Source organism: Trachurus japonicus, chromosome 20 (genome assembly GCF_045865225.1).
Source record: "Trachurus japonicus isolate A0001 chromosome 20, Traja_1.0".
NCBI lineage: Eukaryota > Metazoa > Chordata > Actinopteri > Carangiformes > Carangidae > Trachurus > Trachurus japonicus.
The window spans coordinates 6,089,779-6,150,726 of NC_140926.1; the positions used below are offsets into that span (position 1 = coordinate 6,089,779).

Consider the following 60,948-nt stretch of genomic DNA (forward strand, 5'->3'; position numbering starts at 1 on the left):
TCCTCACTACAGTCAAGTGAAACCACGTCAATGCAGCAGATGTAAGAAATGGCAGCTGCAGGAGGAATGTGGTTTGGCAGCGAGCGCGGCCTGGAGAGAGACTGGAAGGTCCTGTCACGTTAACACTTTGTGTTTGGGAACACAAAGATACATTGTTGATGGACTGACTGGGATTCAAACGCATGTCTAGCTTTGCCGAGTGTGTGTATGTGTGTGTGTAAAAACGACAGGGTGGTGGGTCCAATCCTCTTTGATTGTCGTATGGAAAAAAACAGGCCTCCGTGTGTCCAGGCCCATGCAGTGAAACTCCCAAGACATATTTTAAAAGGATGGCATTACAGAGCAAAGTCAGAGTGGTATTTAAAAGGCATTAAACACAGATGCACACACACATTTAACCGTTTTATAAGAGCATATTGTGATATTTAAACATAGAGGGAGGTGGAGGCAGAGAGGCAGAGAGACCTAGAGGCAGAGTGAGAGGCTGCAGACCTGGCAGGCAGCATGGCACGAGTAGTGGCAGCCAGTTTTGAAGGCCAGCAAATAAATAGGCCTCACATTGCTCAAGCACAAGAGCCGCAGCCAAAACTGTAATGTTACCATAAATCTGGAATCGAATGGGTACGCTCGGCCAACGCAGGAGCCCATTCCTCCAGATGTTAGTTATGGAACTCTTATTTTTATTTTTTTTTCATCCATCCCCTCCCCTCCCCTTCCCCAATTCACCCCCCATCAGATAAATATACACACATGTTAGGCGTAAAATTGTGGAGTGGAGCTGTCTGGATTCACGATCTCGTCATGGGTGATTCGCAGTTTGATGAAGGTTACTCACTGAAACCATTTAGTGGGCTGACATTTATCAGACATCTAATCCTGACCAGAGAGTGTGAGTATATGACTGCTGGGTAGAACTACTTATAACACATAAAAAAGTTGGGACGAGAGGTTGTTTATACTTCTACTCGAATTCAACGTTTTAAAATGTTATTTTTAGTTTGTTTCGGGCAAGTTATGATGCTTCATACTACATCATACTACAAACAATTTGTCTTTATTCACCAGCTGTAATTTTTTAAAATGTGTAATACGCTTTGTTGGGACCAAATTTCTTGCACTAAATTGTTTTGGAGTGAACAGTTGATCACACTTACAAACTGACTGTAACCACAGTAGATGTGTTTTTTCACGCTATGTAAATCATAATTGAAAACAACTGCAAGTAACTTATTGTGCTCAATACTGATGGTGTGTTCACTGTCCTTCATGACATTTATGACCTGGTGTTTAAAAGTGAACAGTTAAGTGTGTATCTGTACAAAGCTGCAGTGTTTTGTGACGTTAAGGAATAAGAATTATAAACAATAAATACATGTTCACTTCATAAAAATAACAGTGCAACATGACAGAATTGGTGACTCAATGGCAAATCTTTGTTGTTTTTGGTTGTATTTTTATTACTTCCTGGCACATTCTGCTGATAACACTTAATTAGTTTGTGCAGAATGTGTTTTATTAGTAATTGGCTCTGAGACTTCAATAGAGCAAATTTAAGACGTTTCAAATGGGAGAATATTTTCCTCTATGTGACAAATTGGTTTGACTGTACTTTTTGTCCGTGAAGCAGATCATTCACTGAGATCATGTTTCAGTAAAGGCTACATAAACCGTCTAAATGATGCAATTTTATCACACTAAAGAGTTTATTATTGTTATTGTTGTCCACGGGACCCACTCTTTAATTCAGATTGGAAATAATTTAAGACTTGAAATACAAATTACTGAACGTTGACAGTGCATGAAATGAACAGGAACATTGTTGCATAGGGAAAAATGAAACCTACAATAGTTGGATTCTTTAATACTTTGTACTTTTATTATGAAAAATTAAACACTGCCTCTGCAGAGACTCTACGTTTGCACTGGAAGGAAAACCAGACAGAGAGGGAATAAATGACACTGTCATTTCAAATCTGTTGATGTTTCTGGAGCCCGATTACTGTTTTATTGGATATTTATTGGGAAAATTTAATCAGAAATAATCAGTTCCCCTGGAATCCTGGACTTAAATGATGCTTATAGATGGGTGCCAGCACTGGCAGAGGCAGACACTGCATTTCCAAACCAAAAGTGCAGTTTCTTGAGTGGATCTCTGCATGGCTTCTTCTTGCTGGAGACACTCGTGCAGCCTCATCTTCAGCTGTGCTTCATTTGCCTCTGAGGAGAGTAGGAGACCTCTGTGATGTGCACAGTAGCGCTTTATAAGCGAGCTGCGTGACTTTAGCGCCATTTGGCACGGAGACACACAGGACCTCCCGTGGCCCTCGGAAAATATAGTTTTTTCACCGCCTACAGAGCTCACACTGTGCAACACTTTGATGACTATTTTCACCATTTTTGGGTGCAGATGGTTGCGGGACCACCTCATGGGGACATATATGGTCACATACAGTGTCCCTTTAATTTAGAGTGGCCTGCTGGCTGTGGCCATCATGGGTGGTGCACGAAAAGAAATGAGGGCACACTGCAAATTAGCATAACACAAGTGTCAGACATGTGACTCAGACGCAATTTGTTTTTGCAAAAAGAAACTTTGAAGGGGGAAGTAGGTTTCTGAAGCATCCAAACCAAAGTGCAACCTAAAACTTGTCGGTATGTTGCCATGACAGAAAGTAAATATTGCAGCATGCACCTGAGACAGCTGTCATAACTTCTGCACCCGCGGCAGCTTGGCTGAGCTAGCGGCCGGGAGTTAGCGTGGAGGCCGGTGAGATATGGCAATTGAACGAAAGCCTAATGGCCCATTTGGTTTGTATTTGAGGAGACAAATCTGTTCAGTCAAAATTGTGTATTGAAACAAAAATGTGTCTGAAACAAGGGGGAGGAGAACACAGACAAAAATAAATGTGTTATCTTGTGTTATTACTGAGTGACTGTATCTGTCTGTCGATGATCACATGCTCCCTGCATATGTGAGTTAAAGCTGCGACTTTTTGATTGAGTGATTTTTTTTGGGTTCATTCACTAATTTGCTTTCTCGCCAAGAGTTAGACGAACGTATTGGTCCCACTCTGTCTCACACACATTGTAAATCTACTGCTGTAGTCCAGCTAGCTTAGCTCATCTTCACACAAACACTGGAAACAGAAATAAACGAGGATTCAAAGCTAAACTAATCCTGCCAACTAAACCAACAAACATCTAATAAACATAACAACGCTAACACTCAAAGAAATGAAACAGCCTATAACTAAGCAGTTGTTGATTTAGTGTCACATTTGTCCGACAGACATGAATGACCACATTTAAAAACCCAAAACAAAAAAAACAACAACTTAACAACAAAGCAAATATTTCATAAAATACTTCTCAGAATACTGATATATTCATTTTTGGCTTTATTTACGCTAATAAGCTCTCTGTTTTCTCATTAAATAATTTGGTCCAATAAATTGGCCCATTGCCATAATCCCTATAGTTTTATAAGTAGGTTCGTTACCTTTAATTGTCGGTGCAAGCTATTTTTAGAACGGCAGAGCAGAGCCGTGAGCTGCTCAGAGCTACGCTACGGAGCCTCATGGGATTATTTGGTTTCCCTCATCAAACTCATCAAATACACAATCCAACAACTCCACAACGCTCTGGTGGATTGGAAGTTGTGACCTGCACATTCACCACGCTATGAGATAATAACAGAACGTTACCAGACGGAGTTGTTTTAGAGGTAAATTCATGCAAAATCGCAGATCGCGCTGCTCTACAGTAGCTCTCACCAACAATTAAAGGTAGCGAACCTACTCCTAGACTATAGGGATTATGGCAATGGGCCAATTTGCCAAAATGCTGAACTATCCCTTTAACTAAATATATTAATGTGTCTAATTTTGTCCCTTCAAACAGAACAAGGTTAGCCCAGGCCTCTAACCTACGCTGCAGCTTGTTTGTAGCTTCCTACAGACATGAGGGCCTCTATCTTCTCACCGTATACTACTCAACAATAAAGCGAAAAGAAAATTCACAGAGCATTTCTCAAAATATTTATTTTGGCTGTATTTCAGAGACAGAAAAACAAAAACCGCAGTGGTTTTAGCTTTCAAAACTAAACTGGATCATTCCTGAGACCTGAGCTGGCCCATTGATCTCTACTCTACACAGCGAAGGTGGAAATAGTTGGCACCTCTTGACTTCACTTAAATCTACTACGTGCTACTGTCTGCTGCCTGATTGGACGAATGTAAATATTTAACGGCGCAGCACCGAGGCATGCTGGGAGGCCGAGCCCAGGTATCCAACAACACCATCATAAGTGAATTCAGGCGTAAAAAAGAAACCACGGCTGGGCCAGCGGGGATGCAGAAACCCATGCCCACACATTGCTGTTACACTATCTGTTCACAGCCCCGGGGGTTACGAGGCAGCAGCAGCAGCATCGTGAAGGTGGGACGGTGTTAGTCTTTTATTACAAGCTTGCTCTGTTTGTGCAAAGCTGGTGTACAGAGAGAGAAGGAAGAGGAGAAGTCTGTAGTGCGAGGACAAGCAGGAGCTCAGCGGGATAATAATGTGAGCCATACTGCAACTGGAGGTGGTGAGGTGTAGACAAAATAGCCACACCACCACCCAGTACTGTAGCTACCATTACAGCCCCGACCGCTCTCCCTCTCTCTCTCTCTCACACTGACACAAGTCAAAGTCGCTGTATGTAGCCTATGTGCACAAGACGGCCTGAAGGAATGCCCACATGCATGGACATCTGGTTATAGCAAGTCTATGGCATCTGAAGGTATCGGTTTCCTTCTACATCTAAAACAAACAGTCAAAAACAGTGCTTCTCCAAATTCCTAGAACAGCACTGTCCTACTAAAACACAGAAACCACATATTTGGTCATGAGTAAATCTGGACTTCAAGAGTTCAAGTAGCTACTCTGCAGACATAAGCATTCACACATCCACCAACCAGGCCCCAGTCCCATTTCTCATTCATGCCCCTTCAAATACAGAAATATTCCCCTATGAAATCAGACACCACTTCTATACTGTTATATGTCGCCATACGCATCAAAAGGCATCGATATTAGACCAGTGGGGAAAAGTTAATCAGCTGCTGCTGGACTTACGAACAAAGTTGTAATACATGGACATAACTTGAATGTAACATAAGCTAGTTCGTGTCGTTTTAAAATCCTTATTAAATATAAAAATACTTCCCTTATGAGTAACACTTAAGAATTAAGCATTGCTTTAATACTTAATTCATTTTTATAAAGCCTTCCTCCCACACTGATCCCAATTAGTCTGTAATTTATAACTAGTTACAAAAGAGAGAAGTATTTTTTTTACACCCACTACATAAATCAAGTGAAATATTAATTACGAACTAGTTATTTAGGAGATGTCTGTGGTTCTTGTCTGTAAATGATTAAAAAACTGTTTAGATGAACATTTATACTGCACTGACACATACAATGATTTAGACCCGTACTAATAGTTAGTGAGCGTGTTGACAGATGTTACATATAAACACTCATTAATACTGTACTGCCGTTCATGAAGTTATTACTCGTTAGTTAAGTACTTTTGTGTGAGCTCATCTACTCCTCCCATTTAAACAGTTTAATCGAGTGAAACAACTTTACAACTCTGTTTATAAATCACCACACGCTAATTTGTATTTATGTAGGTTTTAATAATAAAGTAAGGTGTCTCCTTGGTTGCCCTCAGCCTCAATCCAAAGGGGGGTCAGGATTTACCCCTACCCCTGATGTAAATGTGCAAAACACAGCGTTGAGTGGTAGAACTGGGACTGTATATTTTCTGTTCTTCCATTAGTGCAGATTTTCTCTGTGATTGTGCCATTTCATTTCTTTTTTTCCACCTTAAGCACATGACGACAAAGCTGAACTACAGTGCACTCGCCCTGACAAATCCCCCCACTCCCCCTCCTCACCACCACCACTTAAAAAGACCCACTTCCTCATTTGTCAAAGTGTAAGTAGCTTTGAGTAACCAGAGATCAAACAAGAGTCGCCGCCGCCGCTCGTCTCATTAGACGGGACAGAAAGTACCTGTGGTTGAACCCGCGCTAAATGACTCTCGCTGCTATGTGGTTACAAAACACTTGTCACGCCTCTGTTATTCCTCATAATCTGATTGTAAGGAAATCCTACGACAAAGTGGATGATGGTAGATGGTGGACACACACACACACACATACGTAGGTGAACATGTGAGATCTTGCGTTTGCGTGACCTGGGTACCATTTCCTTGGAGAGAGCTTTGTTTGACTGGAGCTTTCTGGCTTTGTGTTTTCAAATTCAATTGTCCATGAGCCACAGAGCCCGAGCTTCCTGTGGTTTGTAGCAATAAACCTAAACTCAGGTTACCTCCGAGGGACACAAACAGGTCGAGGTCGAGGCCTCGAGGATACAAGACCTTAGCAAAGTGACAAAAAGTCGCTCCATCTTCTTAAAATCTGCTACGGTTTGGAAGAAAAAAAAACATCTTCCTCTGGCGTCCAGATTTCCTCTCTCGTCGTCTCTTCAAAGACGGTCAAATTCGGGGTCTTTTTAGTCTCGGTGGTTTACAACAAATTCTCTGGTTCGACCCCAAAAAATCGAGATCAGTCTTTGGCGAAGAAAAAATAAGCAGTGCAATTACAACACAGGGGCCGGATTATTTATACAAAATAATGAATTTGTTTCTATACATGCCAATCATCTCACCCAAAGGGGGGAGTAGTTTATTAATGTGGATTTTTTTTTTTCCCCCTCCTCGCTGCTGCAGCAGGAGCATGTGTGTCGGCGGCCGTGGAAGTGTTGGAGGAGGCATGTGGAAAGCTTACACCCGAGCCCGTGTTGATACAGAGTGATTAGTTTATTATAGAAGCCGATGGCCTGAGTACATGGGTATTTGCTTCCATGTTGTGTAGCGGTAGCATGACTCTGGGTCCGGATGAGGCATCCCATCATGACGACACGGTCACGGAATCTGAGACGGTAGGAGTCGGCGTGTGGCCGGAGCTATAGGCCGCCACACACACACACACAGGACCGGGAGCGTTGTGAACAAGGGGAATTATGGGAGGTGGTGGTGGTGAGATGTTGGGATGATGAATGAAGTTACTCATCCTTCCATTTTGTTTCTACAAGGCCGCCTGTCCTCGGCCCGTTCTGCTTATTGCCTCAGTAACCCGAGGCCGGGATGAAAGCAACCCCCGCGGAGAGAGACGAGGGCGACGAGGGCGAGGAGGAGTCGCTCCCCTCTCCTGCTTTCTTTAGGGGCCCGTACACACACGGCGCTGTGTTTTTGAAAACAAGTGTAAGTTACAACGCAATCATTTAGGTTTAAATTAGATTGACAGGGGGGATCGAACAGGATGAAACTCAATTACAAACTCTATTACAGCTGATTTGACTTACATGGGTCCGAGGCCAGGGGTTCACACCAAAACAAGTCCAGGGGTTTCCTGCCTACCCGGGGCGGGGACCTCTTCTTATTAAGTTATGTGGGGGGGTGGCCCGGTGAGATTGATGGGTACTAGGGATGTCACGATTACTTGTTTTCACAATTAATCGCGGACCGGTATTAAACGCCACAATTAATTAATCGTAAAGGTTCCTAAATGGGCTCTATGCACAGCTCCACTACTTCCTGAACCTAAGGCCGCTCCTTTATTTCCTGTCTTACATTATTGGACAAACTGATTAATCCAGGTGTGTCTGAGTAGTCACAATGGTCAGACACACCTGGATTAATCAGTTTGTCCAATAATGTAAGACAGGAAATAAAGGAGCGGCCTTAGGTTCAGGAAGTAGTGGAGCTGTGCATAGAGCCCATACCTACACTTTCCAAAATAGATTGTGTTGGAAACACGGAGGCAGATGTGCACCAAAGTAAGGGTAAATGTAAGAAATACTGGTCCATTTACCTAATGTAACATACAAATGGTAGGAATTTAAATGTTGGCGTGTCAACAAACGAACAATTAAAATAAACTTAAACATTTGGTATAATTGACAATTAATGATTTGAATACACTTCCCCTGGAGGAGTAATAATTGGTTATACGTATATTAACAGTAGCTACTTTAAATATTTAGCGTAAATAATTATTTTTATTACACTTATTACACACTTATATTACACTTTCATATGCTGTGAAATGAATTAATGCATAACAATCGTGATAATCGTAATTGTAAAATCTACAATCGTGACATCCCTAATGGGTACACATAGATGTTCTTACTCTTCTTTAGCTGAAATATGAAAAATATATAACGTTATCATTGAAGAAAACCTCCATCGAAGGCCCACACAGGATGATTAAAGGTTTCTACCAGCGAGTCTGACTTACCCGTGACCTGAAGGACACGTAGGCCGGCAGCAGGTCAAAACAGATCCGACTGAGGCCCTGAAACGGGGGAACGCTCGCTCGTGTTGGCTTGATGAAATGTCAAAGGGTCTAAATGTAAACGGGTGCAACAATGTAAACACGAGAGCCCCGCACAATCAAAGTGTTTCCACCTGCAGTGACAAGAGCCATCAGTTCTGGGCACGGCGGTCATTACCTCACAGCCTTCTGGTGCTCGGGAGGGTAACCCAAGAGAGAGGCCGCGGCTCTCGGGTCTCGGGCTGATTCAGAAAGGAAGGAAAGAGCGAAAGGCGAAGAGGGGGCATTTTTCCTCTACCTCACCTCACAGAACGTAAACAGTGAAACAGTCTGCAGACCTACAGGTGCCTCCTCCGAGCGTTTCTGTCCAGAACAAGGACGTTGCCGGCGTCCGGAGGGAAAACGGTTCCTTCTTGTTTACAGAAACCTGCAGCCAGGGGCCTGAACCTGAACTCGTGTCCAAGATTTCTGCAACAGCTCAACATCCACAGAGCTGCTGACCTTATGGCAAACATATTAGTCCCCTCCTCAACTCACTACACACACAATATGCAATTCAGGTGGTTGCGGGCGAAAAAGGACGATGATCTTTCCAATCATTCTCTCACTTTTTTCTCGCTCCTCTAAGTCAACATGGCAAAACAATTACCTGGTAGAAAGCCGGCAATGAGCATGACAAAGTGAGTGACGTCTGGGAACCCAACACCTTATGAAACGATGCCCGACGTCTCATAACATTTTTACACATGACAGCATGACTGCTCTCCTGAGGGGCTCGTCTGAGCGCTAATCCATACGGCCCCCGCCGCTAAGGCAGAGGGAGAAGGAGGAGCAGGGAGACAAAACTGTGTTAATGAGAGCCAGATCTGCTCTGCTTTGGTAGCCCAGGGCCAGTCCGAGCCGGGCCGGACCATCCCATACAGACAGGGAGCAGTCCGTCAAGCCGCTGGCTGCTGCTGCTGCTGCTGCTGCTGCTGCCGAGGCAACGACAAGGTGGGGCAGGAGGACTGGATGGTTTCTGGGAGTCTGGCATGTCACCGAGTCTGGATGTGCCAAAGACTGTTAGTTCTTCCTTCCATCTCCACACACAACAGCCCGACTTCCTTTAGGTATTTTTGTAGCCGCTGTGCAGCCGTAGGAAGTCTATGGGCCAGAAACACAGGAGTCTATGAAGTATCAGTGACTGCTGCTGATTCACTGCCTCTGGGTCTGTACTCTGTGTCAACGGGGCGGTGGGTTAACGGGTTTATTATGTTTTGTTGAAAAGGAGAAAAGCTCATCAGCTATCAGTTGAAATGCAGTTGAGATGCTATTAAAGTTTATGCATCCACAGAGTTTTCTTGCATCATCACGAGGGGGGAACTCAACCTATCGGGACCAACCTCAGTGGATGAAATGCAATCAAATAGTGTTCAGATGTTCATGTCTCTCCACAAATTGCAAATCACATGTCCATCAACTTTGTGTTAAATCAGAGAATGACAGCATGCTATAATGCTAAATGTGGCTAAAACGACGCACCTGCAAAACAACAGAATCATTGAAAGCATGTTAGCATCCAGATGTGAGAAACGAATGCAGTGGTTCTGGTTCCCAAACTTTTTTGGCTCGTGACCCCATTTTGACATCCCAAATTTCTGGCGACTGGCATCTTGATTGACGGCCACGATCACGTGACTGCACATGATCGCGGCCGTCAATCAAGATGTGCTCAGATGTTTTTATATGCTGCATTTTATTTGAACTCGATTTATATTCGAGAAAGTGAATGTATAGAATACAGTTGTTTAGGATTGTGTGGTGTTTTTAATCACAATATTATCAATTACTAGACATTTCATGCGACCCCATTTGAATTCCAGGCGACCCCACGTGGGGTCTCGACCCCAAGGTTGAAAAACACTGAACTAATGCATGAAGAAATTTAAACAAATGTATAATAAACCTGTTATTTTAATGTTTTCTTAACCTGGTAATCACTATTTTCTGTTTATGTAATCACCTAAAGTTGCATTTTGACTTGGATGAGAGGATGCATGTTATTTTTCTGCAGCACTGTGTGAAATTGCGCTGGTTTCAGTGGAAACAGTGACTGTCGAGAACAACTTGACAATGCTTTTTTCCATGGATGATGTAGAACTGAAATGAAGTGATGAACTGATATTAATCTACAACAACAAGAACTGATCATTTAACTCAATTAGCCTTGTGCTGTGGGAACATTTCATAGACTATGAGCTGATCACTAAGACTCAGCGCTGCATTAAATTAAACACTTTACTGACGATAAATAATCTTTGTAACGTGCTGTCCCACTTCTCATGATGTGATTATACAAACAATGTCAATCTCCCGGCTTTGTAACTTCTACAAAAAGATATTTAAAATACTAAATCTGTCATCTTGAGTGGCTGATGTTTTTCCAGCGTAGGCACGAGGAAACGGCAGCGCTGCGGCTCGGCACATGGTTGGACCACATGAAGGCATTATTACGCTGTATGCCTCCGTTGTTGTTTGACTGAGACATATTTCCAGACGGCTGCCTGGACTCGCTCTGGCTGCCAGCCCCCCCCTCCCCTCTCCCCCTCCCCACCCTCTGGCCCTTTCATAATCGCCCAGGAATTATGCACATCCCAGTTAAAGCACTGGTAGAGTGAGTTATGGCTGTGGTGGTGTTTCCTGAGAAGTCTGCCAAAAAGATGATTTAGATAGATCACACGTCTGGGGTCCGGGGGCTTCCTCGGACACTGTTTAAACACGAGTCTTTATTCTGAGGACGCAGGAATGTGAAGGGGCGCTGAGTGAAAAACCCGTCACCTAACAGCGACATTTCCAACATGGCAACGGTGGCAGCAGAGTTATTGGTTCATCTGGTGCGAGGACTTGTTCGTTATTAATCAAAGTCGAGCCGCAGTCGACGACAACAACAGAAAAACTGGAATCTGGATCAACACCGACATCTTTTTCACTTAAAAAAAGGTTTTTATTTAAGTTTAATACATCAGGCGGTTTGTAGTGAAATATGTTTACATTCAGCTTTTACAATTCATACAGGAATTATTATCCCACCAAATTCCTCACATACACACAATGTACAACTTTTACAGGTTTTAACAAACTGCTGAACGCACAAAAAAAGAAAGCTTAATAAGTAAAAGCCTACTTTTTTTCTTCCTTATTATTATTTCACAGTACCATTAAACTGAAATGGTAAACCTGCATGTTTAATATTTTATTTCCAGCTAAATATAAGTTAATGTGTTTATAGTAAACAGCCTCCGAGGGTCATTCACTGGACAAACAAAACAAAACATGAAAAATAAAAATAAAAATAAATGGCACGCAGAATTTCTCATGCAATTAAAAATTTAACTTTTAAAAAATAATTCCCATCTGTGATGAGACATGCTCCCGTCGGCCATGTCATTCTCACCATCCCTGTTAAAGACGCCGAGCTCTCAGTCTCAGAACTACAACTACATTTCCCAGAATTTCTCAGACCGTATATATACCAGCACTCGAATACTACAAACACAGTCGGAGGGGGGGTCGGTGGCGGGGGGTCGGGGGGGGGGTACAGTACATTTATAAACCGCCTCTCGGATACAAACACAGAGATAGGAGTGCTGTGAAATCCATTAGCAATGTGGAGCTCAGCGCTTTGATTTTCCAAATTCAGTGGAAACACCCTTATGACTCACTGCCCTGTTTAATATTGAACACTTTTCCTTTGTGTCTGTACAGAAAGAGAAAGAGAAAGAGAGGGGGGGGGATCTATATGAAAGGCTGTAGCAGTGCTTGTGATATTACTGATATTATCTGTCTGAGTGGGGGGAGCACAAGTAGGTCGCACTCCATTAAAACAACTCGTTACAAAAAAGGCGTGCAATTTTAAGAGGTTCCCTCTTCTTCTTTTCTTCTGTGGAAAGCTTGCTGGTGCCAATCTCTTTGATTTATACACTCTTCAAAACACACCAAAAAGGTTTGAAGTCCAAGTCAATAAAAGCAGTAAAACGTCATTCCAACCACTTGGTAACTCTATTATTATTATATTCTGAAGAAATGAGGCAGTCGTGTGGACAACACGGAGAGACGCATGATCCGGCTCACGGCGGCTGAGATGGAGCGGGAGATGGGACGGCTTGATAAGCTTCTCTATAAGCAGCATAATGTTCATATAATAAGAGTCTGTGTGCTTGATGGAGTAGGGGGAAGAGGGGAGAGAGGAGAGGGTGACAGAGGAAAGACAAAAGTGGAGAAAAATCGGCCCTGCACTGATACGATGTGCTTGCTAAGGCGAGATGCTCCGAAAAACAAAAAAAAAAGCATGCTGGAGACGAAGAAAGAGGAGCCTCTGTCAAAAACAAAACAAAAAAATGTTTTATCCGTTTCCCATGTTCAGAGATTTCGCCTTTTTGTCTGACAAACTTTGGTTTCCACTTTTGCGGACTGATCCGTCCTGTTTAAGAGTTTAAAAAACCTCCGAGCACAACGAGGAGGACGTGAGAAAACAGGTGTCGTCTTTGACCGAGGTTCTGACTGAAACTGCAATAAACTGAAGAAGCTCGAAACAAAACAAGAGGAGAGTCAACTCGCTCAGATTCTATCAAGAGGAAGGCTGAGCTGCATTTTTTTTGCATCTTTAGCGCAGCGTTGCTATTAGAAAGTGTGCAAAAAGTACTCTGTGTGTGTGTGTGTTTGTGTTTGTGTGTGTAGGTAGAGTGTGTGGGACGAAGTCAGACCTCCACTGCCTTCATGTCTGAGTCGGACGCTCAGCTCAGGACAGCAACACAGTGGGAGGAGGAAGAGGAAGGGGGGGTTTGTTCTTTCAAGTGTGTGTTTATGTTAGTGTTTGAGTGTGTGAGGTATTCACACGTGTATGTTTGAACATCTGTGTGTGTGTGGACCTGTTTGTGTACTTTGTGTGTGCGTCGTCGTCAATCGTCGTCGTCATCGTCGTCTAGACCAGAGAGCAGTAGCCGCCGCAGCTTTCGCCTCCCGCGTCCTCGTCGGTGAGCTGCACTCCTCGGCCGTGGTTCTCGCTCTGCCACAGACCGGGAGTCTGGATGATCTTCTCCACCAGCTCCTCGAACGCACACTGGACACCGTCTCTGGTCTTCGCACTCGCCTCTGGGAGGAGGAGGAGGAGGAGGAGGAGGAAGAAGAGGAGGAGGGGGGAACAGGGCGTGTTGGAGGAGGTGGATGGAAATAGAAAAGAAAATGAGACACAGATACAACAACTGTTAATGTCTGCATCTTGATGTCATCATGCGGTGGTGGTGGAAAATGTCTCAATAATACAATAACTGTCATGTCCAGACACTAATAGTGGACCTTAGGAGGTTATTAGGAGATCTAGTTAACACCCACCACTCCACTGTGTGATGATAACCAGAAACACAATAGTAACGGCCACAGGATTAAGAAATAAATCTCATTTAGAAAGCCAAATCTGAAATAATACATTAGGAAATGCCTTGGAAGGAGCAGAGCGAGCTTGTGCCATTTTTAACAAAAATATCTTCTCTTTCTTTTTCTCAGTTGTTTAACAGTGTGTGTCGTTTCGACTGTGAAAAATAAAAAGCATAAAAAAGGCGCGGGGAGAGAAAACAAGAGCACATGGAGGATGATATACGAAGCCCGTTTTATAAATAGAACTATGCAAGCATTCCTCAGCAAGTATGATAGTTATTTCAAAAGCTGTTTCCCCTTTGTAACAGTCTGCTGTAACTCATGCCCAGCAGATCTGCGCGGAGCGGGGAATCCTCCCGACTTACCTATAAAAAGCATGGAATGTTTTCTTGCAAACTTCAGCCCTTCGGCCCTGTCTAGCTCGTGGTTTTCCTAAAACAAAAGAGAGGTAATGACTTATTTGAGGTCTGCCGGGGGCGGAGCCGTCATCCCGCTGTGGTCGTCACGGGGCAGGGAGGGAAAAGTGAGTTTTTTTCGTAGACAAAGAACAGGACACAATAAATTCATAATGCTCTACTTAGTGGGTGTTTTTATGCGTGGTGCTCAGCCATTTATCAAAGCGATTTTTATTTTATTTTTTTAATTTCTGGCACTTTATTTCCCTGTTTTTTTGATCCCAGTCTCACTTTGTGGAGTTTCTTTGGTCATAACAGCTTAAACCAAGGCAAAAAGCTCTGATGACATACAGTACATGTATCTTAATGAGCGGCTGATATCTAATCAAACAACCTTGTTGTCGGAGCGAGTGCGAACACGTACAGTACACACAACTCACGCACCTTATCAATTTTGTTTCCGACAAGCATTTTCACAAGGTCGTTCCTCGTGCAGTATGTCTCCAGCTCGTTCAGCCAGTTATCCAGCTTGGTAAAGGTTTCTCGCCGTGTGACATCATACACTGTGGAAAAAACAATAACAACCTACAGTAAATTGCTCATCTATATACACATTATAACATCAGAACAATATGGCAGAGTGGGGGATTATTATATAGATGCAAGCCGTAACAGAACGACTGTAGGGGATCGTTAACTTCTAAACAGTGATTAGATCCAACAGGGCGCGCATTGTAAAGTGTATTTCTCTGCTTAAAGGCAAAGACATATTTAACTTTTAACAAACAAATCTTGATTATGTACTACAATAATTCAGGACTAACCAAAAGCACATGGTTGATAAAAAGCAAAAAGGGGATCAAAGTGTTCTGATAGGATCACAGTGGGAGCTGTGGCGATCCCGGTGCTGCAGCGAGGCGCCTTCTGATTCACACCGGTCTCAGACTTTTGGACCCTGCTGCATCATTAGACCGGTCAGAAACCATGATGGGCTTCAGAGGAAGTCTGTTTTAGAGGTTTAACTAAGTTCCTGTGTGCGTGCGTGTGTGTGTGTGAGAGAGAAGGAGAGAGTGTGTGTGTTGTATATGCATGTCCATATGAGGAGGGTATAAACCAGCTTCCAGAAAGACAGGCGAGCGGGTGTGTGTGCGTGCGTGTGTGTGGGTCACAGGATGAAAAGTCATCACTCTTTTTACAACCAGGAGCCTGACTCTGGAGCAAAGAGGGCAAACACACACACACATTGCACTCACACACACACATGATGGCGTCAACAGCTTGGCTTACCCAAGATGACTCCCTGGGCACCTCGGTAGTAACTCGGCGTCAGGGTTCGGAAACGCTCCTGTCCTGCAGTGTCCTGCAAAACACAACCAGCTCAGAGCTGCTGGACACACACTCAGGGGAAAAAAAAAAGAAAAAGGCTGGTGGCTCGAACAGAAGGAAAACCAGGGCAGATAAACAACAAGTCTGACTCCTCTCTGTCCCTCAGAGCAGCAAATTGCATGTAGAGTGGAAACGGTGTAACACAAGCGCCATCTTCTGGTCACATGAGAGAACGCACAGCAAAAACTCCAAATCTTACCAAGAATATTTGTCTTATTTTTAATCAAAATGTCATTTATAGTCAAAACTAATCTCATTATACTTGTTTTTAGACACGTTTTACTTCTTTCAAGCATATTTTCACTTGAAATAAGTAGAAAAATTTGATAGTGGAGCAAGTGTTTCTTTCTTATTACAAGCACAAAGTGAAAAGTCAAGTGAAAATTTGTTTGAAACAAGTGCAAATTGTCTAAAAAGTTAATTTTTAGGTGGAAAGAGATTAGTTTTGACTAGAAATGAGACATTTTGACAAGAAATAAGACAGATATTCTTGGTAAGATTTTGAGTTTTTGCAGTGCAACCAGACTTTGTGCTGCAGATGAATCTCTGTACGTGTGTGTTGCTGCTCACCCATATGGCCAACTTCGCCTTGTTGCCGTCCACGGAGATGGTCTTCACTTTAAAGTCGACACCTAGACAACGAGAAGAAGAAGAAGAAGACAGCCCATCATCAGTCATACCTCCGGCTGTGTGACCTCATGCGCCGGTACCAGTATGATGATGACTCTTACAGGTTTTGGACCAATTACTGCCAAGAATATTATCACGGTGACAGACTATGATTACCCGTGATGAATTGTCAAAACACACATACCACACAATGTCTGTGAACTCGCGTTAACCCCTCGCACTGGCACCGCGCCCACCCCCATGTCCTGTATTTGAATTATGGCTATTATTATGGACTATGTATTCAGATTAAGCATGAAAAGGATGGCGTGGTTTAATATCCTCAGTTGAAAAAACAAAATAAGACATAAAAAAAAACCCCCAATACAGGTCTGTATGAAAGAAAGAAATATATATAGAAAAATCCGCCACCTGTGAAACGGCTCAGACAGCGATGAATCAACCCCCAAAATCCCTGCCAGGTCCCAGAGGAGCAGACATTTACATGAAAATAACAATGTTGTCCCCCTTCCCCTCAACAAGTAAATCTCCTCTATTGCCTTTGTGCAGTGTCTGGGTGCGCAGAGTGTGCAGCGTCTGGATGACAAATTGGCCCGAGTATTAGCATCCACTGACAGATTTACCAGGGAAATGTACACTTGTGATGGGCCCTGTTTTTACATCTGGGGCGGTGGAGTCTAGAGCCAAACAGAAGAAGAGGAGGGAGAAAAAAAAGAGGAGGAGGAGGGGTGAGGACATGAAGACAGGCTGGGACGGGGGGGATATATGACACACACACACGTAGACACTGTAGATGTATTTGTTCACACGGTCAATCACAACAAGCAGCTCTTTGTGAGGAGCAGCGGGGTCGCCGGGACGCTGCAGTGCAGAGGAGGGGAAGAGTTTTTACACTAAACATTTCCATGAACCTGCACCACCAGGATCTCCTGCTTTCGTTTACTATAAACTCAAGACTCACAGCGGCTGCATCTGTTTGTTATTTCACATCACAACAAGACGCCACCACCACTACAAGTCAAGGCTGCAGCCATCTCTGCAGGTGGACCTCAATAGAAATAAATAAATACATACACGACTACAGCATCCTGCGACATTCAGAAACAATAAGAGCGGATTGCAGCACTGACAGGGTTTAACTTTAGATTTGATTAAATTGCGGTTTGAGTTGAAATTCTGCACCAAACTATGGTTCATTTTGAGTTTGCTGCACCAAAACTTCGCCAGTTGAGGTGGTTTAACTTTTACAACGCCTGTGGTTTTTGGGATGGATCGTCCAAAATCAAGTTTGTCGGAGAAAATTGAGAGATAAACTCGACCCAGCTTGAGTTTTATGAAGACGCTTTTGAATTAAAGTATTTCAGAGCTGACTGGGCCAACGGCAGAAACACCAGCAATTTGTTTTAACTAGCGAGCTGTAAGGTGATGTTTTATTCTGGAAAAAACATCTGTAAACACTTAATGCCCCCTCCATGCACTTGTCTCTGTTGATTAAACTCAGTTTAAATAAATAAACTGAGTTTAATGTGAAATGATGCAACAGTTTTAAACCCTAGTTTTACCCATCTCTAATCAGAGCTACGTCTTTAAGATCAAATTCGACTTCTTGTGTGTCCTTTTACCTTTTCTTAAGTCTCTTAAATGATGACAGCTGCTCATCTTCATCCCCCATTAAGACCAAAAGACAGTTACAGTCATTAATTCTTGCGTAACTAATATTCTGGCCAACTCTATGGGTGATAATGTGACAATGGACTGAGAAGACTCCACTCGTGGAGAGAAATACGACCTCAGATGAACTGCTTTTACGTGGTGAGAGCGAAAATACTTGAACGGAGATCAAGTGATACTGGATTAGAAGTGATTTTTTTGTCTGAATCTGAGGGGACTTGAGTCATTGAGAGAAACTTAAGTCCAAATGAAGACATCTGTTTTGCGAAGAATCGCAGATGGCCAAGTACAACAGTAGCGATCCATGCGTTGACCTTGACGAAAATGTGTTTTTACTGTTTCAACCTTGTGGAATCTGTGCTGTTGGGTTGTTTTAACAAAGACAGCTTTGTGGGATACAAGCTTTGAATAAAAAGTCACATTAGTTAAGGGAGGGGTCGGGATCAGGGAGGGAGAGGGAGAGAGAAGAAAAATTAATTCCATATCTCGTCGTAAAAGGCGACACATTTCGAAACTGTTCGATGCTTTCATGAGAATAAACCCATTAAGGTAGTTACAGTCTCAAGACCACATGAAAAACTAGCAGATGTGTCCTTGGTGCATCACATGATTTATGCCATTAAATAAGCTGATGTCATTTGCAGGTCTACCATAAAGTGGAAAAAACTCCACTTGTAAAAAAAAAAAGAGAAAAAAGTAATGTACCACTGTGCTTGCCCTCTGACCAGATAAGATGCATCGTTTCGTCTGCTGCACTGTAGCTTTTATTTCATTGTTTTGTTCTTCACACTCCTCATTAAGTTTAGTTGTGACGCGGTGGCTTCGACCTGCAGCTTTGCCAAGTCGCTCATACCTTCTGTTGAACAGCAGACAGACATCCCTGAAGGCAACATGTCTGTGCTTTCGACCTCGACTTGACTTTTGCGATTCCACTATTAAAAAAAAAAAAGTCTGACTTTTAATTTCAGGCTTTAAATTATATTCGCAATAAATACTGTAGCATGCAACAGACACGAGTTGAAGGAGAGAGAGTGAGAGAGAAAGTGTGTGTCCGGTTCGAGCCAATTCTGGTTCTGGAGCAGATAACAAGTGTGCTGTGGATTTGTTGCTCAATGCGATGTTCGGTATCTGCCAGCAGCAGCCTCAGAGTGGGGCCTCCGGGCGGGCGAGGAGGAGGAGGAAGCACACAGAGAACACCAGTTTACGTCCAATTTACTGAATATGGAAGCCATTGTAGTCGTTCACGGTTGTTAAAAACTGAATACAATGTGGTGGTGGTGGTGGTGGAAGGACGGACAGATGAACGAACGGAGCAAAAAATATCCTCCTCCTCCTCCTCCTGACAGACATGATGAACTTTCTCTCCCTCGTTAGTCCCCAGATGAATCCCGGTTGTTCTGCCAGACTGTTTTACAGTGAGGTCACACACGTGGACCGGCGGTGATTCATCTATTTCACTATCGCTCAGCAAATCAATAGTGACTATCTGTCTGAGCGAGACACAGCGCAGACGGCTCCGCGGACTTATTTAATAGACGTCTGTGTTAAAATGATTTTTGGAAACTCTTAGAGACCTGAGTAAAAAGTTGCTGCACTTAATAAAACACACATCTCTTCAGTTTTAAACAACAACAAATTAAATAAACAACACATTTCCATTTACAGCGTCTGTGAGGCAGAACGGACTGCAGCGGATTTAAAGTGTTTTAATGATATTAGACTGTGTTGTGCAGTTTGACCACCGGGTTCATCAACGTCAGGAGCAAATTGCTTTAACATTAATGAAGCTCCAGGGAAATTCTGACTGAAAATTTACTTACTTATTATTTAACGTACGCTCCCTGGATGGTTTATTATTATTATTATAATATACTCCTATACAATTAAATGCAATCCAGTGCTACGGCCTTTACGAGGCTTATAAAAGGCCAGTTCTTGTGAAAACTCTGAAGCGTTCAGCTGTATGTTTATAGCTGAGGTTGAGCTTAGTGGGCTGCATTTAACTGGGATGTGTTTCTAATATTGAGGTGGGAGAGAAAACATTAGAAAACAACTCCTAAATATGATTCAGTGGAGTCCAAACGCAGCTTCCAGTCTCCATTGCGTTGCATTTGCTTGTGAGTCTTATCAGGGTTCACACTCTTTTCTTTAAATCATTTTTGGAGACGTCTTTTGCACAGTTGTAACTTATTTTGGACAGTTTGTTTCTGTTTATTCTTCTATCTACCCCAGAAGTCTGATTTAAAAGTGTACAATCAATGGCTCTAACTTATCTTATTATGAAATAATCTCTTACATGCTTAGAAATTAAGACAAATTTATCAGCAGAGGAGACAATAGTCGCTAGTTTTCAAGCTTTTTCAGGACATTTGACTTTTTTTTCCTCAATTTCCATGTGTTTTCTATGACTGGAAAACTGGTCAACCATTTTGCAGGTTTTCCAGGATAGCGTGGGAACCCTGCTTGCTTATATTTTCTATTTCATGTCTTTGTTGCTGCTGAGCTCAGATTGTGTTGTGTTGTTATTACTCACCTATTGTTGCTGCCTGTTCTGGATCAAACGTGTCGTCTGTGAACCTCAAGAGGAGGCTGTTGACAGGAGGAAGGAAACAAAAAGGAGATTAGGGCCCATTATTAATCACTCACAAACACGGCAGAGTCGCCCTTTCCTCTTCAAGTCAGTCTGGGATCATCATCAGGTTTCCATTTGTCTGACTCATAACTTGTCCTGCAGCTCCAGACTTATCTAATACGGTATCCCTTTTCTGTTTCTATTGATCACTTTGTCTTTCACTTGCGTTATGAACCGAAAACACACACACATACACACACAGAGACACACACATACACAAGGTCCAGATGATATCATCACTAGATTGTATTCAGGAGGACAGGGTTCATTTCTTAACTATGACTAATCATGTGCAAAGGCACTAATCATGGCGATGATGATGGGGATAAGCTCACTCTTTTCCCTTGACCCATGTATAATGTTCTTATTTTCCCCTCAAGGGCCATCAAAAGGGAGGAGGGGGGGTTGTGGTGGGGAGGGGGAGGGGGGGTTGCTGGAGCAAGGAGTGTTTATTGTCTCAGGTCCATACAACAGATGAGCGGTGCTGGGAGACCGCTGAGGTAAAAAAAAAAAAAAAACTTGTGTTCATTTCGTCCAGGTAAAATAAAACGTGTGTGTTGTTTGTTGCCAGGCAGTGCAGACATCTCCCTGATGATCTGGAGGGAAGGGGGGAGTGGGGGCGGAGGGGGAGAGGAGTGGGGGTCCACAGATTGCAAGGGGAAACAAATTCAAAGTATTTGTAAGATTTTCAAAAAAGTCGACTTGGTGTGTCTTTTTGACAACAGCGCAACTGGCTCGGGAACATTCAAACAATGACATTCGAAACTAATCTGAGTCTGAGTTCGTTTATTAGTGTTAAACAAAAAAAAAGAAAAAAAGAAAAAAGCGTATTTAATAATAACACAAAATGACTTTATGGAAATGATTCCCCCTGGCTGGAGTGTGATGCACTAGCAGCAGGCAGCTGGACGCACAAACGGCGTCTGTTTTCAAGAAATATAAGCAAACTCGGGTCTACGTTACAGTGTTGACATCAACTCAGTCCCTCCTCGGTGTTTGCCATCACCCAGGACCGCGGGGATAAAAAAAGGTGAAAGGAAAAAAGCAGAAATTCCGTAAAACTAAAAACAGGCACACGCTCGCCACGACATTACTTCAGTTATGATCAATAAATGAAATATGATAATGCCAAGAGAGTGAGTCGCTACAGGAGGAGAGAATGGAGAAAAAGAGTTATAATAATAATATAATAATTTCTTACCTACACTGTGGGAACATTCATGCTGACAGTATGAGATCTAAACAACATGTACTTCCACTAACATTGGAGATTATTTACAACCTCCTGGGCTAACACGGGGCCGATCCAAAAGGAGTGTGTATTCCCATGTCCTCTGCAACAATTGATCCCTTGTTGATCTTGCTGGTCTTGGAATTTACCATGCAAAAAAAATCAAAAAAAAAAGGCATATATCCTTCTCTGATTCATGTTGCAGCGTGTTATTTTGAGGACTTAAGGCTATGTCATCAGTGTGCACTGAAAAATGATTGTGCTTTTGGCTGGACGGTTATCAAAACTTATCAAAAGGCTTACATTTAAAGCTTGGAGCAGCAGCTCATTATCTATGTACCGTGCTCTAGCTCTGGCTCTGACTCTGACTCTGGTTCTGGCTCTGGCAGGATGGAAGACTGTACTCGATACCATAGTTTGCAATGTGATGGTTGATGGCTCAGGCCGGCTATCAGGAATCTTTCACGCAGTCTGGACCACAGTCTGTCATCATGATGGAGACCCAGAAAAAGAAAAACCTGACTTGCTGGCAAAGCTGCACCACGGTCGTATAAACAGCCAGGGTAAAGAAAAGTTGGTAAAAACATTATATACTCTGCTTTGAATATTAAGCTGATTTGTGGTCGCTAACGAGGTCCCCCTGATTACAGTATAATGACATAAATCAAATGTGTGGTAAAGGAAAGAAAAAGCTATACAGCCAATTTACAGAAGCTCACTTAAAGGGATAGTTCAACATGTTGGCAAATTCGTCTATTGCCATAGTATGCTATAGTCATATAGCAGTAGGTTCATTACCTTTAATTATCGGTGCATGTTATTTTGAGATCGGCGGGGCAGAGACGTGAGCTGCTCAGTGAACACAATGGAGGTGAACGGTACAGGTCCCCTGTCCCTCATCATATACAGAATCCAACAACACTAAAACGCTCTCTTGTAGAGGTTGTGACCTGCACATTCACCACGCTATGAGATAATAATGTTATGTTATGAGACAGCTTTGTTTTCAAGGTAAATGCAGCCGGAACTACTTTCCAGACACGGCTGCTGGGCGGAGGGATTTCAAAAGCACAAGTAGTTCAGAGTATTTGCTTCCAGTGTCGTAATGTTACATAATTATACATGATTACCTCATAGCGTGGTGAATGTGAAGGTCACAGCTTGTCCACCAGAGCGTTGTGGAGTTGTTGGATTGTGTATTTGATGAGTTTGATGAGGGACAGGTTGACCTGTACCGTTCACCTCCATTGTGTTCACTGAGCAGCTCACTTCTCTGCCCTGCCTATCTCAAAACAACATGCACCGATAATTAAAGGTAATACACCTACACCTATGATTATAGGGATTATAGCTAGTGATAGGCGAATTTGGCAAAAATGTTGAACTATCTCTTTAACCTTTAAATAAATACCAGCTGTGTGTGGGGCCACTTGATCTTAGAGATGCTACAGCAGTGATTATTAATAGAAACACTGCACAAAAGTCGATTAATCATGACTATTAATCATATATCCTTAACATAGATATTAGGTAACTGTCATCCAACTATGTCAAACGATGATGACGTCACGGACAAACATGAGGCTAACGGTTCAGCTAACACACCCAACAACGCCATGTTTTACCAACAACAACACAATAACTTAACAATGTGACATGTTTTATATAAAAAAAAGAAAAAAAAGAAGAGGATTACATTATATAAAACCGCTGTATCAGCTTTGAGCATCGTAACACATTAGGTTGGTTACAAACAAAGCTAGCAGCAGCTTGCTAACGCTAGCACCGACCGAGCCACGACATCAATTTTTTCGGGTGAAATATCTTTTTACCTGGACTTCCCAACGCCGCTTTCTCCTATTATCAGGATTTTCAGCGTCGTTAACGTGTCGTCCTCCATTTCCCCCTCACGTCCGGTCGTGTTACTGTCGATAAAACGGCTCAAACACACCGTTAAACACACGTCCGACGCTATAAACTACTCCTGTTTACAGCAGCAGCAGCAGAGATAGTTAGTTGTGTCAGCTGCGTCTCGGTAAGATGTCTCACTTCAACCATATCCGGTGTCAGTTTCCCGACACTTCCGCTGTAGTCGACACTGACAACGTGAACACGATGAGTCCATGATTACGTAACGATGTGGACCCTCTTGCAACATAATGAATACATGACACCTACTACACACATGACTATGGCGTCAAATGTGTGTCCGTAATATTATACAACATCAGTACAGTCTGTCTATTGATTGTTCTTTCTAATATGGATTTTATTATTTATTCTAATAAGTAGTTGAAATGTACAAACAGGGCTGAATTACATGTTTTGCTATACAACTACAATCTGTATCTGCTGAGTCATTTATTGTAGTGAATATACAGTACATATAGTAATGTATTGAATATGCCTTTTTTTGGATGGATTATGGGGTTATTATGATCTATTTTTTTTTTTCTACAAGGCTTATAAAAGGCCAGTTCTTGTGAAAACTCTGAAGCGTTCAGCTGTATGTTTATAGCTGAGGTTGTGCTTAGTGGGCTGCACTTAACTGGGATGTGTTTCTAATATTGAGGTGGGAGAGAAAACATTAGAAAACAACTCCTAAATATGATTCAGTGCAGTCCAAACGCAGCTTCCAGTCTGCATTGTGTTGCATTGCGAGTCATTTATTGTAGTGAATATACAGTACTAGTAATGTATTGAATATGCCTTTTTTTGGATGGATTATGGGGTTATTATGATCTATTTTTTTGTTTTTTGCACCATTGAAATCTAAATAGTTAAGGCTTAATACATGAGTAGGATTAAAGTGTAGGCATGTACAAGCTCAATAGCTTCAGCCTACTATTTTTGGCATATGCCATAGTTGTGGACATATACGTTTGATTTAATATAGTCTGGAAGGAAGATTAGTGATGACTGTTTGACTGATAGTTGCTTTTCACAACATGTGCATTTGACCGAAATAAACTACTACTACTAAACCATTATATAATTGATTTCAAATGACTGCCTCTACAAAATATAATTTCTCTTGTTAAAATAAGGAAAAACATGCCATTTTAATCACTTTTTATAAATAGTGCTGTGCAATATTTATTCCATCTGGTCCAATGCTATTAGCTCTATTTCATTTACTACTAGGCTTTTTATATTTATGCTCCATTCTTATTTAAGTTGTGCATAATGTACATAGTCTGTGTTTTGAACGGATAGATGGATGATGATTTCACATATTTTCACACTGTGGGATGAACAAAGTCTATATACAGGTTTGTTTGTTTTTTAACTCAAGTACAATGTGGTGATGCATGTCCAAATAACCACTAGGCATTGCTCTCAATTTGCTTATTAAATATAATTTTTTGGCCTTCAGATCAGCTGAATTATTCATTTACTTGTTGGTAATTAACTACCTGCTGCCCCAGGTTCAGTACAAATGATCTTCAAAAACACCAGGGCCTCCAGCCTTCAGATGTAAAATATCATTACTCACTTTGCAGGTTCTCATTGTGAAAAACGGGGATGCAAACCTGATAATACAAAAAAAAGATTTTATACAGTAGAGTTATGTTTTTGCCACACAAACAGACATGTTTTGTACTTTTTTTTGTACATTTCTTGTACTTTATTTAATAAATAACTCATAAACAGCACGGAGAGAGAAAACATGGTACTGAAATAAAAGGCACTTTGAAAACGATACTGTAAAAGGGCATGTGTTGCACTTCAGAGGCATTTGGGTGTGAAAGCATATCAAAGGCTGACCTAACAGTCTAGAGATTCATTTTTTACAGTCTAAAAAACATGTGACCAACAAAACTGACCCACAACAAGTGAACAAGCTGACAGAAAACATGTTTTTGGCGTATAACTTGACAAGAACACAGGGAAGGAGAGGAAACCTGAGAGTGAGTAATAAAGTTACTGCAGTTAGCACACACAATAATAATAATAATATTTCAATAGTTAATTGCATCTTGTATCATAACTATACAAATCCTTTGATTGTTCAAGACCGCCATATTTCATAATTTGATCAAGTGGTATACAATCCCTTTGTGATAGAATATCAACAATACAGATAATAAAAGTTGATATTAATATTCATCTTGTGTATTTATTTAGTCCTTGAAGATATTTAACAGTACTCAGTAAGAGTGCAATAAAAAAAATTTCAAACATTGGATGTTTTCTAAGCTGCAGTTTAAAACCACATTTACAACTATTCAACACATATTGTCCAATCTAAGTTGAATGCTAAATATTATTCAATATTTCCTGTTGCAGTTTGTTTTCTAATATACACACACACATTGACATAATGTGCTGCTATATGGCTGACAATTTACATATTAAACTCAGGTCCTGTCTGAGACACAGAAACACACACACACATAGGAAGTCAGTGCACAGAGACAAACAAAAAAAAAAACGAATGACAGACATAGACTAAACATCTGAGGGACAGACAGAAGCTGAGGAATTCTTGTACATATGCTGTTTATCTATAATGTCCACACTGTGTTGTAAAAATTAAAAAAAAAGAAAAAAAAAAAGCTAAAACGTCTGCCCATACCAGTCCTGTGGCAGGAAAAAGAAAAAACACACACACACCATCATTTCATCAACTTCTGCAGATATGAAACTTTAAAGTATATACACATAATTGTATACTGTACATCTAAAATACAAACAAAAATGCCGATAGATCATAAAGTGTTAGTTAAAAATACAGATGCAGTGGCTGAATGGTACAATTATAAATGATAAAGCGACAAGAAAGAAATGACGTGATGAAATCCACCTCAGTACCCAAACAAACTCAAAATACTGCAGATGTCAAACGCTCGGTAGCAGAGTTTTCATCGTTTCAATGTGACCAACGTTCGGTGCTGACGTTAACATTTTCCTTCATATTTGGGATTGACCACAGTCGTGACAGCGCTTTTGTAGATGGGATTTTCACCCTGGGGAAACAAAGATTAAAAAAAAAAAGGTCAGTTATATTCATTTTATAGTTTTATTAGTTCACGACAAACACTTTTTATATGCTGTAATAATCACACTCAGCACACAGTCATGCCTCTGTGACAAAACACCAAATATTAGGAGCTAAAAAAACCACACCTTTTATTTACTTACCAAGATGAGGGTTTTTGTTTTTGTATCCTGCAGACGTTTTATATCACTGAACAGGTTTTGTGCACACTCATGCACGTATAAATAAAATAAAAAAAGATATGTAGATAACTGACTGACAACTGGGTGAAAAGGCAAAGAGAGTGCAGAGACAGACAGAAACAGAAACAGGCCATGCAGGAAAATCAAGTGGAGAAGGAGGAGGAGAGATACAAACTTAAAGGGCAGCGGCTCTACGTCCATAGCTCGGGTTCTGGAACTGATTGATAGGACTCTTGTATATGGGGTTCTCTTGCTACAGGTAGAGAAATGAGGACAGAGGAAGGTTGACATGGAAAAAGAACAACGGCAGAGAAAAACAAAGGAATAACAAAAGGAAAGAAAAAGGAACAACAAAGAAATAAGTAGAGAGGGAATGAAATGAAGGGAAGACTGCAAGAAACAAAGATGAAGAGATGCCTCATATCACTAATATAATGTACGTTTGTGATACAGTGACAGGTCTGTACCAAACATGGATGTTCACTAATGTCTGAAGCGTTTTTATGTGACCCACTGACCCCAAACCAATGCAGAATGGTCTTACTACTCTAGATGAACAAGACTCACCCCTTCGTATGGTATTTTTTTGTGCTTATTCTATTTTAAATTAATATTTTTAGGAAAAAATAACTTCTTTTTTTTCAATAGCTTCCAGGTCATGTGACCTAGTGACCTCAAACCAATGCAGAATGGTCTTACGACTGTGGATGAATAAGACGCACCCCTTTGTATGGTATTTTAATGCATATTCTATCTTACATGAATATTTTTATGCGCTGCGCCGTTTTATAACATCACAGAAAACTCTGCTTATGTTTTTGATCTTCGTGCTTCTACACTAGAGAACTTGTTCTTCCTGTTGATCAAACAGTGCTGCTTAAATACCACCGGTATTACATCACTGGATGCTGCTTATACTTTCTATTTGTTTTTTCTACAACACAATACACTGAGTTACTGTCACTTCGAGCGATTAATCACTATTAACTCAGAAAAATGCTGAGATTAATCGTGATTAAAAAGTTGAATTGTTTGACAGAACTACATTATGTACTTTTTGGTCTGCACCTTCTCTCTAAGAGATAAGGAAACATTAATTTAACCTGAACATTACCTGATTGTGTCACATCATAATAATTTTTTTATTTCACTAAGTCAGGGGTGCCCAAACTTTTTGCAAAGAGGGCCAGATTTGGTGAGGTGAAAATGTGTGGGGGCCCGGCCAACCACTCAGCCTGACATCCTTTGAATCATTAACATATTTTTATTGCAAATGGTATTCTTTTAATTTCTTCACATAGATAAATAAATCTAATCAAGTGTTTACCTAAATCGTTCTGCTTTTCATATTTGAAGACCACATAAAATGAAGAAAAAAAAACTTTCAGGAAGCTTAAACATATCTAGGTTTTATTTTATATTATATTATATTTTAGAAATGGGTTGGAAAGGGTCAAGTAGGCCTGTTTTTTCTCACTCAATCATGTTTTTTTTCACATAGTAGTGACTAAGTAAAACATGATTGAGAGAGAAAAAAAAATACTATAGTGTGGTTGCATCTGTAAGAGAAAACAGGAAGCAGCTGACACAGGGTCTTAAATCTTCTGCTTTGCCTTGTTATCTTGTCAGGAGACGCAGGTCAGTCAGAGTTTCTAGTTTCTCTAAATTAAAGGGAAGCTTAGCCATAGACCGCCCTGCCCATGGTAATAAGACAGACTGTGAGCCATCTGTATTATACATAAAAAAACACGCACACACACACTGTTGCTATGACACCGTTCCGCCACTAGGTGGAGGCACAGCACTGCATACTAGTTGTGCTGAGCTCTGAGCTTTCTGTCCTATTGATGTTGGCTGGTGATGCTGCAGAGGGGAGGAAGCATGGAGGGGAGGAGCTGTGGCCACTCCTCAGAAAAAAAGAAAAGAAAAGAAAAAACCCAGCTATGCTCAGAGTGCATAACATTCCCAAAAAAGTACAGTCTCTGACATTTTCCCCCTTTTTATTTTGAGCGGCATTCAAAAGCAACAGATCCATGCTGTTTCTGCAGCTGTGGGACTCTGAGGGAATGCGAGACACTTTGAAACGATATCAACAAGTCTGCGAATCTCATCTGCTGCTAAACGAACAACAAAATGATCTTCTCAAGTTCACTCCCTGACAGTGGCTGGCTTTGTGGCCAAACAACACCTGTTTTTCCACACTGAAATCACTCAAAACAAACCTCCGGCCCAGAGGTGAAAGAGAAAGAATCAAATCAACCCCGACTCATCTTTCACAGAGCCGCCGGTTGCACTTCCAAGCCTCTCACCGTATCCCATTTGGCGTTCATCTTTTCCTTCTCGAACTTGGCGAACTCTCTCCTGTCATGAATGATCATCAGCAGCTTCCAGATGAGCAGCAGGGCTAAGCCAATCAGGACGATGCCGGCGACCACACCTGCGATGATCGGGACGATGTCGGGGCCGGCGGGGCAGTCTGAAAAAAAAAAACACACAACAGTGTTGAGACATAGCTTCGAATAACAAACGGTGCAAAAAATAACAGAACCATGGGAAAAACCAAACCCTCAGGCGGCCGTATATAAATAAACAAATGACCTATTTTTACGGCCCAACCACCACAGTCCCTGTAATTAGCCTCCCACTGCAAAAACTCAAAATCTTTTTAAGAATATTTGTCTTATTTTTTGTCAAAATGTCTCATTTCTAGTCAAAACTAATCTCTTTCCACTTAAAATAAGACTCATCACCTAAAAATTTACTTGTTTTTAGATCATTTTCACTTGTTTCAAACTAATTTTCACTTGAAATAAGTAGAAAGTTCTGCCAGTGAAAGCAAGTTTTTTGTGAAAAATGTGCTCCACTATCAGTTTTCTACTTATTTCAAGTAAATATATGATTGAAAAAAGTAAAAACTGTCTAAAAACAAGCTACTTTTTATGTGATGAGTCTTATTTTAAGTATAATTAGATTTGTTTTGACTAGAAATGACATTTTGACTAGAATTAAGACTTTTATCTTGGTAAGATATTTGAGTTTTTGCAGTGCCTCTGAGTCTGTAACAGAAACCTCCCACCCACACCCCCGGTCCGGTCCGATCCGGTCCAGTCCGGTCCGTGTCTCCGCTCACCCAGCGTGTCCACCACATGGACCTCCTTCTCCGTGTTGTTGTTGACGGCGTAGGTGTAGTAGAACCAGCAGTCGTTGGCGTCCCTCTCCTTGCAGTGCATCACCGGGTACGAGGCGTCGTTGGGCTGCGGCAGCTTGTCTCTGTCCTTCACTTTGATCAGGTTGAAGTAGCTGCAGTTCCGCTCGCACACGTCCTTCATCTCACCCGTGCCGAACGCCCGGCACTGGACGCACTCTCTGCAGGGGAGGAAGCGTCGCCGTTAGTTAGCCATCGAGTTAAGTCCAATCTTAAGGCATGACATTATTATTATTATATTATATTATTATTACTCCCCTACATCCACTCATTATCCTTTTTTATCGTAACTCTGGTCATTCATCATCAGTAGAAATACACTAAATGAGCTATTACCACTTCCAGTGTGCAATAAACCCATGAACAGACAGAGGAGCATTACTGCATTTCATTAATATTGAAGAAAACTCAAAAATGTGACAATTTTACAGCAAGTTCCTCTAGTGAGCAACTATTTACTAAAACCAGGCCTAATAAAGCCAAAACAAAACATTTTTTCTTGAATTTTGTGTGAAATATTGGAGTAGAAGTTTTAATTTCTCCCTTTGGCTTGGCCTGTGTATCATACATACATAAAATATGTTAACTGGTAGTTTTGAGCTATTGAATCAAGTCCATCTCTCTTAAATTTCATAAATACAGAATGTTTTAAGACTTGTGGTGGTATCATGATGGAGTGATCACATTGTGAGGGTTAGGGGATGTGCTCAACAGTCCCTCCCTGTTGTGTAAAAATAAAATTGAAAGTTCAGCCAAAGCTAATATAAGGAGGCATTAGTCTGGATCATCTGTGACCTGGCAGTCATGCCTCGGTTTATTATTGGTATTGTGTCCCAGCAACTCGCCTACGTACATACAGTATGAATACTGGGAAATATCCCTGTGCTGCAGCCCAGACAGGAACTCACAGCCCAAAAACACAAAGAAGACGAACTGATGAAGCTACAGATGATCTTCAGCCAATATTTAGACCTTTAGTTTCTTAATACAGGGCAGAGGAGTAAAAAGAACAACCCGAAATTACGCTACAAGACAGACTTAAAGGGATGCTTCACCCAAATCGATAATTTTCTACTCACCGTCATGCCAAGGAAGGTTTTGGAGAACTTTCTGAGTTATCAAAACACTTTAGGAGTTCCAGGGGGGGTTCGGCTGGCAACGGGATTTCATATAATGGCGGCAGATAGAGTTCACTTTTGAATCGTCCAAAACACACACTATGAAACATCCAGATACCTCCATACTGCTCGTCTGTACTGACCCAAGTGTCCTGAAGCCGCCACATGGAAAAGTTGTTCTGAAAAAATGAATTTGATCTCTGTTTTTATCCTTGTTGTAGCAGTAGCTCCCAGTGGCTGCACAAGATTTGCTGCGAGATGCAGAGCCACTGGGAGCTACTGCTACAACAAGGCTAAAAGCAGAGATCAAATTCATTTATTCCCAACAACTTTTCCTTGTGGCGGCTTCAGGACACTTGGGTCAGTACAGACGAGCAGTATGGAGGTATCTGGATGTTTCATAGTGTGTGTTTTGGACGATTCAAAAGTGAACTCTATCCACCGCCATTATATGAAAATCCGTTGCCAGCCGGACCCCCCCTGGAACTCCTAAAGCGTTTTGATAACTCCGAAAGTTCTCCAAACCCTTTCTTGGCATGACGGTGAGTAGAAAATTGGTGAAATTATCGATTTTGGGTGGAGTATCCCTTTAATAATTTGAAGTATCTTCTAGTATCTGTGCCGTTCAGACTTACTTGTGCTCGGTGCAGACTCCTGGACAGGTGGGGCAGGCTTCACAGGTGGGACCCTGGAACTTGGCGTCGGTGCACTTACAGAGGCCACATTCACAATCACCTCTGCCGTTACACACCTGCTTGTTGCTGGCCATGCATGTGCTGTTGTCTAGGGAACAATCACAGGCGCTTCCTGTCCACATGGGCTCACACACACACACTCTGCACTCACAGGTTCCGTGTCCTAGGAAATAAAAAAAACACAAAAAACAAAAGTATGATGTTAGATACTCCCTCAATTTTTACCCTACCCATGGCCCCTGGACAAACCCCTCCCTGGCCAGTTGCTTTAGCTGCAAAAACACATGATTTCTCATACTATGTTTTTATTTTATTATTTTACTTTATTATTTTTTATTCATGTCTATATTCTGAAGGTTTTTCCAGAGGGGATTGTTGATATATCATCCATACAACATTTTATTCCAAAAAACAAAAACAAAAAAAGCGAAATTAGATTTTTTTTTAGGGCTGGTGTCAGTATTTTCTCATTTACAGAGTGATAAAAAGAGATATCCAAAATCCCCTCAGTGAAAACTTCTGACTCTAATATGTCAACAAAATAAAACAAGAATTTTGAAAAGGGGCTTTATCCATTGTTCAGATTTCGGTTCTGGAAATTAGCGCATATTTCATTAGATATTGCCTCATTTACATATTTAAACATAAAATTTGACAAAACTTGTAACACAAAAAATATTTGTCTTAATGTGAGTGATAAACTTGGGAAGTTTCATGGTGATATCTGTTAGTTAAAACTTTTACTTTAAAATACATTAAAAAACCCATTGAAGGGTCATGGATCTGGTTAAAATGCATTACGGGTCCAACAAATGGACTTTCATTCTGAAACTCGGGACATCCAGAGTTTATCCAAAAATACACCTCCTTGCCAAAAATTTGGGATTAAGGAGTTGGGAAAGTGTGAGAGGTGGACAAAAATGTCCGGTAAAAGGATGGCTAACGGTGCAAAAAGATCTTCAATGCAGAGAGATGATCTTCTCTGTGCTCACCTCCACACAGTTTGTTTCCCGAGCGGTCGCAGTTGAAGTTGTCACACTCGCAGTACTGTCCGCTGTACCTCTCCTCGGGGTTGTCTCTCTTCTTGCACTCGCAGGTGCCGCACACGCAGTCGCCGTTGTTGCTGCAGATGTCGGTGCCGTTGTCCTTGCGGCAGGTCCGGTCCATGTCCTCCGTGGCCACGTCGTTGCTGCTGCACTCGCACTGTCGGCCCACGCGTCCCTCGTTACACCTGAGGCAAGGGGGAAATTTTTTGTACCTTATTTCCATTGTATCTATTTGTTCACTGCAAAAACTCAAAATCTTTCCAAGAATATTTGTCTTATTTCTTGTCAAAATGTCTCAATTTCAGTCAAAACTAATCTCTTTTCACTTAAAATAAGACTCATCACCTAAAAATTAACTTGTTATTAGACAGTTTTCGCTTGCTTCAAACTAATTTTCAATTGAAATAAATAAAAATCTGCCAGTGAAAGCAAGTTTTTTGTGCTCGTAATAAGAAAAACTTGCTCCACTATCAGATTTTTCTACTTATTTCAAGTGAAAATATGCTTGAAAGAAGTAAAAAGTGTCTAAAAAATTAAAAAAAATTCTTTTTAATGTGACAAGTCTTATTTTTAGTAAAATTAGATTTGTTTTAACTAGAAATTCTTGGTAAGATTTTGAGTTTTTGCAGTGTTACTGATCACTTTGTTCTCTATCTCCTCATTTTTGCTCATTTTGCTCATATAACGTTGGTTATGTATGCACTTTATCTCCTTTTTTTCCTCTCTGTTTATTTGTTAGCCATAGAAATTTGTTTTGTTGTAATTAGTGACAGGGGTGTGGAACTTATGTACAAGCCAATCGGCTTCGTTCCCTCCTTGCACCATCGGATATAAATGTGTGCTAAATAAATAAACCTAAACCTAAACCTAAACCTAGGTTGCGGTTGTTTTTTTATGTATTTGAAACACGGTAAATGCGGTAAACGTTGTCCACATGTCGGCTGACTTACTTGCAGGCTCCGCACTCGTACGTCCCGTTGCCGTTGTGGCAGAGCGGACTGTTGACGACGCCCTCCCTGTGGCATTCACACTCACAGATGAATTTAAGGGTAATCTCCACTTCCTCTGTGAATCCCAGGGGCTTTATCTTTATGGTCTCGGACTTGCCTTCTTTGGGGCAGCCCTTCGCTGTCACACTGATGCTAAACGTCACCTGTAGCAATAAAAAAAGATGCTGAGTGACAACTGACACGGTATTTATAAGCTATAAGCCAGGACGAGACGTTTCCCAAACCTCACCTCGTCTCCGATGGAGATATTGGAGCACTTTCGTCCGTTTTCCCCCTCGCTGATCAGTCCGTTCTTACAGCGGGAAGTGTACGCGATGGTCACTCCCTCTGGAAGCTTGCTGTTCTCCAGAATAACCTCGGAGGAGAGAGACTGCCAAGAACAAACGATAACAACACGAGGGTTGTTATTTCCTGTCATCTGGTGGTTTTTATTTTGACAGATCACGATACACAAAGGCTTAACACGGGATTAGAGGAGAATATGTCTTTGGAAAGACCTTCAGCTGTTCCAAAAATACTGAACGCTGCAATGTGGTTCATGTGAGTAAACGATAAAGTTCTTATGGTCAACAATCTCCACAGTGTACTTACATTGTAAGCGTCTATAATGAGGTTGATTACGTTGCTTGAGTTGGCAGACAGAGTGCCCACTGCAGACTTCGGTATCAGATTTTTCAGTTCCTGAGGAGAGGGAGAGACGTTTAGTTTAGTACAAAGCTTTATCAAAACTATGTTTATCTCAGGATCTCTGGAATCTCCATTAGCAGCAACAGCAAGGACCAACGTTAAATAGTTGTATCAACTCCAGCGCACAAATGCATCACATCAGAGCAGCGCCCCAAAAATAAAATCTGGATTGATAATTTCATTCCAGATTCCAGATTTGGATGAAATTAAAAAACACCAACTTGAGGCGCGTCGAGGCTACTGTGTGTGCAGACGTCAGTGATGGGAATAACGGCGTTAAAATAAACGGCGTTACTAACGGCGTTATTTTTTTCAGTAACGAGTAATCTAACTAATTACTATTTCCACCGTTACAACGCCGTTACCGTTACCGACAATTAAATGAGGCGCGTTACAAACTACTCAGTGAAGCCGTTCTCCTCCGACTTGGCTCATCTCAGCCACAGAAGCTGCTAAACTGTTTTTCTTTTTCCTTCTCTCCTTTGGTGAGGGGAGGGAGGAGTAGGGAGGGACGAGACAACCGCATAAGTGATGATGATTGGTTGAGGCAGAGTAAGGTTTCACGCTAAGCCAATCAGAGGCAGTGTTCAGTTTGTACACAAACCACACACGCACGCAGTTTAGCCTCACACACACAAACTAGCAGAGGGAAGCTGCCGAGTTCAGAGGGAAAGTACAGACACTACTTTAATCTCCTTGAGGTAAAAGACAAGAACATGTGAGGTGTAGCTACATTATGTCCTGGAGCGAAGTGTTTGTCCTGAGCTTCTGCTCACCTGACTCTGTGCAGCTTCTGCATTAAATCCAAACAGTCCGACACAGCGACGCACTGCTCCTTTAGACTCTAAAGTCTCTGTAGCTCATCAGCCCGGAACTCTTCCAGAGCAGGTACAGCGCAGCGTTGTGACCTCAACCATGGTTGATGAGAGCAGAAATGTTGTTGTTGTAGTGAAAATGGGCGAGCTCGTGAACACGCTAATTTACACAAAGTCAAAATGAGCGATAAACCGCGTATCTCGCGTTTGGTCGCGCGTCACAACTCGAGCGAAAAAAAAGCGTTCCTCGTGTTTGGTGGGAAGCCCCTTGTGGGTCTTCCCACCAAACACGATGAAATAGACGAAGACGCGAAGGTCCCGTCGCCATAAAGAAATCGCGTGTATTGCGTCGCAAAAAAAAAAAGTCGCGTATACCGCGTCTCGCGCCTAATCGCGTCTTTGCGTCACGGCCTTTTACACCGCGGACGTAACGAATAAACGGTGACGGTGTGAAAGAACAACATAGGACAGGACCAGACGTGGCGTTGTTTCCTCTTTTCACCGACAGCTCCACTCTCCCTTACTTACACTAACTACTGTTATTGTTGAGGCCAGAGAATTGTGGGATTTGTAGTTTTTGACCAATCGCAGGTTGTGCTCTTTCTTTTTTGTGATTTTCCCGGTTCACACATGTATTTTTTTTTAGGGGCAAATGCGAGACTAAAATTATTTAAGACTTGAACACAATAATTCAACAAATTTAAGACATTTTAAGACCTAAAATTTAGATTTTCAAATTTTAGATTTTTTAAGACCCCGCGGATACCCTGTTATTTCATATAAAAGATTAAGTGCATACATATTTAATGATGCTGTGTATTATATATTATATATTTAAGACCATCTTTGAATTTTCTAATAAATGTAATACTTTTTAAGGCCTTAATTTTAGATACATGAATTTAAGACTTTTTAAGGATCCGCGGATACCCTGAGAAGTTGTGTGCTCGCAGCAGGACAGATAATCAGATGGATAATCGGTAAAGTTAATAATTTCACTTAATGTGGCCATGAATAAATTAATTTCGATGTTTCCTGTTATTGTTGCCCAAACGCAAATCTTGAATAGGTCTCCACTGTTTTCACATTTAAAAAGGTCTTTGTTGTCTTTGTACAGAGACAATATGAGATTTGCTTGTAGGCAGCCACAGCACTTAAAAAACCCACTGTAACCTATTTTCATAGGCACACCAGCCTCGCTTTCAATAAAACACACACTCGCATTCCATAATTGCGATCAGTGAAATATATGAAAACAATAAAATACAATTTAAAAATGCCCTTGGAAAGAAAAAGTAACGCAATAGTTACTTTCCCTGGTAACTAGTTACTATTATAGTGAAGTAGTGGAGTTACTAACTCAGTTACTTTTTGGAAGAAGTAATTAGTAACTATAACTAATTACTTTTTAAAAGTAACGTTCCCAACACTGGCAGACGTGACGAAAAACCACCAAAAAACCTGATCGGACTCAGATGGAGCCGAGCTGAACCGGCCAGAGAAGCAACAACAGTAAAACAGAAGGAAGTAATCAGAGCGTCCATTAACACAGCAGATGTATCAGACCAGGTGGATATTTTTACACACTGGGCATCTTCCAAAAGCACACATGCACTAAGGAGGAATGAGGAATACGCTCCAAAAAGAAGACTGAGAGGGATCAAACCTGGTAAACAGGCTGGAACTCCTCTGTTACTGCAAAGATGGTCTGAATGTTGTTGTCGCTCAGCTTCTGGACCAGGTGAGCGATGGAAGGATAGTCCTAAAAAAGAAGACGGAGGAGAAATTAAAGGGATAGTTCACCCAAAATTGAAATTTCACTCATTATCTACTCACCCTCATGTGGACTAAGGGCTGGGAGAAGTTTCAGAGTCCTCCGTGGCTTCTCTGAGTTACAGGGGGTCTCGGCGTAGCAGTGCATGTCCATATGACGGTTGCAAATGGATACCAACTGTCTTCGTAACAAAAAGACACACCAAAAAACATCCAAATACCTCCATGCTGCTCGTATGTAATGTCCGTCTTGTATTGAAGCCCCAAAATGCGAAATTGTCTATTTTTCAAGCTTGTTTTGTAGCGGAAGCTTCTGGAAGCTCCTCTTCCCGGTGCGTCCAAATTTGACGAACTGGGAAGAGGAGCTTCCGCTACAAACAAGCTTGAAATATAGACTTATTTAATTTTTTTAGGGGCAATTTCGCATTTCGGGGCTTCAATACAAGACGGACATTACATACGAGCAGCATGGAGGTATTTGGATGTTTTTTGGTGTGTCTTTTTGTTACCAAGACAGTTGGTATCCATTTGCAACCGTTATATGGACATGCACTGCTACGCCGAGACCCCCTGTAACTCAGAGAAGCCACGGAGGACTCTGAAACTTCTCCCAGCCCTTAGTCCACATGAGGGTGAGATTTCAATTTTGGGTGAACTATCCCTTTAAGTCTCTTTTATCCAGGAGGAATCAGAATTTTTTTAAAAAGCAGCTGCAATTTTATAAAAATGCTCACATAATAGTGGCTCATGGTGTAAATGTTGTTCTCCAGGTGACATTTCCCGTCGTTAGGCAGCACGATGCCGCCCAGTTTACCGTCCCCGGCGAAGTGGAAGCCGGCGTCGGTGGAGAAGACCAGAAGCCGGGTCACATTCCTCCAGCCAATCTGCTCCTGATCAACGAGAAATAAATAATCACGTTATTATAGTAAAAAAATAGGTGTTTTTGCTACCAGCTTTTTTATTTTACGAGCTGCTCCGAATGTGACACATAAACTTTTGATTATCGCTGCATCCAGAAACCTCCTTGTAAAGACGGAGAGCTCGTAAAACACCTTTTTCACACATCACCAAATAAACATTTACTGGCGCTGCATACCTCCAAACAAGTGGAAACATTACCCTGAATTGTGTTAAAGGGATAGTTCACCCAAAATTGAAATTTCACTCCTTATCTACTCACCCTCATGTCGACTATGGGCTGTGAGAGTCTGTCCCTTCTCTGAGTTACGGGGGGGTCTGCGCAGCAGTATTTGTCCATACAATGGTTGTCAATGGACTTTCTTCGTCCAAAAAGACACACCAAAAAACATCCAAATACCTCCATACTGCTCGTCTGTAATGTCCCTCTTGTACTGAAGCCCTGACATGAGAAATTGTTCCGCCGGTCAGTGCAAATCACGCGAGATTTGCACTGACACAGGAAGAGCAGTGAATTGAGACACCGGGAGCTTCCACTACAAAACAAGCTTAAAATATAGACTTAATTAATTTTTTTCGGAACAATTTCTCATGACGGGGCTTCAATACAAGAGGGACATTACAGACGAGCAGTATGGAGGTATTTGACTGTTTTTTGGTGTGTCTTTTTGGACGAAGAAAGTTGGTATCCATTGACAACCATTATATGAACAAATACTGCTGCGCGGACCCCCCCGTAACTCAGAGAAGGAACGGAGGACTCTGAAAATTCTCACAGCCCATAGTCGACATGAGGGTGAGTAGATAATGAGTGAAATTTCAATTTTGGGTGAACTATCCCTTTAAAGTGAAAAGTCTAATTATTTCCCACAGCGTTCCCAAGCTTTTCTTTTTTTTTTGGGGGGGTTTTTCGTCTTTTTGCTTACCCCACACACAGCCACTTGCATGATGGCGTCGAAGCCCCCCTCAGGAGAGTCCAGGTTTCCAGAGATGTGCTGCTGGCCGACCAGCGTGTTGAACTTCTTGCCGTCGTCGGTGAGCTTCAGGACGTTCTTGTAGCTGAAGGGGCTGGTGCAGTTCTGGTCGCCGGTGCACGGGTTCAGCAGCTTGGCCGGCGTGGTGCTGATGTACGGCATGACCGTCTTCTCCACGAAGGAACCGAAGCCTTTGAAGGACGGACGGAGAGTTCAAGCGCTTTATTCGTAAACACTGCAAAAACTCAAACACTTTCCAAGAATATTTGTCTTATTTCTTGTCAAAATGTCTAATTTCTAGTCAAAACTAAACTCTTTTCACATAAAATAAGACTCATCACCTAAAAATTAACTTGTTTTTAGATAATTTTAATTTGTTTCAAACGTATTTTCACTTGAAATAAGTAGAAAAATCTGCCATTGAAAGCAATTTTTTTGTGCTTTTGTGCATAAGAAAGAAACATTTGCTCCACTATTAGATTTTTCTACTTATTTCAGTCTTATTTTACGTATAATGAGATTAGTTTTGACTAGAAATGACATTTTGACTGGAAATAAGACAAATATTCTTGGTAAGATTTTGAGTTTTTGCAGTGAACAGATTAAGGATCATCAGATTAAGGGAAGTCGAGTACTGAGTAAAAGGCTTCGCAAGAGTCTTGGTTTTGTGTTTTTGTGTTTTTGTGTGGAAGGTAAGTCGACACTGGGTGGATTCTGAGGAAGGTCAATGAACTCTCAAACATTTACTTCTTTGGTTTGTTTGTGCAGGTCAGACCAAGGTCAGTCGAACCTGGGTGGCAAGAGGACACCTGTGAATACAAGTCGGCTATTCAGCTCCAGGAGACGCAGTCCGCCTTAAAGGAATAGTTCACCAAAAAATGAAATGCATCTGGAGACCCGGGAGGGGGATTCGTAGTCCAACGAAAACTTTATATGAGAGTCAATAGCGCCCGAAACAGAAACGTCCATAAAACTACACAAAAACCATTTAATATTCCTCCACACTGCTCATCCACTGCAATCCAAGTGTCCTGAAGGGATATAGTCCAGAGTTTACTCGAAACAACGTCATTTAGGACATTTTTACAACCTAAACAGTCCTGGATTGAATTTGCATGGTGCGCGCTCTCGTGTTCACACAACGCACACAGACGTGACCGGACTTGCCTCAATGATGTTGTTTCGGGTAAACTCTGGACTATATCCCTTCAGGACACTTGGATTGCAGCGGACGAGCAGTGTGGAGGAATATTTCAAGGTTTTTGTGTAGTTTTTTTTGACATTTTTGTGTGGGGCCCTATTAATCTCATATAAAGTTTTGGTTGGACTAGGAACCGGCCTCCCGAGTCTCCAGATGCACCTTGAGGAATAAAAAACTACTCCGGAGTATTCATCAGCATGAGGGTGAGTCACTAATGACTGAATTTCATTTTTTGGTGAACTGTTCATTTAAAACAAACGTGGCATGACTGCATCTCCACCCCATCTGAACCTTGTTTCTCTTCTACTTCATGAAGAAATGTATCTTTCTGTTGCTAATATAATGAGACAGAACCAAATAAAAGCTGTCCTAGAGAGAAACAATCAAATGTTATCCCATGGCGTAGTGAGACCTCTCACCTATCCTGAAGTCAGAGGTGATCTTTGACATCTCCAGCATCAGACTGGTCCCCAGGTTCTTCACGTTCTCCAGATCGTCCTTCATGGAGTAGGACAGGTCCATCAAGTAGTACAGGTCGATGGGATAATCTTCAGCTCGTTTGAACGTCAAGTCAAAAGTCTGAGGCTCACCTGCAGGAAGGAAACCGTGATTAAAAAGAAGAAAAACGAAGCTAAAGACCGATCGCCGATTCGCCTTCAGATGAAAAACTGTCTCTTCTCACCAGATCGGAGGGTGAGGCTGAGTTTCTGGGGCTGGATCTGAGTGATGTCCTCTGGCTTCAGTTTGTCTGGTCCCTTTCTACGGTTCGTCACCGCTTTGTTCTTCAGGACTCTCTTTTCTCCGTGCGGGTTCTCGATCATCGGCTCCTCGCAGCCTCTCTTGATCAGGGACTGCAGCTCGTCGCAGCGGGTCGACACGGTCTCACCCTGTTTCAGGAAATTCTAAGAGCAACAGCACAAGGGATATTAAAAGGTAAATATCTCTATTTTACGAGCGTAAAATCAGTTTATTTGTCATAAGAAGAAACATGCAGTCTGTAAAATGTGTTGTATAGTGTCCTATGGGCTCTGTAGGCATCTGATGATGCCTTTAGAGTGATTTAGAGTCTACATACTTAGAAAATAAAGCCTGAATTACAAATTTTTGGTGCAAGATATAAGTTTTATCAGGTAGAGGACGTCCAACAGAATGCACTTCTGTGTAGGATCTAGTGTTTTCAGTGTATATATCTATGCTAGGGACAAAAAATACTGATAATGTGGCTGCACCTGGATTAAATCTGCCTGCACCATCAGTTACAGTCATTTTATAGTTTCACTAATTTATTTATTCCTCTGCTCTGAGAAAATTCACATTTGAGGCAAAAATACTAAAAATTAGCTCATTGCAGCTTCTAAGATGTAAAATAAATTCAGTATTTTATCTGTTTTATTTTAATTTATTTAGGATAATGATTATTCTTTTTATTCTGGGACCGATGGCCTAGCTTTTTCTGATTCATCCCTGGTTGAATCATCAGTTACTCAGCTAAAATAGATCTATTAATAATTCTGCAGCCTATATATCTACTGTTTAAGTGAACTATCTCTACTTTCCTAATGGCCTCATCAAACTGTATTTCTCAGCAGTGAAAGTAGCTGACACACTCAGATCCACGCACCGGGTCTTTACACCAGCCACATTTGGCTCCGGCCTGGATGCACTCCCCGCAGTATTTGGCGTTGGCATTGATGCACTCGTTCCCCTCTGCATGGAAAACAAAAAGAGAGAGAGAGGAGGAGACAGAGTCAGAGCGAGCAGTGGTACGACGCAGCCCCTGCAAAGTAAGCAAAGCAGCCGTTAAGCCCCCCCCCACCACGTGTTTACACATCAGTTCATGTGGAACACCGTGTGGCTCGACGGTAATTGGAGACAGAGGCTGAATATTCCCTATTTTCCATTATCCTTGATGCTGAGGGCATCTGATCGAAGGCGTCGTTAGGATAAAATAGTAAAGTAGCCGGCCCCTCTCTCTCTCCAGGGAGGCGGGGGGGTTGAGAGGGTCGTCATGTGACACAATAATGATGTTACAGCAGCAATATGTAAGGGAAAACGGTTTAAATTGTGTACATTGTGCAGGAATTACTCCCATCTAGCGTTGCGGTTGTATATCGCAAGCAACTCAATCGTATTTTTCATGCTGCATTCACCTGAAATTGGGCGGACTGCAGACGGACGACAGCCGCTGCACGTAACGGCATAAACAAGCCTCTGTGTAAACAAGTGGTCCGTCAGCACGAGGCAAAACAATACACGTGACAATATGTTGTCATGGCGATGTCGTATTGTTTACCTGACCCACGTTTTACCAGCTTTCTCACGACTTCTGTGACTAAAATGACATCTGGTTTGTTAGCGACGGCCGTCTGCCCGACTGCAGGTGAATGCAGCATCAGTGTAACGCTCCATTCCTCCTCACTGCGTTACCACGGTGACTTTTCACAGACGCCACCTCGACCTGAGCCGACAGCTCCGGTGTCTCCGCTGAGTTTCCGTGGTTTCCTACCGTCACGCTGCCACTGAACGTAAAAACATGGCGACACCGCATGGCAGCAGCACCGAGCTTACCCGCTCCATGGAGATATGAATGATATGAACGGCTCATTCAGAGCTGAAAGGAACACTTCAGTTTGTTGATGGGGGGGTTACTGATTAATGAAAAACATACTTTTGTACGAAATAATCGATTTTCGTGAATAGATAACAGGAGAAGTTATACATGAATGTCCCTTTAACAAGAGGAGGACAGAGGACTCTTACCTTTCTGGGCGCTACAACAACAAAAGGCTGCTAACAATGTGGCCACCAAGAGCTTCAGCTTCACATCCATCTGAAAACACAGAAGAGGAGGAGGAGGAGATGAGTTTAAAGTGGAAAACACAAAAGGGCCACTGTTGCTTTGTCTCTATATGTGTCTGCCGCTCTGAATGCTTTAATTCATAACTTCCTGGGCCAAAGGGTTCAGAGGAGCGGGGGGGAGTCGCACACATGAAAGATTGCAAATGGCCTGGATATAATTGGTGGTGATAAATTATCTAGTGTCAGGGGGCTCAGCTATTCTCAGTCAGCTAATTCAATGCAGACCGCTCCCATACACAAACATATATGCACACACAGACACACACACGGTCACATCAACTTGGCCTCTGGCTCGGACTGCAGCCTTCTTTTTCCCACAACCCCCCTCTTTTTTTACTGTAAATAGCAGCGACTCCCTCGGGCCGACCCGTCTCTTTTTCGTGTATATCGATCTCCTGTCTGTGCTCAGACCCTCTGCTCGCTCATATCAATACATCATGTCGCTCTGCTAATGCAAAGCTCATGACTTACTAATGATAAGAGGACCGAGAAGCCTCTGTCTGAACCCAACGGCTGAGTTATGAGGCGTGCACAGCCGTGCTACAGTAGCTACTGTGTAGGACTCAACTTCAAACATATAACATATTGTAGTGCTCTGAGCTGCAGCCTGCTAACATGATTACACTGCTGATGCTAACACACTTTAGTACATCAACGAAACCAGCCTAGCTTATTATTTACTAGGTAGCAGTGAACAAAAATGACAATAGAAAAATATCTGATGTTTTCTGAGACTTCCTTATCGCTGAATTTAACTGAAAAGAAGAGTTTGATAAAATAGTCAACTGTCTGTCCAACCTTGCAAAGTGTAGGCGGGTTTAGGAAAAAAACACAAATTTATGATTTTTTTCTTGCAAATTTGTGACTTTTTGATGTCCGAGTACATCCAAGTTTATTTCTTGTAAATTTGTGACATTAAACTTAAAAATTCAGAGTTTTAAACTCAAAAATTTACTCCCAACCCTCGCTCAAACATGCTGTTGTGGACAAGGCATCCAAAAAAGAGCATGACTGTTTGTAAACTACTTCAAGGACATCTATTCTCTAGTTTGGTCTGAACCAAAATGGCAAATAAAAACCAACCTTCTGCAGCTGACGGAGTATTGACCTTGAAACCTTTCAACCTTGCAAAATAAAAAGTGAGCAGATCGACCTCTGAGAGCTACCAATAATCTCTGTCAGTAGATCTTTTAAGATAAATCCAAAACAACCTGGTGCTACTAAATGAAACCGATGCCAAGTTGGGTTCAGGTACAGTTCACCAAAGGTCATTAAACGATTAAACCGACACCAGCTTCCCTTGATGCTGCTCGGCCTCCATCACTGCTGCTGCTGCCTTCAAGGACTTAGCGAGCACTTTAAAGCTCTTATAGGATTTTCACCACCTCGTATTGACAGCTGTAATAAGCAACAGCTGGACGAGCTCCTACAGAGAGACACTGACCACACTAATGAGCAGATTCTTATCAAAGGTGCAAGAAGAGAGCAGCATGTGAGGAATCTAATTAACATATGGAACGTAGAAAAGCAATATCCACAATCAGAAACTCATGGAAACTCATTTTCTGAAAGAATCTCCATCCACAGTAGCTGCCGCCATCCACCACACTGGATATTAAAGCACGAGGTTCAAATTAGAACCAGACAGACGCCGATAAAGTGACAAAACCGTTTTTTTTTATGTGTGTGTGTGTGTGTGTGTGTGTGTTTTTAGCCCGGCGGCTGTGTCTATTTGCAGCGGCTACATTACGAGACCGCGTTCTCTCTTACACTGCGGGTTAAAGGAAGCTCTGACGCTCGGTGTGCGTGGTGTTGAGTGATGCATTCCTGAGCTCCTGTGTGTGGGGCAGTGTCCGTTTATATAGACACACAGGGGGAGACGGACTGTCTGCAGTCCCCCAACCCCCCCAGATTAGATCAGCTGGCTTCAATCTCTGCTGCTTCACACATGGGTTTGCTGTGCGTGTCGTGTCAGTGTGTGCACTGTGCACCTTTATATTGTGTTTAAACACCGAATCCAAACTGGAGATAAGTGCATTAGCTCCGCGTGAGGCAGGTATGAGCGTTGTGTAAGTTTGTGACGAGGCAACAGTAGATGTATGCCAGCGATTAAAGTGAACACGGGGCTTGAAATGAAGGAATTCAGGTTCACATTCCTCTTATAACAAAACCACACACACTCAGATATTTCCTTTTCATTCCTCCTCCTGCTGCTGCTGCTGCCGGGGTTTGGACTCGGAGCTCTGAGGGAATCATTCAAATGCAAACTACGTCTATAAAAGTCCAGAGAGGTGTCAAGTTAGAAAAACAGCCATGTTGTCTTTATACGGCGAAGCTTAGCAGCTGCAAAGAGGAATGTTCACTGGAAAAAAAAGAAAACATCACAGTGAAATATAAAGATAGAGGACAGAGAGCCGGCCAAGGAAGAGCTGGGATCAGGATGTTACAAAGCACCTCTGAAACGTTCAGAAGTCGTAAACACAATGTGGTTCTGGTTACCTGAACCGTTTTACAAGGGAAACGGCTGAATGGAGATGGGAAAACAGAGCTGATAACACGGAGATGTAAAGTGTAGAGACTAGAAAGTTGATTTTTCTTTGTCCAATGTTTATTCCTAACATCAAGACTTCAATTAGACGTAATTTCTTTTAAAAATAACGCATAATCCAAACCCAATCGGTTGAGGGTCAAGCAAATCTACAGGAATCATATTTCTCAATATCCGTACAATTAAAACTTGAATGGAAATTGGCTTCTGTCTGGTTTAAAACAGAGATCCAGTCACAACTGTGATCTTTCATCACTTTTTCAAGGTTTTTGGTCAGACTAAAAGGAAATAATCACTTGTTTCCTCTTCACCCTGCTCACCCCAGACTCTCTGTTTTTAAATGAGGCCAGAGCTAAGGAAGTTGTGGACGACCTGCATCTGTGAAATAACATTTCCATTACTGTAGTAGTGGAAGTGGAGTGGGGTCACAGTGACAATAGACTGGACTGGGAATGCATCGACAGGAAGAGACAGAACAGATCTACTTGTTCTGTGTCACAACTGCAGCAACCTGCTATTAAATCTGTGAATGAAATAAAAATATATAATTTTAAAGCATTGGTATTGGTAAAACATGAAATATGAACTTAAATAAGTCCACTGACTTCTGCAGTGGCGATGGCCGTTATGTGAATTTTTCCATCGCTGGGAAAACCAGAGTTTGCAGCAGCGGCAGCATTCCTCTGACAGCAGCCCTCAAACTGCCCTCCCCTGTGGGAAAACTTCTGGGAACTATGATGCTGAGGAAAAACCCGTACCCACATTTTGAAGAAGGCCGGCCGACGATGCCAAGAAACATTATCTTGTATTACCGACCGAAGAATCACTATGAATCAAACCGTCAGCTTGATGTATGGGCTTTGAAAAGCACAAGCTGCTATAATCCTCTACTTTTTTATGAAGCAGCTTGGATATGCTGATAACGATGCATCCAGGCCAGTTTACTGTCAACAGGAAGACAGAGATGTGCTGCTGCTGCTGGTTTTTCTCTGGGCTCACCAGACCTACTGTACTGTACTCCCATCGATGCCCCGCCCACTTGTCAGCCACACCTGAGCTGTGACTGATGGTGGCCAGTGTTTTATGAGCTCTATCAGCTGGCAGGAGACGGTGATGCATGGCAGACACTGTGGTGCGTGACTAAAACGGGCCGAGCCTCTCAGGCATTCCTGAAGGACTGAGCGCTGTCCAACCGACTGACCGGGATAGTAACCTGCAGCACCGTCACTGCACTTTGTGGGAAATGTGAGTCAGGACGCACATGGCACAGTGACTGTATATCTGTTACACACTGATTCCTGCATCAAAGGCGTCATATGGTAAATAAAAAGTGGGATGTACAAAGCAGGTCTAGGTCCAATATTAACACTGTGAGTGCATGCCTGTATGATGCCCATGCACAAATTGAAATGAGTCTTAAAGGAGACATATTATGCCCCCTTTCCACAAATTAAAATAGTTCCCAGGTGTCTTAAAGACATGTCTGTGACATGCTTTGGTCAAAATACCCCAAGGATCAAACATCACTGCTCTTTTCATCCTCTCTAAACAGCCCTGTTCAGAACGGCTGGTTTCAGTGCCTGTCCCTTTAAATGCAAATGAACCACTGCTTGCCCCGCCCCTTCTGCCAGTGCAGGTAGGGCGGTATTATGCATATTCGAATCCTAGTTATATCACTGGAAGACAACTGAGGGAACGGCTCGTAAAACCACATGGATTTCAACCTAGGGAGTCTGCACCAGTGTTAATTTCGTTGACGAAGACTATGACGAAATATATTCGTTAACGAACCTTTTTCACGGACGAAAACTAAATAAAAACTAAATAAAAAGTCAGCTGTGATGACGAAGACGATGATGAAATTAATAAACAATTTAGTCAACGAATAAAAACGAGACGAAAATGTTAGGGAGGGACGAATGGAGAAGAGGTCCAATCATGTTGATTTCTCCGGAAGCAGAGCCACAGCCGCGGCACATGAAAAGTTTCAAAATAAAACTGGCCTCGCTCCTTAGCGTCCTGCGGTGCACGCGCTCCGAGCGCGACAGCAACACAACACCACGGAAATATCAGCGCTGAGTTTAGGACGGAAACGAAGAAATGACATCTGGTCACACACTTCACATATGACAACAAGGACAATGCCCAGCCAGGACCCCCTGTAAACCGGAGCAGAAATCGCGGGGACCCACATCGATCCACACACCAGCAACGTGAAGCATCATCTACACAGAGCTCATCCAGAACACGCGACGGTAAGCACACACGCTAAAGTTATATTATCAGACAAACCACCGTGTTTATAGGACTAAACATGAAATACAATAGAAGCTAAAGGAAACCACCTCTGAATTGTATTGATTAGAAGACTGATTCGTTGCGCGTGTGTGTGCGTGTGCAAGCGCGTGCATGTGTGCCTGCGTGTGTGTGTGTATAGTGTGACAGAGAGATCTGGGAGGACTGGGCGACAAAGATCACAACTTGATTCCCCCCTTATTCACCCTCACAGATACAGAAGACTCTGATGATGACACAGATGACCATGGACCAAGTGGAGATAAAGCTAGTGCTGCTATGCAACCCAGCAGCAGTTCATCTCTACAGCTTCCCTCAGTTCTTCTAGAACAACAGACCAAGGAGCAGGCCAGATGGACTGGACACACACATTTACCACTCACAACTGCAGCTGAGAACTTTGTGCTAATGATGGAGATAGTAGATGGGAGACTGACTAAACTGTTCCAAAGAAAACCAAAGCAATTTGATTGAAACTCAGTATTAACATGAAAGTTAAAAGAACATGAATAAAACAAAATGCACCATATTACAACTGTTTCTGTGCTTGTATTGTAGACTCAAACCTTAATACCATTCCATAACAGATTGATGGATAATTCCAATGACTGGATATTCTGGAGCAACATTTTGTCGACTAAATCCACTGTAATTTTAGCTGACTAAAATTCTAAAGATATTTTGTCGACTAAAACTAGACTAAAACTAAAATATTTCAGATGACTAAAATATGACTACAACTAAATTGTATTTTAGTCAAAAGACTAAGACTAAAACTAAATTAGAATTTGTTGTCAAAATTAACACTGGTCTGCACATTACAGATTTTTTTGTCAATTCTCATATTTTGGGGTTCGGAAGGCAAGACAAACACCCAAATATAAGTTAGAGAGCCTTCAGAAAGTGATATTTCTATAATATGTCCCCTTTAAAACAAGCTGTCAGAACTTATGTAACTTTGTGATGTCACAAGGAAGCAGTCAGTTCTTTCAGCCGCCCACCGAGACGGACCCACCACCAGCACCATCCAACACTTGCAGGGTTTGGTTTCTCTTGAGTGTTTCACCTGAAATTTGCTCTATTCTGATTGGATCACTGAGAAAACAGTCAGCAAATCAGAAGAGAAACGCAGAGCTTCCTCTCTTCTGATTGGCCGACACTGACCTCCTGTTGTTACTAGAGCTCCAGAAAGAGAAGATGGAAAACGACTTAAGATGGTTTTAGGTTCTTAAAACCACACATATATCTTTAACAGTTCAAATAAAACACAGTTAAGCGTCTATCATAGTTTTTAAAGTTATTTATCGAGCAAAAATAAAAAGATTGAGAACTGTGAGAAAGCAAACAAGTGCATAAAACATGGCAGGGCTGCTATTCTGCTATCATTTATTTATAGATAATTGCATTCAGCTCTATGATGCATAAACCTCTTGCTGTGTTTGGGGGCCCCAGGTGTCTGCAGGCTCCTGCCCCCCACCCGCCTCCATGCAGAAAACCTCTGGTGCAGCTTAATTGAGCCGTACAAACCTCGGCCATGAATGAGTGGATTTACTTCCCTTTAAATGGAGCTGCATTTACAAGTGCTTGCTTGGAAGAACTGAGTTCAGCAACAGCAGCAGCAGCAGCAGCGCCACTGTGAATAATGACCAGCGAGAGAGGAAACAGTAAAGCATACACATATACTTGCTGGTGGCGGATCAGAGTCACAGCGCTCTTTGTGGGAGAGACGGCCCGGGCTTCCCCTCCCTCAGAATGGCTGTTCTTCTCTGGCCGCGAAAAGAGGGAATGGAAAAGAAGGAAAAACAGGAAAGGGCGGTGCAGACGTCGAAAGGGAAAAGGAGCTGCCTCAAAGTCCAAAGCAAAGGATCTTACAGAGTTTCCTCCTTCTGCTGAGTTAGCCCTTTAGTCCCTACTAATCCTCCCTCCTCTGCTTGTACAGTGTTAGTCTGCTTGTTAAAGTCAACAGAATATTTACGGCTTCATTATAGCTGAAGGTGACAACAGGTCCGGTAGCTGAGACTTTACAGACTTTTATCTTCTTGGATTTGATTAATATTTCATTCTCAGTCTCTCCAGTGATGTCTGTGGCATCCTACACTTCCATTTCCCCCCTCCCCTCCTCCTCTTCTTCCTACCACCCACACAATCACTCGGTTCACTCCCCTCCACTGTGAGTGAGCCGAGCCAAACCCGCGGCCCCTTGACTTGACTTCACATTCCCCGCAAACAGCGCGGAGCGGAGAGAACATGTCTGAGCTCTGAGACGTACAAGCTGCCCCGACAGAGTGGAAGGAGAATACCAAACAGTGTCCGTCTGTGTCTCTGTCTCTGTCCACCCCCCACCACCACCTCCCACCCACCAACCATTCGGAGGACCCTCTCATTGGAGACAAAAGCAATGAATCAGACTGCCCTCTGAGACCGTGACAGAGAGTCTGATCTTTAAAGTGTTCCCACTCCTCTCCCAAAGAGCCACTGTGATAAATAATGTTAATGAGATGAGAAGTATTTTTGCTCCTAGGACATCGATACGGGCAGACAATCCTATGTGGTTTCCAATGTGATCCTCCACAGGAGAAAGAAAACCATAACCCTAACCCCTAGAAAAAAAAGAGGGGAAAATACTCCAGATGACAGGGATGAAGGCCCAAATTACCAGAAATGTCATCACAGTTTCCACATTACATGAGCGCTCCAGTAGTCGAGCTATTCCTCAACAGATGAAGCTTCGTCAGAGAAAAAAAAAAAAACTTATGTTGAACGCTGAGAGATGGAGTGGAACGACAGGAGCTCGCAAAAGCAAAGCCACAGAGTTTCCATCCCGTCTAAAACAAACAGCCTCAATGTTATTTTTAGAAATACACATGTAGGTGTTAATGACATCTGTTTATTTTTTGCATATTCTCAGAAATGGCTCAAACTTCTCATGCATACGTTGAGCATGATCTTCAAAATATCTCCCAATGGTACGACGAACGTAGTGCTCAAAGTGGCTTTAAGTGCGAATTACATGCAAAATAGTGCATCTTCAATGTCACGCACTGAATGAGTGGGAAATTTACTGCAAACACTGTGTCCAACAGTGGCAATTACATAATAACAGTGTTTATCAGAGACATGTTCGAACATATTAAACATTTGAAACCATTATCCCCCTGAGACCTGTGTGTGTGTGTGTGTGTGTGTGTGTCCCGAGGGTTTACTACAGGAAAGGTGTGGTTGTCAGATTTATATATAAAGATGTGGTTTCTATGCACGGAAGTCAGCACCAATCAAACCCTCTCCACTTGGGAACACACACACACACACACACCACCCAACCCAACCCATGGCAAACACAATATCAATCTGATACGAGACCAGAAAGTGGCACAGCTTCGTGTTAATGTGATAACTGAACCAGGCTAACAGCTGAAACAGATGAGCTACCTGCTAAAACCAGCGCCATATACTTCATCTAATAGATGGTGCTCCTGTATTTGTAGGCTAAAAAAAAGAAATGGAAATGTAACAAATTGAAGCAAGAAACTTCTATATTCTATGTGTAGGAAGTTTGTATGTATGTAGTCTATGTATATGTTATATCCAATGTACATGGGCATTCGTGCAATTGTGTCTTTTGGCCCTTTATGTCAGTTTGTTTTTCTTATTTCTCCACATTTTCTTTGTCTCTCTCACTACATTCTATTAAAAACTCAATAAAAACCATTTGAAATAAGGAGATGGTGCACCCACCATTAATGCTTTGTCCTCACTGCAGCAGCCAGGGTTTGGATCTGACCCTTGACCCTCAGCTGCTGTCATACCCACCACCACAATCCAAGATTACCTGATGAAGGTGTTTTCGGAATAAACCAATAACCTACTGCAATGCAAGTGTATTTTCTGTTTCTCTTGGTCGGCCGTTGATCTTCCTGTCCTTTGTTTAAAGGTGTGCAAACATTTTTTCTTGCTTGATACCCACCACAATAAAAGAACAAAGTAACTATTCTGTGGTAGCTCTGTTGCTAATGGAACAGATGGACTTTGTGCAAACGTGTCTCATTTAAGAACTATTTCCTGTTTGTGTGGTGTGGTGTTGTGACTGGACCAGTTTGATGCATGTGTGTGCTGAATACTTCGGTAACACTTTACTGTACTGAATCATTACTTAATCATTAGTTACCCTTAGTTATATTTTTCTTGTGTTCAGACAATGAAATCAAGGGTGATGTTACCTGCTTGACAGTTTCGACTGTGACTCCAGTCTTCCTCAGAAGCGTCATCCGACGTGCTGCTGACGTGTCATTTATCAGCTATTTATCTAATGATTAAGTAATGATTCAGTACTCATTACCTACTCATTTTGATGTCTCACACACAAAAAGGGTAACTAATGATTAAGTAATAGTTAGTTCCTCAGTAATTTGATTAGGAGTTACTCAAGAACTCGCCATTAACTAATATTGAGTTCCTCATTCATTCCAAATTTGTTTCATAGTAAATAACTACTCTAAATTTTGTGCACCTCAAACAACTTTACTGTGAACCACGGTGTGATCAGTATACAGTAGGCTACACACAGCCCCATGATACATTCATTTAGCCTACCAAACAAGTGACAAACATCCTATTTATTTCGAAGGCAACATGGATGGTCATATTGATGTGTATGTGGTCTGAAATTAATGAATAAAATCTTCTCAAGAATCCTACTGTCTGTGATTTTTTTAAGGAACTAGGCTACTAATGTAAAGATGAAGATGAAGAAATGAAAAACCACTCATTATGTGTCACTTTAGGTCATAAAGGTTAACTACTGGACATGTTATTGAGTAATGATTCTGTACTGATGAAGTAACGAGTTCACTAATCATCAAGTTGTGATTAACTTTCTATTTGATCACGAGTTAATGAAGAACTGATCATTAATAGTTCCTCATTAGTTCCTCAGTAACTACTCCTCTGAAATTTGATCAGGGGTTCCTGAAGAACTGACCATTAACTAATAGTTAATTAATCAGTAGTTCCTCAGTAACTACTCTAATGTTGTGTACCTTAGTTCCTCAGTAACTACTGTAATTTTGTGTACCTCAATTCCTCACTAACTACTCACTAACTACTCATTAGTTCCTCATTAGTTCCTCATTAACTACTCTAATTTTGTGTACCTTATTGTAAAGTGTTACCAATACTTCAAGTGTCTCTTATAGTCTGCATTAAACAAATAGTTATTTTTCAGAAATGAAAACATATTATAGTTTAAGAAAGGTTGTTGACCTGTAGACATTATGCTGGTGCATCAACATGTTTTTCCTTTTCAAGGGACACGCGGCGTGAAAAGTGACGGCAGCAGGTCTTTGTTAATCAGGTATTTCACAGCAGTTGCAGAATTGGTTGAGCGGAGCCAAAGTGCGACACTCTCTGTAATAGAGTAATTGAATAATGGAGGCGGCGGCTGCAGCCTGAATTCCTGTTTTAGCGGTGGCTCAACAGAAGGGCTTACTGCTGCTGGACTCGGAGAAAACTCTGCTCTCTGCTGCTTTTCACACAAAACACTTAGCCACATATGTTGGTGCAGAGCCTGCCAACATTCCCGTTGTGTGACAGAGGCTAAAGATACACTTCAGGGGGGGATGGATTGGATATTGCCTTGGAAGGACTTTCTAACTTTTTCCACACAGAAAAATCAATAACACTTAGGCAGCTCCGGTTTCTCTGCTGCGCCCAAAATACATTTGTATTGAAGAGTGTTCACATCTCATCACATCATGTCGTCTGAGTCCAGTCCAGGTCAAACAATTAAGGCAAAAAAAAAAAAACAAGAACAAATCTTCTGTGGGGGGAGAGAAGGCCACGTCCATATCATTATTCACACAGCTCTGCCTCTGTGTTGAAAATAGCTGCTCGGTGCTAACAAGTTATTTCTGACTCGTCTTCCCCACCTGGCCTCTGCTATCACTCCTTCAGATGAACCGAACCGTGATGAGAGACACAGAAACATAAATCTGCCTCAGCCCCATAGAGACAAACAATTCACGTCTCATACAACCCACTTAGCGCCAATAATATAATAAATATATAATCAAATTTCCCTGCAAAAAAGAAAAAGGAAAAGGAGATTGTGCTCCAAAGCTAAAGAGCTGCAGCGCTGTTGAGCTGTTGTGTTTGTGCAGAAACAGACAGTAACCTGACAGGAACAAGCTCTGCTCAGGCATCTGTGAAATCAGACATTTTTAGGGGCCCCATCTGTTTTACCACTTATGGTGTTCCTCTGAAAACGCAGATCTGATCCACAGACGGGGGCAGAGCGTCCCATTCCCACCACCACTGAGCTAGAAGCTGCGGCTAGAAGCGACTTCAGGCTGGTTGTGAGTCTGTGGGAGGGGGTTGCCCTGGCTGTGACAGTGAGAGCCAGGGCTCAGCCAGTGGAGCTGCATGGATCTGCTGTACAATAAGCCTCCACAACCCCAACCCCCCCCCCTCCTCTCTTAGTCTTTGCTGAATCGGCCCTTCCTTTGCTGAAACACAGGAAGCTCAACTGAGTAAGGCAGGAAGGCCAGTATCTCAGCGCTTTGGGAAACCGGCCATATCTCCAGCTCTTGATGCTATAAAGATGACATACTTGGCAATCAGGGTAGAGAGAGAGGGGGGGGGGGGAGAAAATGCAGAAAGAGAGAAAGCGAGAGAGAGACGGGACCAGACCGCCTTGTTACAGAGAGTTGAAAATGTTGCGAGCTGCCAAAACGGCAGCATATTGTCTCTGTGAATCAAGCGTGTCTGATTTCTAATCCTAAACCAGGCCACCGCCGTAATCTAAGCTCTGGGAACGGCCAAACAAGCCTGGAGACTGTTTCAGACAACAACAACAACAATGACGACGCAGCAGCCAAAGGACCTTCGCTTGGAAATTAATGAACGGCCGTCACACAGATATTATTAATTCTCTGGGACGATCTACAATAATCAGAGCAGCATCTGTGCTCACACACACAGACAGAGAGAGGGATCGCTCATACGACGGCGGTCTGAAGCCTGAAGACAAATATTTACAGCTGGGAAGTGATTAATGGATTTCTCAAGACCTAATGGTCCCAACAGTCGGTCTGTTGGAGACAAGCTGCAGCTACTGGGAAACAAACGGCATCTGCTTTAAAAAAAAAGAAAATATGAGTGAAGTCAAGTCGTCCGTTCAGCTGTTGAAGCCTCTAGAGACTCTTGGAAGAAACTCTTTGAGGCTCAATGCTAAACATGTTCATAATGAATAGACTTGAGCTTAACATGTGTAATCAGTGCTTTGTTTACCTTCAGTATGCTAGTATTTAGAAAAAAGGCCCTTTGTAGAAAGTACAGCTGGGGTTGGGGGGCAAATGATGCCACGAAGGAGGAGAAAATGCAACTCCAGAAGGAGGAAGTGAAGACAAACGAGCCAAACGACTGACCAGCAGCGTGGAGGGCGATCTGCTGTCCAACAGAAGCTGAACGCCATAAAAAAACGACATTACCTCCCATGTTTTTCTCTCTGTGCAGACAGATATGTCAAAGTTGGGTCTTAATCGGATTTGAGCCTTGCAGCGGCGGCGGGCCAGCTGTGGACACCTCTGCCTGATGCTGGAGAACGGGCACATTAACGACACTCAGATGTCTTTCATTAGACCCCAGACTTGACACTCGAAGAAGTAGAGGAGAGGAGAAGAGAGGGCCCCCGTTTCCTTTCCGCTACCATGGGAGAGTGAAGACTGCAGCGGAGCTAAAACAGTGGGCTCTCTATGGTGCTGAGAGCGTTTCCTCTGGGGAACACCGCAGGAATATCTGTCATGTTTAATTCCCTCTCTTTCTTTCTCTCGGACCCGCAGACTGAACATCATGTTCTGAAACCGTCTGAGCTCCGCGCCGCCGTTTAATCTGAACAATAGACTCTGAGTAAAAAAGGGTTGTACTTAAGAGAAGCGTCCCTGTTGTGCAGCTTTAAAGCCTGATGTCCTTGAAGTGTGCAGCTGGTGGTGAATATAAATGAATGAATCAGAAATGAAGCTAGTAGTGATCTGCCTTGGTTTATGCTTCTCTTGCTTTTCGTCCTGTGAAGTTCCTGAAGCAGCAGCTGGTGTCAAGTCTTAACATTTAGGAAAGGAAAGGAAGGAACAAACTACTTCTTCTTAGTCGGCCCTTTAATTAATAATACACAGCTGTCAGTGCCATTTAACACCTCTGTAATCTCTACACACTGCAAAAACACAAATATCTTACCAGAATATTTGTCTTATTTCTAGTCAAAATGTCATTTCTAGTCAAAACTAATCTCATTATACTTTAAAATGAGACTCATCACATTAAAAGTAGCTTGTTTTTAGACACTTTTTACTTCTTTCAAGCATATTTCACTTGAAATAATTAGAAAAATCTGATAGTGGAGTAAGTTTTTCTTCAAACATTACAAACACAACAAACTTGCTTTCACTGGCAGATTTTTCTACTTATTTCAAGTGAAAATTTGTTTAAAACAAGTGAAAATGATCTAAAAACAAGTACATTTTTAGGTGATGAGTCTTATTTTAAGTGGAAAGAGATTAGTTTTGACTAGAAATGAGACATTTTGACAAGAAATAAGACAAATATTCTTGGGAAGATGTTGAGTTTTTGTAGTCCACTACTCTCTGCATCTTTTATAAAACATGACACAGCAGCGTGATGAACAGGCAGCAGGATTTCACCGAGCGAGCGACCATGGAGCAGCCCAACCTCAGAAAACACTGTTAAACACACACACACACACACACACACACACACACACACCCTCCGACTCAAAAACACAGACGGCTCCTGAGTGTTTGTGTAGCTGCGGTAAACACCGGCCACACCGCCAGCTGACCAACAACGTACAAATAACACTAACCACCACTTCCCAAAACGGTCGGATATCAAACCCTGCATCACACTCTCAGTAACAGAACCAACAGTGATGGAGCTTCACAGTGATTAACTTCACATTATATAACTTAATCTAGTGGCCTAAGCTTTTACAAAGGGAAATGTGCGATGTTTAAATAAAAAACAGCATCAGGTGGAGGAGTCAGAGAGTTGAAGTTCACATAATCTTCTCTGCATCACCTCTGCAATGTCTGATGAGCATTTCTGCATCGTCTACATAACACATCGCACCATGCACAACTGAAAACATAAGAATTCCCAAGGTGAATGAGTTACAAAGCCCCTCCCACCATGTAGCTATGTATGAAGTTACAGTTTCCTGCTGGTGACTCACTTAACACCCCTGAGACGTCAGCGCCGTCGAAACAGACCCCGGCCACAAAGATGGAGAACACTGTTTGCATTGTTCTGTGTGTCCCTGCTGCATATGTAGGCCACTGGATGCAAAATGCATGGGAAATGCCCGATTTTATGAACTCATGATGAACTTTCTTCTGTTGCAAAGACTTCTAATCTAGAGTTAAATGAAATAGCTGTACGAGTAGATTTTAGACAGATGATACCAATAGTGCAAGCAAAGTTACTGAGCTTCGTTTGGAGTGTGAAAGGCCGCTTCTTTGATCACAGCTGTTATTTGTGAGCGCTTGCTGAGCACGCTGAAACACAAAGCCAGTGTTCATGTTAGAGGATAAAGCCACATTTTTCTAAACACAAACAGTGAATAAAAAAAAAGACAGACACATAAACATTTCTGTGTCGGCTCACAAGCCCCCGCAGTTAAAACCTTCACACTATCACAATAATAAACACATTGTGACGGAACTCGCAGCCCACAAAAAAAAAAAGAAAAAAAAAAAAGTCTACTGCTACTATTTACTACCAACACAACATGTTCAGCCTCGCTTTTTTTTTTTTCTTCATGGCAGACCTTGGCAAGCAGAGGTCAGCTTTAACCACGCCATTCCTCCGCTGGTGTTTCAGAAGCTGTTTTTAGAAGCAGGAGGCCCTGGCTCTCCCTCCCTCTCTCTCTTGCTTTCACTCTCACTCCCTGTCTCAGAATAATAGTAATAATAATGATAATAATACAAAAGAAAAGCCCAGAAGTTTATTTGAGTTAAACATGGAGAGAAAAGAGCGCAAGGGGAAAAGCAAAAAGCAAACATTTTGGCAAGGAGGTCGAACAAAAAAAACCCCCAAACCAAGAGTTACGGCCCACCCGGCAATCTAGCTGCAAAAATAGACTGATCTGAGCCAGAGAGGATATTCAGAAGAATGGAGCAGAACAAAAGCGGTAAAGGATGTGTTTGTTTGTTATTTTCATGTGTTGCACAGAATTTAAAAAAAAAGTTGCAACACTAGTCAGGACTTTATCACCATATGGGGTGAAAGCTGCAGATTGTAGGAGGAGAGACTGCTGAGGTCCGTGCTCGTTGGTCAGTCATGTGATTAACTGCATAACAAATCATAGATAACAGCTCTTATGGGACTGTCAGTTGAAGACCGTTTTTTAAACTTGGAAGATAAGTGTGCATATGTGCGTATGTGTGTGTGCGGTGGAGCTAAACAGCTGTAACGGGCGATTATTTGTACCACTTTACGCCTCTGAGCCCTGAGATCCCTCCCTCCGGCACCGGGCATGTGTCGCAGAGGGTAATCATACACATACATCACTTCTAATACCACAGCAACACACACACACACACACACACACACACACACACACACACACACACACACACACACACACACATACACAATCACAAGAGTGCACATTCATCACTACTTCCTCAGGGGACGAGTTCACACATAAGGTGTACGTCACTCACAGACAGAAAGAAAGAAAGCAAACACACACAGAGTAAAATGTCACATGTGCAGGAGAAAGGCCTGGGTGTGGGTGTGGGAGTGGGTGTGGGTGTGGCCCCGTGTGTGGCGGTAAGTGGCCTCGTAAATCAGGTGGAAGCCCCCCCACCCAACCCCCACCCCCCTCCCGGTAGCTGCAGCTGTTCCCTAGGGGGCCTTGGGGGTCACATCTATACAGCTGGTGGTGGCTACTGGCTCTAGCTACTGCCTTTTAAACTCACCCCCCCTTTCCTCCCTACTGTCCTACATTTACCCTCCTCCTCAATTAGCCTTCCTCCCCTCCCCTCCTCCCCCTCCTCCTCCTCCTCAGTGTCCGTCCTCCACCCCTTCCTGCCTCCATTTCCCTGATTAAACCGATGCCTGGGCTCTCCCTCTCCATCTCCTTCTCCGGCTGCTGCAGCGTGGAGTCAGCTCGGTCAGATGTATTTATTAGCCCTTCATCCTCCTCCTGCTGCCCTTCAGAGGAGATGATGCTGAAGAAGAGGAGGAAGAAGAGGAGGTATCCATCCTCTGCAGCCTGTCAATCATGCACTAACGAGCAGCCGGCTCTTTATGTGGAACCACAAAGCCACTGTATGTTGCACATCCCATCCCCAGACTGTAATAATCTCACACATGCTTGGAGCACTTGTAAACCTCCCTCACTCCCTGCCTCACTCCCTGTCTGCCTCCAGGGCAGCTGTATCTGATGTGAAGTGATCCCTGGGTAATTTTAACAGACCATGTGAGATCACTTGTTGAAGCCCTGTCATATGACAATCCACAGCCAACAGCTCGCAATGCATACTGTAGATCACAATGCAGATTAGTTCAACAATGATGCTGCACATTAGGCTATCTAGACCCAGAAAAAACACTATTAAACCTAAAATATAGAACTTTAAAACAGAGCAACGAGCCACAACGACTTCCCAGCTATTTAAAATATGATTTCAAATAAAAACCTTTAAAATCTGAGTGATGTTTTATCATTGTAGTGACAGTTTCGCATGTAAAACTGCACTTTTGAGCACAAAAGGCAGCATTCAGTCCATAATAAAGCCAAAATAGCACTTTAACATCAGTAAAGACAGTTTACAAACGCTATAATTTCATACAAAAATGTCACAATAACAAAACAAAAAAAGTTAATTTAGTTTTAACAGGGATAGAAACAAAGTGAACAGAGCAGCCTCTCCAGCCTGTTTACCTTGGCGCGGTGCTGTTACATCCAGAGAGGAGCTCAGTCTCCGTGTGCAGCTCCCGGTGATGACCGATACACAGCAGCGACTCTCTCTCTGCCCTGTTGGCACCGACGCACCGACCGACCGGGGGCCACTGTCTCCTCCGTCTGAAGTCACCGCAGCTTTGCCCCGCTACTCATTCCCCTCGACCGGCCTCCGAGGAAAGAAAGAAACCCTGTGTGTGTGTGTGTGTGTGTGCAGGAGTTTAGACGGAAAATCACAGGCGAGTTAAAGTCCCAGCGGCGGCGACGAGCAGCCTCTTTTCCTCGGTCTAAATCGGTCTAAACGGAGAGTCAGCCCCGCTGCGCTGCGCTCCTCCTGCCTGGAAACACAGGACAGTCAATGTGCACGACGTACAATAAAGACTTCCGGTAAGGACTTTCAAAATAAAACCCCTAAACCGCAACTCCAACGCAATATACTTGAAATATCCTGTAATGTAATAACTTTGCGTTTACATGTAGCTAATGTGGTTTTAGTTTATTTGCTCATTTACAATCCAATTGAATGTAGGCTACAGTAAAAAAAAAAAAAAAAAAAGTTTAAGCCTAGCCTACTAATGCTAACTTTCAACTCTTGTTTTGTCATATAAAACTCGATATGAGAGATGCAATTCCAGTAAAACAAACCTATTAACAAACCTACATTTTTTTAGGCTAATAGAAGAGGAGACAATGGCAGCAACAGAGTTGACTAAACAGAAAACTTTGCTAAAGTTATAGGTTTAGGCTACAGTGTTACTTTAGCCTATACATTGCATGTACACAGTGTGTAGCCTAAGCAAGTAGACAAATACAACAAATGTGGCCTATAATTAGCTAGAAGTGAGTAGTTTTGGTTTGTTTTTATGCACCTTATTCTTAAGTTATGATTCAGGTAG

General features: G+C 42.3%; 2 protein-coding genes across 3 annotated transcripts; both read right to left on the reverse strand.

Annotated features, from left to right (window-relative positions):
- Positions 1-11,351: 11,351 nt before the first annotated feature.
- Positions 11,352-23,761, reverse strand: LOC146966276 (ras-related protein Rab-18). The gene is made up of 7 exons (XM_085762841.1): positions 23,580-23,761; positions 20,418-20,473; positions 16,154-16,215; positions 15,485-15,557; positions 14,642-14,760; positions 14,168-14,234; positions 11,352-13,520 (listed from the first exon to the last, which is right to left on the reverse strand). The coding sequence occupies exons 1-7, from the start codon at positions 23,645-23,647 to the stop codon at positions 13,351-13,353; spliced, it is 615 nt and encodes a 204-aa protein (XP_085618967.1). The 5' UTR covers positions 23,648-23,761; the 3' UTR covers positions 11,352-13,350.
- Positions 23,762-25,351: 1,590 nt separating this feature from the next.
- On the reverse strand, positions 25,352-60,350 carry itgb1a (integrin, beta 1a). Of its 2 annotated transcripts, XM_085762628.1 has the most exons (17): positions 60,035-60,258; positions 43,134-43,203; positions 41,995-42,080; positions 41,056-41,275; positions 40,793-40,963; positions 39,125-39,363; positions 38,015-38,170; positions 37,174-37,269; positions 34,597-34,686; positions 34,235-34,375; positions 33,946-34,148; positions 32,942-33,180; positions 31,890-32,112; positions 30,062-30,297; positions 29,241-29,407; positions 27,107-27,184; positions 25,352-26,717 (listed from the first exon to the last, which is right to left on the reverse strand). In XM_085762628.1, the coding sequence occupies exons 2-16, from the start codon at positions 43,201-43,203 to the stop codon at positions 27,107-27,109; spliced, it is 2,415 nt and encodes an 804-aa protein (XP_085618754.1). In that variant the 5' UTR covers positions 60,035-60,258; the 3' UTR covers positions 25,352-26,717. The 2 variants fall into 2 exon arrangements, with proteins under 2 accessions (XP_085618754.1, XP_085618755.1); XM_085762629.1 differs by lacking the exon at positions 27,107-27,184 and having other exon boundaries at positions 60,035-60,350.
- Positions 60,351-60,948: the final 598 nt, after the last annotated feature.

Excerpts from the sequence above, each read along its gene's own strand:
- LOC146966276 (XM_085762841.1), bottom strand. The coding sequence starts at position 23,647 with ATGGAGGACGACACGTTAACGACGCTGAAAATCCTGATAATAGGAGAA. Across the intron at positions 14,761-15,484 it reads TGCCCAGGGAGTCATCTTGG|TGTATGATGTCACACGGCGA; the intron begins GTAAGCCAAGCT and ends TTTTTTCCACAG. Across the intron at positions 13,521-14,167 it reads ACATTCCATGCTTTTTATAG|AGGCGAGTGCGAAGACCAGA; the intron begins GTAAGTCGGGAG and ends TCCTCCTCCCAG.
- itgb1a (XM_085762628.1), bottom strand. The coding sequence starts at position 43,203 with ATGGATGTGAAGCTGAAGCTCTTGGTGGCCACATTGTTAGCAGCCTTT. Across the intron at positions 33,181-33,945 it reads TACGAGTGCGGAGCCTGCAA|GTGTAACGAGGGACGCGTGG; the intron begins GTAAGTCAGCCG and ends CCCTTGCCTCAG. Across the intron at positions 32,113-32,941 it reads GGGAAACAAACTGTGTGGAG|GACACGGAACCTGTGAGTGC; the intron begins GTGAGCACAGAG and ends TTTATTTCCTAG.